Here is a 64,022-nt window from a genome sequence, read left to right on the forward strand (position 1 = left end):
AGAAGAAGAAGAAGAAGAAGAAGAAGAAGAAGAAGAAGAAGAAGAAGGAGGACTATGAGGAGAATGAAGACAAGGACAGGGAGGAGGACAAGGAGGAGGAGATGGAGAATAGCTAGCACTTACATAGTACTTTAAGGTTTACAAAGTACTTCACATATGTTATCTCATTTGATCCTTACAACAAACTGCTGAGGTAGGTTCTATTATTATCTCCATTTTTTCAAAGAAGAAACCGAGGCCCAGAAAGATTAAGTGACTCGTCCAAGGTAACACAGCTGGTAACTATCTGAGGTATGATTTAAATTTATGTCTCCCTAATTCAAAGTTCAGCACTCTATCCACTGTACCATTGAACAAATTTGCTTATTGTATAAATAAGACAGGTACTGCCCAAATAGGTTATAGACATGATTAAACTAGAGGCTCACATAAGAAGCACTAGCATGCCTTACTACATTTCCATTAAAATCCTGTATTTCAGAAGTTTGTCCCTATGTCTGTGCAAGAATTTTGTTTTAAATCAATTTTTTTTAAAAAACACAACTCTGATGGCAGGTGTGAGGGGCTTAGTTTCACAGATGACATTGACTCAGAAATCAATGAATTGGACAGCACAAAATAAGAGAGAATAATACCAGTCTTCCATTTATTAAGAATGCCGCAGTTGACAAAGAGAGTGGAAATCATCTTTGTCCTATGAGTACATCTTGCAACAATCACACTTTTCTGGAGGTGTCTCACATTCCACTGTGGACAATTTTCCTTAGGCTCTAGCAATGTTTTCTGTTGTTTAAAGACACACATTAATTTAAAGTTTTCCCCCATTTTCTCTGCAAATTACAGCATTCAGATGAAGTGGCAGCTGCTGTAATTAAGACACAGTTAATTGCCTATCCCCTTAATTGCAATGATAGGATTTTGACAGTTTGGTAAATAAGAATTGTTTGGTTTTCTCTGGCAAACTAAGCTTCTGTCTGGTCTTCCCCAGTAAATGCTGAGTAACCAGGATTCTACGACAAAGGAGTCATCAGGGAACAGACACGTCTTATGATATTGCAGTTGTTTCAAGCGCCTATCAATGTCAGGTATGTTTGTGTATTTGTACATATATACACATATGGCATATGTGTATGCATATGTGTAAGTGTGTATGCATATATAAACACATGTATATACATATGTGTGCACACACTTACATGTGTATGTGCACATTTGATGTATGCATTGTATATATAAACATGTGTGTCTATATGGGTGGTGTGTATACATGCATGTATAAACATGCATATATAATGAATATATGAATGTATATAAACATATTTATGTATATTTATAGCTCATTAACTCCTTCCTGTTTCCCACTGTCTTCATTAAAAAAGTCCCTCAATGCATATACAGACATCTGCCTCATAAAAACTGTATATAGATGGAAAAGGAGGCATGTAGGTCTATAGTTATTAATGTTCTTTCTGTTACCTTACTTTGGTACTAATAAGCTTAGAGATGATTTTCCATTTCTTTGGTATCTTCTTCTCTTTCAAATAATTTAAGAACTGATCCTTGAACACCGTCACCACTGAGTCACCTATAGAACAGAGATTGTCTATGTGTACTTGTAATCTGGCTGCTTTTTTCCATCTATGTTCCCTTTAGTGCTGTTTCAGCCTCCCCTGTAATCACATCTGTTATGTTACAGTCCAAATGAGCTGGTGCTACAGTGCCTGACAGTAATAAAAGTTCATTGTAAAAATCTCTGCAGGTATTTCCCACTTTTCTTTTTGTCCTCCTTTTATTATCTTTAATTTGCACAATAGGGAACCTCTTTAATATCACACTATTGAAAAAATGATGCAAAGAACACACAGGGATTGTTGTTTATTCAGGGTGAAAAAAAATTAATTTGATAGTGCAAGCAACATCTTAAGGGGGTCTCTTCCAACCAGGTGCCACTCATCTACACATCAAGATGAATTCAAGAATCCTTGAAATATATAACAGAAATAACCCGATTCAATGACTCTCTGGATCACAAAACAAGGAGATAGATGCCCATCAAAGGTGTTCAACACTGTGATGGAGGAGATCAAGCTCAGAATCCAAGTTGAAGAGAACTTTCCTATGAAGGGTGAGGTGTTCTAGATTGCTTCCATTTACAGATGGCATTATTCTGGTTGCATCAAGCCCTGGAACTTTGTGTTCTCCTAGAAGAGATCTATAATCAGTAAAGAGAATTTGGCTTTACCATCCAGACAGTAAAAACCAAGTGGATAAAGAATTTCTATTGCTTAGATTATTACATGCAATTGGATGGACAATCTATAGAGTTTGTCCATCACCGTGTATAACTGGGATGATACAAATGGTCAAGTTGAACCCAGAATTAAGCATGAGGAAGAGTATGGGCTGGATTGCCTTCAGAAAATTGCAAAGGTCCTTTAATAACCTGAGATTTCTCCTGGAATCAAAGGCTCATCTTTTTAAAACATGCATTCTTTGTTGTTAGATGACTGCAAGACATAGTCTTTAAAGAAACCAAAAATTGATATCATAAAGAGGTTAAGAGAGATGTGTTTTGTGATCATGTGTCTGCTGCAATTAATAACAAATAAGGAACTTTGAAGAAAAGCAGGAGTAAAGACCATTATCAGGGAAATACATTATTAAAAGAGAAAACGGCCTGCTCACAGGATGGATAACGGGGACATCCAAGCTCCACTGGTATCATCATAATGTCTAGAGGAAATAAGGAAGGCTCCCCCGTGGGGAACTTAAGGGATGACATGGACAAGAGCCATACAGGATGGGCAAGAATGAATGGTTGTGATCCGCATTCTTGAAGAGAATTTCAGTACATACCTGACCCTCTCCTGTCCATCGTATGTTCTGTGCTTTCCTTACCTTTATAGTATTCCCTGTACTTAGCAAGTCCTTCTCCTAATCTCTGTCTGTTGTAATCCTATCCATTTTGAAGAACATGCTCAAAGCCTACATTAACCCTTTCCTGATCCACTCTGTCAGAAATTATATTTCCTTGTTTGGACTTCAAATATCACTTACCATGTTCTATTTTATATTATATACTCATCTGGGCACATGTCTCCTGTCCCTTACTAGATTCTAACTTCCTTGAGGGAAAGAAGTGTGTCTTATTTATTTGTGTCTACCCTGGTGCTCTAGATAGTGCTCTGCCTATAAGCAGATACTTAATAAAATGTTCTTGGACCCCCCAAAGTAATAAGGTTATTAATTCATTCAATAACTTTTTCACTGCCCCCTGACAATTCTCTAAAACTGTAAGTTGTAGAGGAATCTCCAATCTCAATGAGTGGAGGGAGTTTTCATGGTAGGAATTCCTTACCCAGATGGCATCACAGGTCCAGACAATAATAACTGACATTTAAATACTGTTTTTTTTTAAGTCTATGAAGCCCTTTATATACATTAACTCATTTAATCCTCACAACTACCCTGTGAAGTAGATAATACAAATATGATTGTCCCCATTTTACAGATGAGGAAACAGACTTAAAGAGTTTAAGTGACTTGCCTGAAGTCACACAACCACTATGTATAAAGCTCTGTGCTAGGTCAATTGTTGTTTGTCCTTAGAACCCAGACATCTGGGAGGTGATGCCATGACTTGCAAATGAATTAGATTTAAGTGAGGGAAGGTTGTGCAAAAGCAACAGTCTCAGTTTCTCCTCCAGAGCCATCTGGGTTCAATGGCCAGATATAGACCAGGGCAACTGGAGGTAGCAATAGGTCATGAATGAATTGCCCACAACTTTACATTAAGTTGGTCTCTCTGAGGTACTTTTGGATAATACATCAGAGGACTGATCAAAGCCATCCTCTCCTGGAACATCAAAGATGGGCTAAAGTGATCTAAATATTTGTCTCTTGTTTACAGCTTTTAAGTGTCTAAAAGTCATATAGGTTTAAACATGACCTCTTCTCCCTGGGCCTTATATCTTTGGTATAATTCCAACTGAAGTATCTGTTTAGCTGCTGGTTTTAATACAGTCTAGCATGGGACTTTCAGAAGCCTATCTACTTACTGGTTATATGTACAGTTTCATTAAGAATTATTTAATTAGGAAAAGTAAGATTCAGCAGTGCTGGCAGCTCCTGGACAGAGTCTAACTTTTAGCAGCTTTGATCCTGACTTTCCACGTTAGTCATCCTGGGCCACTTGGGTCATGAAATACTCTCTATGTGTCTATTTTCTCATACTGCATTAGGGAATGATTACTTTATCATCTCAGCATTTATTAATATTATTTATTTTAAATCATAGTAGTTCCCTGTCTGGATAATTCTGTTTTGCTCTCCTCTACTTATAAATAGATTTGACTACTTACCAATGGAGTATATTCAGTTTTATAGCTGTACTACGATCAGAATGGGAGGCTGGGGGTGGGGCAGGGTTCATTGGAGTGTAAACAAGAGAAAACTTCAAAGTCAGAAAGACCTGGGTTTCATTCTGCCTCTGACCCATCCTAGGTGGATGACCCTGAGCAAATCCTTTAACCCCACTCTTCCAGTCTCCCAGTGCTCTTGGAGAGAAGACATTGACCTGCATTGCTAGAGGAATTTTCCTCACTGTTCTCTATGCCAGTGAAATCACAGGCCCAAGCCCTACTTTTATTGTCACAAACTCATTTTGAGAGGTCAGAAAACTGCCCATAAAATGGTAGAGCTGGAAAGGATTTGGGGGATCATCTACTCCAATTTTCTTGTTACAGCAAGTAGCCCAGGAACCATCATTTTAACCTATTGAATGTTTTGGAAAATGGTATTAAAAGAAGGAGGGAAGATGTATTGGGGCCAAATCATGATCCCCATTCCCTTTTCAAATCCAAATTTCAACAGAAATCCTATCCCCTCCCCACCCCACCCTCCTGTCAAATTGATGAGAAAATCCACACCAGTGTGGGGCCTCATTCCACAAACGGAACAATGCATTATAGTCCCAAGCAGATTTCACAGGTAGGAATAGCATAATATAGCCACATGTTTCCATTTCACAATACTTAATCCGGTGATATTGCCTAATATCTTCAGATAGAAGTTTTTAAAGTCTGTAAATCAGTGTTTATGAATGTGGGTGGGGTGGAGAATGATAGGGGATGATTAATGAGTCATTCATTTATTCAAAAGACATTTACAAAGCACCTATTGTGTGCAGAGCACTGAGACCAGGAGAATTAAAAAATTGCAACAAGCCACTGTTTCTGTCTATAAGACACAAATAGTTGACTATAATGCACAACATTTTGTAAGTACATTAAAGAGTTGCAAAACAAAGTCCTCTCTGAGCTCTGAAGGAAAACTGACCAGGGAGATCAGGTAAGGATTCATTGAGGAACTGAGATCAATGTTGCCCTTTAAGGGATGAGTAAGAAAGAATTCAACAGGTAAAGAGGTGGAGGGAGGATAGCTTAAAGAACAATTGGAGAGCAAAGATAAAGATAACTAAAGCCAAGGAAGTCAAGAAGATTGCCCAGGAGAGAGCAGGACCCTAGATCTTAATGTAGAAAGGATCTCAGAGGTCACCTAGTCCAACCTCCTTATTTAACCCGTGAGGGGACTTAACCTTAATGAGGTTAAGTATTTGACTAAGATCACTCAGGTAATAAGCCTTAAAGGTAAGGTTTGAACCCAGGTCATCTGTGTCAAGAGCCAGTGCTTTTTTTCGTATTGTACCAGTCTGCATAGAGAGAAATGAGAACCATGGACAGAGCACTGGGTAACAGAAGAGTAGCCAACAGAGTGTTTTCCTGAGCAGGAAGAGAACCAAGATGGTGTAGTTTGGCTAAAGCCAAGGGAAGAGACTATCGTTGGTGACATCATTTACTGTGGGGATGTAGAGATGAAAAAAACCTCTCGTGGTCTGGCTTTCAGGTGGCCTTTCAGAGAATGGTATGAAAGAGGGACAAAAAGACTTGAAGGACTTGAAGGAGAGTAGCTGGTAAAGAAGTGGGGGCAGAGGGAAGGAGCATTGAGTTTAAACAACTTTTCAGGAAGTTTAGCAGTAAAGTGAGAGATGAAACAGTAACTTGTTAGGATAAAAAGAATCAAGGGAGGTGGGGGTTTTTTGGTATAATTTTTAAGGATAGGTTTTTTTAAAAAAAAAATACATTTGTAAGTGTAGGAGGAGGCAGAGGGGAGGTAAGAGATTGAATGGTAAAAAAAAAAAAGAAAGAAGAAGAAGAAAAAGGGGTGTTTGTTAGTACAAAGTCCTAAAGGAGAGAAGATGGAATCGGGGTGGAAATAGAGGAATCAGTCATCTTCTCATCCCTTATCATTAAAAGCCTCCTTTGAAGCCAATTTCCATCACCCAAAATTAGCTCACAAAACATATACATGATTTCATAACTTAATATTTTCAAGAGGAAAATATCATTAAGCAATCAAATTTTCTCACAGATCTCTTATTCCCACCCCATGAAAGATTCTATAGAAGAAAGTTTAGGAAATGCTGTTCTAGAACACTCTCAGTTATCTATGTCTCATTTATGTTTCCTCTTTCACAATAAGATTTCAGTAATGGATAGAAAAGTGATCCTAATTGTTTTTCTGTTTCATATGAATTTGGATTCTCCAGAGTTACCAAGAAGACACCATGAGCATGCTGTCGCAAAACTTGGCACAGTAGACTAACTTTTCAGTCAATCAACAAGCATTTATTAAGCCCCAACTATGTACCAAGTACTGAGTTGCTCATTGGGGGTATACCTATAAAAGCCTCTGCCCTCAAGGAACTTACATTCCAAGCCCCACTATCTGAGGTACTTCATAATACCTCAATTATGACATAAATGGTTAAGTCTAAGTCACCATAAGGGAAGTTTTCTATTTCATCATCAGATTTCTAAAATGAGGTTATCTAAGATACTACTGTTCTCCTAATGCTGCTTTTTTCCCTTTCATCATGTAAGAAGGGCAGATTTTCCTCCCACCTTGATACCAGCCTAAGCAGGTAACTCTAATGGTTATTGACTACAGAAACCTGACCTCCCAGAAAAGTAAATATTTCTGAAAACTCGCCAAATCTGTACAAATTGAATCTTCTTTTAAATGCTGTAAGGGAAGGAGTGTTAGGACTTGGTGGATGAAAGACCTGGGTTCAAATCCAATACATAGTGACCGTCTCTAGACACACTCTGCCTCTCAGTGTCCCAGGCAGCTCTTTAAAACTACCAACTGCAGGGCTGTTACTGAGATGCTTTGGTGGACAGAGTTTCCTCTTTGGCCTATGCATATAAAACCCACAGAGCCATGGGTCTGAACCAAAAAAAAAAAACGAAAAACAAAAAACTGGGCATAGAAAGTGGAAGAGATAGGTTGCTTTTTAAAGGAATCCTAGAGTAAATAATTTTAGAAGGCAAATAATTATTTTCTGAGCTTCAAAAGGGTGCATTTCATGATCTCTAAGGTCCCTTCTAAGTATGTTTATGAACCTATGATTTATGAGTGTCTGGGGTTCATGGATCTGGATCAATCTGCCATTGTGATTCATAATGCTCCAAAGTCCACATACAACATGTACATAAAAACACCAAAAAACTAGATGATAAAAATTGTTCTTGGATCCACTCCATTACACTCTATCTTGTGCCTGATTTTCTTTCTCTAGAGAAGTAGGGAAAGTGGTAGACCTGATAGTCAAATATGGTCAACACACTTCCCACTTAATATACCACATTGTATCAAATCAGTTACTAGCCAGAGTTGTTTAATCACATTTTGGAAAGAAAACGCTGAAGCCTTATTCTAGTCACCAGGAAGCTAATCTGGCCAGGACTACTCATGGTGGTTAGAGGCAGCACAAAAGATATTGGGCCTGGAATTCAAATCCAGCCTCAGACACCTACTATCTGTGGGACTTTAGGCAAGTCACTTAACCTCTCTCTGTCTCAGTTTCACTGTAAAATGGGGATAATGCTAGCACCTACTTTCCAGGGTTGTTGTGACAATCAAATGAGATAATATTTGTAAAACACCTGGCACATTTTCAGTTGTGTCTGACTCTTTGTGACCTCATTTGGGGTTTCCTTGGCAAAGATACTGCAATGGTTTGCCATTTTCTTCTCCAACTCGTTTTTACAGATGAGGAAACTAAAGCAAACAGGGTTAAGTGAATTGCCCGAGTTTACACAGCTAGTCAGTGTCTGAAGTCAGATTTCAACTCAGAAAGGTGGGTCTTCCTGACCTTACCTCAGCACTCGATCCACTGAGCCACCTCACTGCCCTTAACCCTGGCACCAGGTGCTATATAAATGCCAGCTATTATCATTATTAATTAGAATGTATTCCCCAGTCACTCTTCAAACTCTCCCCCTGTGCCTTAGACAAAGAGGTAGCACCCTCAGAGGCAAAAGAAGAAAAATAATGCAGGAATTAAGGGCAACTCTGGGAACACCCATTGACAACCAAATTGGACTTAGAGAAAAAATTGTTTCAGTTGATCACAGAAATTAAATACAGCTCCCTAAAATGGTCCTGAGTTTATCTAAAATAGATTAGATTAGGGCCCCGGGATTATGATTCTAAGACCTTGTCCTGTCCTTGGATCTAGCAACAATGACCTTGCTTCACCCACTGACTTCCCTGGATTCCTTCAAAACTCAGCTCAAATCCCACCTTCTTCAGGAAGTCTTTCCCATCCCTCTCTTGGTAGTGCCTTCCCCTCTGAGATTACCTCTCATTTACAGTTGTATACATTGTATATACATAATTGTACATGTTACACTTGTATATGTGGACGTGTAAACATATTATACTTGTATATACACAATTGTTTGCTTGTTTCCTCTCCCATTAAAATAAGACCTCCTTGAAGGAAAGTACTGTGAGGGGTTTTTTTTTTTGCCTTTCTTTATATCCCCAAACCTTAATTACAGTGCCTGATGCATAGTAAGAACTTAATATATGCTTTGCTTGTTGACTGGCTGACCACCTACCTCCCAGGATTATCGTAAAGTGTCATTTAAAATTCTTCACAATCTACCTTTCCGGGCTTATCAGACTGGACATTTTCCCTCTTCGTAGACTCTGTGGTTGAGCCAAACTGGCCTTCTTGCTGTTTCTCACTCATGACCCTCCATCTCCCATCTCCATGCCTTTCTTATGGCTATCCTCCATGCTTGGGACGTATTTTCTCACCTCCACCTCTTTAGATCCTTTGCTTTCCTTCAAAATTCAACTTGTGTCATCTTCCACATGAAGCCCTTCATGATTCCCACAGCTGCTTGTGCCTCCTTGTCTCCCATTCCCCCCCAAAAAATTACCTTGTATTTATTTGGTTGGAAAGAAGAAAGGAAGGAAGGAAATGAATAAATAAACAAGTAATGGAAATAAAGTATGGAAATAAAAATGGAAACAAAATATGAAAATAAAACAAACAAATAAATAATCAGCATATCAGATTATTAAGCTCTTTTCCTTTAGTTGAATTCCTGGGAAAAATTGTCTTCATTCCCTGCCTTTACTTCCTCTCCTCTCTTTAACTTCTTGGTGCTTTGCAATCTGGCTTCTGACCTCATCACTCAACTGCAACTGTTCTCTTCAGTGTTACCAATGATCTCCTAATTGCCAGAGGAAGTAGGAGGAGAACCCAGGGCTTCTCTGGACCTTCATCTTTCCTGAATTCTCTGCAGCATTTGACTATTGACTATTGACTATTCCTTGGATACTCTCTCCTCTCTGGGTTTCTATGGCACAGCTTTCTTGGTTCTCCTCCCACCTGTCTGACCACTTCTGAGTCTCCTTTGCTGATTCATCTTTTATATCATGCTCCCTAAATTTGCATGTACCCCAAGGTTCTGTCCTGGACCCTCTTGTCTCTCTCTATTCTCTCACTTGGTAGCCTCTATGATTTAATACATCCTATTCATATTCATGTAATACCAGGTAATGTCATATGGCTCTATTGTATTCACAATTAGAATAAACATTGTAGAAAGTGCTAAGGGTTCTAAATGCTTGCTCCTAAATCCAGCATGTTGAATAGCCATATAAAAGAAACCTGTGGTTCATTCCCAATCCCTAGGCCAGAAGTGTCCAGCTTGGGTGAGCAAAACCCTCAAGTGTAGCCTGAACCAGATTAAAATGTAATTGGGAAATGCTTAACAAAATAAATAAAAGTACAATCCAACGTAGTTAATTATTGGTGATTTTCTGAGTTAAGACGGGAGGAGGGGCAGAGTTCTATTTGAATTTGACACCACTACTCTAGCTGACTAATTTCATGGCAGTGATGTTTTTTTTTTAAAAAGTAGATCCATTAATAAGTTTTCATTTCAGAGTGCAGGGAATGTGACTTCCTAACCAATACAGCAGCCAGATAAAATTCTCAAATGTGGATCAAGCAGAACTTGAATCTTGGGGCTCTGTCTCCTCTGAGGCAAGGGACTTAGAGTTTGCTTTGGTTCTGGAAGAATTTATCATGTGAAAATCTGAAGGAGAATCCATCACTAAAGTTACAACCAATGAATAATAATCTATATTTTTTAATGAGATGAAAGATGTTGTTGATGATGGTGAAGAAAACAGTTACACAGTACAGGCTGACAAGAACATGGAAATGATGGTAAATATAACAGTGAAGCCCAACAGCTAGTGTCATGTGTTCATATTTCAGTTGTCACATTTAGATTGGGGATGTGGTTACATTTTGTAAGATTGACTAAAATATTCACAGAAGCCTATAATCATTTCAATTCAATTCAACAACAAATATTTATTAAATACCTGCTAGGTATCAGGCATTATGCTAATGCTAATGCTTTCTCTCCTTTTAGACTTTTTGTACATAGTCATTTACACGTTCTTTCCACCATTAAACTGTGAGTTCCATGAGAGCAAGGCTGAACTTTTGTCTCAAATCCCCGGTTCTTGGCACAGTACCTAGCACATAGTAGGTACATAATAAGTGCTTATTTGTTTATAAATTAAAATTATTTATAAACTTGTATATTTCATATTATAAATTTGTACATTGTATTTTATAAATTTGCAGGAGGTAACATCTGAGCTGGACTTTAAAGGAAACTAGGGATTTGAAGTAGAGATAAGAACTAGTACATTCCAGAGATGAGGTCAGCCCATGCAAAGACACTGGCAAAGGCAAATGGATGTCATGGAGGGGAGGTCTACAACCAGAAGGCCAGTTTGGCCTAAGTAGAGAACTTGAATGTGGAGTAAGATGAAATAAAAGTGGAAACGTTTGCAATTTCCTCTTACAGCATTCGTTTCTGTAAAGGAGAGAACAGAGGGAGGGCAGCCTGGTAAGGTGAAAGGAGGCATTGAACTTGAAGTCTGAAAACTGGGAATAGAGGGCCAGGCCTGGAATAAAGGAGACTTGAGTTCAAATGTGAGTTCAAGCACACTTAGTAGCTATGTGACCCTGGGCAAGTCACTTAACCCTGTTTGCCTCAGTTTCCTCATCTGTAAAAGGAGCTAGAGAAGAAAATGGTAAACCACTCCAATATCTCTGCCAAGAAAACTTCAAATGGGGTCATGAAGAGTAGGTCATGACTGAAACAACTCAACAACAACAAATAGCACTTCTGCTGACTGTCTCACAAAATTGTTGTTACATCTTTAAGGTAAAGTGCCAAAAACACTTGGTCTGGTATCAGAGGACTTGGGTTCAAATCCTATCCCCCCCATGTGACCTTGGCCACATCATTTAACATCTCTGCATCTTAATTTTCTCCTCTGCAAAATGAGGAGTTTGAACTTTAAAATCTGTGATCAGGTTACTCTTATTTGACTATGCCTGTGGGCTCATAAAGAGGCAGCCAGTGGCTCAGTGGATAGAGCACTGGGCCTGAAGTCAGAATGACCTGAGTTCAAATCGAGCCTCAGACACTTCTTAGCTGTGTGACCCTGGGCAAGTCACTTAACCTCAGATTGCCTGACAAAAGGATCCACTGGAGAAGGAAATAACTAACCACTCCAGCATCTTTGCCAAGAAAACCCCATGGACACTATGATCCATGGGGTCACTAATAGTCAAACATGACTCAATAACAACGGGTCCATAAAGTACTATATAAATGTTACCCATCATATCTATTGTTATGTGGCATAAGGAAGTTGTTGTAAGAAAAGTGTTTTTAAACTTTAAAACACTATAATAATAATAGCTAATATTTCCTGAATGCTTTATGGTATATTGGGTGATATACTGTGTATGTATGTATACATGTGTATATGAGTGTGTGTATATATACATATGGCTTCCTTTAAGTCCCAACTAAAATCCCACCTCCTCCAGGAAGCTTTCCCAACTCCTCTTAATTCTAGTGCCTTCCCTCTGTTAATTATTTCCTATTTATCCCATACATAGCTTGTTTTGCATATCTTTGTTGTCTTTCTATTAGATTCTAAGTTCCTTAATGATAGAGACTGTCTTGCTTCCATGTTTAGCACAATGCCTGGCACATAGTAGGCACTTACTATATGTTTATTGAATTGAATTGAAAAACAAGAGAGAGATACATATCTATTTATATGTATCTCTATCTACTTTTTCAGGATAAAATTATAGATAGAGATATATTTATCCTACATAACTATTTGAGATAGGTGCCACAGGTATTAATAGCAATTAGCACAGTTCCTGTAACTTAGTAGATGCTTAATCAGTTTGTTGAATTGAATTGAAAAAGTGTATGTATATATATATGTAAAAGTATATGTGTATATGTGTGTGTGTATGTGATATTACATGTGTGTATATATATTATATATATATATATATTATCCTAAATAACTGTTTGAGGGAGGTACTACAAGTATTAACAGCAATTAATTGGCACAGTTCCTGAAACATAATAGACACTAAATAAATGTTTATTGACTATTGACTACCCAATTTTACAAATGAGAAAAAAGACACTCAGAGAGATTAAGTGATTTGTTCACTGTCACACAGTAAACACCAATGGTAGAAAATGAACATAAATTTTCCTGATCCCAAATCCAACACCCCACACCTTGCTGCTCTTTCTTAATGTGAGTTATTGTTTTGACATAGAGGGCTAATGTTCAGAAAAGCTACTGACTAACAATGAACAGAAGAAAGTGGTATGATAAATAAATAAATAAATAAAAAGTATTATATTTGATTAAAGTTAGAGGACCTGGCTTTAAATCCTGGTTTTGCTACTACCTACCTGTGTGACCTTGGGTAAGTCCCATCATCCATAAAGTAGGAGGTTGGACTAGAAGACTTTTGAGTCCCCTTTGTGGTTCCTCAGTTGTGACTGACTCTTCATGATCCCATGTGGGGTTTTCTTGGAAAAGATATTGGAGTGTTTTGCCACTTTTTTCTCCATCTCATTTCACATATGAGGAAACTGAGGCAAACAGGGTTAAGTGACTTGCCCAGGATCACATAGCTACTAAGTTTCTGAGGCTAAATTTGAAATCAGGAAGATGAGTCTTTCCTGACTCCAGGCCTGGCACTTTATGCACTATGGCGGCTCCCAGCTGCCCTTGAATCCCCTCCCAGGTCTAAAACCTGTGATACTAAGTGAGTTAGCTGAAGGGGTAACCAGGCAGCCTCTCTCAGCCCATTTCCCTAAAAAGTAGGCACTGTCAATATCTATTAATTCTTTGAAGGTCAAGTTATCTGCTGTTCCCCAAGGATTCCCCTTTGACTGTAGTGAAAATTTGCCATTGATGTTGCTGCTTGAGTGTAGCAAACCAGGACTGCTTCTGATGACTGACAAAACTTGGTAACCAACAAATGATTTCTTTATTCCAAAGAGTGGTGACTCAGACTTTCTAGACGCTGACAAAATATTCCATTCTCAAAGGCAGAGTCAATTCCAGTTTTATTGGGAAGACATTTTTCCAGATCCACTGAGCTTATTTGTCAATGTCCACCACCCCTCATTTCTTCCTTGGGAATGAAAAATAAACTTTGATAGGCATGGCAGAGTGGAAAGAACACTGGATCTAGAGTCAAAGGACAAGGGTTGAATACTTGGCACCTCCACTTAATTTCTGTGTGATTTTGGGCAAATGGCTTCACCTGGGAATTAGGTTGAGTAAAGAGAGGGAGATTTAGACTAGACTAGGGGCGAGGAACATGTAGCCTCAAGGCCACATGTGGCCCCCTAGGTCCTCAAGTGTGGCCCTTTGACTGAATCCAAACTTCACAGGACAAATTGGATTCTGCCAAAGGGCCGCACTTGAGGACCTAGAGAGCCACACATGGCCTCAAGACCACAGGTTCCCCACCCCTGGACTAGACAATTCCTGAGGTCCCCTTCCATCTCTATGATCCTTAACAGCTATGTTGCTTTTCAGGCTTACACTATCAAATTAAGCACAGTAAAGTAAGTAGTTAAGCAAAAGCTTAATCCATTTTGTACTGGTTTCTCCCTGTTAAGAGACAGATGCTGGAGCAATGGGTCTGAAGTCAGGAAGAAACCTGAGTTCAAATCCAGTTCAGACGTTTACTAGCTGTGTGACCCTGGACAAGTCATTTAATGTCTGCCTGTCTCATTTTCCTCAACTGTAAAATGGGGATAATAATAGTACCTACCTCCCAGGGTGGTTTTGAAGATCAAATGGGGTAATAATTGTAAAAAGCTCTTAGCACAGTACCTGGCACACGGTAGTAGCTATAAAAATGCTTATTCCCTTTTCTCCCTTCCCTGCGTACATCTAACAATAACAATTGACGTTTATATCACTCTAAAGTTTACAAAGCACAAACATGCATTATGTCATGAGATATCCTCTCAACATCCTTGTGAAGTAAGTACTGAAGATATTTTTATTTCCATTTTTAAGGTTCATAGAGGTTAAATTACTTGCCCAAGGTCACACAGTTAGTAAACATCAGAGGTAGGCTCTGAATCCAGGTCTCTCCTGACTCCAAGTCCAGCACTATTTCTAATACACCAAATGGCCTCTTATAGCAGTGAGATACATGAAAAAAACCACTGTAATGAACTCCAGGGGGCCATCAAGTTGTTTGGTCATGATGGAATTATATCAATGTTAACACACTACATGAAAAGATAGTCCATCTTTTCAAGATATGGTGATAACACAGAGCTAATGCCCAACCTTCCTTATAACAAATTAGTTGGTGGAAAGCAATGTTTTGAATCCAGTAAGGGAAGGAAGAGGTTGTCAATCAAAGAGAACCATGGATTTATTTGATGCCTAGGACAAACTCAATGGTTGGGTGGGAAAGGTGGGCTAGGAAAGAAGGCAGACCACATGGGGTATTAGTTGGCCCCAGTTCAGAGCTCTGCAGTAGTAAGGGCAAACCCTGGAGGACAAGGGGAGAAACAAAGTCGGCGAGAGGCAGTAGAGAGGGTGGATCAAGGCAAGATCACAAAGGCACTTAAAACAGTCAGCCCTGGTTAAATGCAGTTGAACTGGGCAACCTTAGAGCAAAGAGCAGGAGGAACTCATTGGGAGGTTTCATAGTGAAACAGTATAGGAAAGGAATTCTTATGGTGGAAGATGGAACTTGGGAGAGAGGCAGGAACCCATAGTTTCAGCCTCTGAGAGGAGACAAAGAAGGGAAAGGCAGTAACTTAGTGGGGGAGGATTGAAGAGGAGGAAGGGTTTAATGGATGAGCAGGATATTACCCAGGTCAGATGTTTTCACCGACTATAGGTGAAATAGCTCTATGAGGCAACTAGTTGGTGCAGTGGATAGAAAGCTGGCCTTGAATCAGGAAGACCTGAGTTTGAATCCTGTCTCAGATACTTATTATTATCACTGTATGTGACCTTGGAGAAATCCCTCAGCCTCTCTTTCCTCCACTGTAAAATGTGGATTAATAACTATATCGCCTATTTCACAGGGTTATTGAGGGTATCAGCATATTTGTAACATGCCATAGAAAACTTAAACACCATATAAACATTAATGTCAAGAAAGAAGTCTTACCCTGTACCCTCCACTTCAACTAATATAATCACACAAAACCTTGAATGCAATCACAAGGCATCAAAGGGAAGGGGTAGTCACAGACAAGTTTTCAATGTTTTGTTACAAATATTTATCTTGAGCCATGCAATATGGGATGTCCCATGAAAGATGTTTCTTATGCATCGGTGCACAGGATAATCAACAAGCATTTATTAAGCACCTACTATATGCCTGGCACTGGGCTAGATGCTGGAGAGCACAAACAAAACAAAGAACTTATACTCCATTGGAGGAAACTATATATACATATATATATGTATATGTATATAACACAAACTATATACCCAGTAAACAAAAAAATAATTACAAAGAATCAAAGGAAGGCTAGCAAGCCGGGAGGTGGGGATAAGGAAAGGCCTCTGTAGGAGGCATGGCTTGAGCTGAGTGTGAAGGGAGCTAGGGATTTTAGGACAAAGAATGGAGGAGAGAATATAGTTGAGACGTAAATGTCAGCCTGGCAAAGGCATAGAGATAAGAGATGGAATATTGTGTATGTCCAACAGCACCTGGGCCAACTTGATCAAACCAACTTCACTAACTTTTTTTTTTGTTTTTGGCCTCCCCAAAGAGAAGCCGAGAGGCCTCTTTCCATTACCTGAAACTTGCTTTTGTGTTCTGGCTTTATTATAGCATGAATGTCAAGGTTAATACTATTCGGCTCCTCCAACAGTATGACCACTCACTGGTCACTGGACAAAGAGCTCACATTTAGAATACCCACAGTCAAGTTTAAGGTTCCCTACCCATGTTACAGACTATCAAAAATGGTGAGATTCTTAGTACCCTTTGCGCTCTTATCTGGCCCTCTGCCCCTTGGCTGCAGAGCTAGAGGGGGCTGAACAGGATGGAGGACCATGCTGTCTTCTCTGTTCTATGGGCTGCCAAAGAATTTATCATCAGCTTACTAATGCTGAACTTCTTTTAGTTCCTAAAGGGAAAATTAGCTTTTTCTTTTGAACTTAGTACAACTGTGCCTCACTTAACACAACAGATGTGCTACAGAGAAGATGTGTACAGATTATATATTTTTCATAAATTGAATCACATTGTACAGGCAGACCCTTGCTTAGCAGAGTTCATTGCTTCTATGAAAACATGATTTTAGAGGAGCAGTTCTTAATCTTTTTTGTGTCACAGACCCCTCTAACAATCTGGTGAAGCCAATAAACCCATTTTCAAAACGATGTTTTTAAATGTATGAAACAAAATACATGGGGTTCAAAAGGAAACCAATTCTATTAATATGTCATGTGTGATTTATATCTACATATATCTTATATAACTATTAAAGTGGTTTTATATATAATCTATATAAATGTAATACATACAAATACTGCATATGATATATATGTATACATAAATGAGTTCACAGACTTGAGGGTAAGAAAAAATGTAAAAGGGACAGTTTTTCCATAAGAACCCTGCCTAAAGTGTTGATTTTGGGGTTTGGATTATGTCAGTGTTTGGTTATAATATATTAAAAGCACCTAATATACTACCTTGCACACATAAAGGATGATATCATAAGCAAATTAAGAGAGCATGAAATAGCTTATCTGTTAGATTTATGGATAAGGGAAAAATTTAGGGCCAAAGAAAATATAGCTAGCATTACAAAATGTAAAATAGATAATTTTGATTATATAAAATTTTAAAGTTTTTGCGCAAGCAAAACCAATGCAACCAAAATTATGAGGAAAGCAGAAAACTGGGGGAAAATTTTGCAACAAGTATCTCTGATAAAGGCCTCATTTCTCAAATATGTAGAGAACTGAGTCAAATTGATAAAAACACAAGTCATTCCTCAATTGATAAATGCTCAAAGGATATGAATAGGCATTTTTCAGACAAAGAAATCAAAGTTATCTATATTTACATGAAAAAAATGCTCTAAATCACTATTGATCAGAGAAATGCAAATTAAAACAACTCCAAGATACTACCTCACACCTATCAGAGTGACCAATATGACGAAAAAGGAAAATGTTGGATGTTGGAGGGGATATGGGAAAACTGGGACACTAATGCACTGCTGGTAGAGTTGTGAACTGATCCAACCATTCTAGAGAGCAATTGGAACTATGCCCAAAGGGCTATAAAACTGTGCATACCCTTTGATCCAGCAATACCACTGCTAGGTCTATATTCTGAAGACATTGAAAAAAAAGGGAAAGGACAAATTTGTACAAAACTATAGCAGCTCTTTTTGTGGTATCTAAGAAATGGAAATCAAAGGGATGCCCATCAATTGGGAAATGGCTAAACAAGTTGTGGAATATGATTGTAATGGAATATTATTATGTCGTAAAAAATGACAAGCAGAATGATTTCAGAAAAACCTGGAAAGACTTCAGGAAATGATTCATAGGGAAGTGAATAGAACCAGTAGAACGTTGCACACACTAACAGTAATATTGTTCAATGAAGAACTGTGAATGAATTAGCTATTCTCAGCAATACAATTATCCAAGACAATCCCAAAGAATGAAGCAGACTACCCACCCCCAGAAAAAGAACTAATACTGATTGAATACAAACTGAAGCATGCTATTTTTCACTTTCTTTAATTTTTTTCTTTTATTCAAATCTTCTTGTACAAAATGACTAATATGGAAATGTTTTACATAATTGCACATGTATAACCTATAACTGATTGCTTACCATCTTAGGGTGTGGGGAGGAAGGGATAGAATTTGGAGCTCAAAACTTTAAATAAAAATGTTTTTAAAATTTTGGAAAAATATATGTCAGTTGAATCATTGGTCAGGGCATCAGAGTGTATCATCAGAATGGATGCTGGGCTTGGGGTCAGGAGAGAACTAGTTTCAAATCTAGCCTCCCTAGCTTGACAACCATGAACAACTCACTTAATGCCTCTGAACCTCAGTTTCCTCAACCATAAAATGAGAATAGTCCATACTACTCACCTCAAACAGTTGTGAGGGAAGTGATTTGCAAACTCTAATATGGTCATATAAATGTGAATTACAATCATTTATGCAGCTGTAATGTGGCTTTGTTTTACACGTGTCGATCACTTAACATGGACACCCATAAGGGAAATGCCAGGAAATGCCAGGATTGTCTTCGGAGAAGACAATCTTGTGTCCTCCCACCATGTAGATAAGAACAGCCTCTCTCCTTTGACAGCATAGCTGGAACAGGCTGCATCTTGAAAATTCCCACATCCAGCCTGGGGCAATTTCTCTCTCTTTCCAGCTATGTCCAAGAGGAGTGCTTCTTCCCAGTGCTTAGCACAGTGTTTGGTGCATAGTAAGCATTTAATAAATGTTTATTGACTGCCTGACTAATGCTACACACCTTGGATTCTCAGAGCTTCCCCGCTGATCTGTCTGCACATACAGTCTGGAATCTTGACTAATGGGTCCCTAAGCCTAGAGACTCGGTCTAGGGAGATTCCACACCTTGTGCTTGGAATTGAATAGGACAAATGGAACAACAAAACCACAAGCCTGTTTGTCAGAGCCATAGGACCTGAAAGGAGGGAAGGAAAGATATTCCTTCCTCTCATCCAGCTCAGTTTGCGGTCCCTATGCTGTGGATGAATAGGACCTTTGCCTCCCTTGCATGAAGCTAGAAAGAGAGATTGTCTCAGTCTGGTAGTTTTGAAGACCCAAGACTGTTCCAGCTACATAGCCAGTGGGAAAAGGCTGGTCCCACCCATTTGGTAAGGGAATGCAAAATATTTTCACCTGAAGCAGGTCTCTTACCCTGGGTATGCTTATAAACATACTAGAGGGCCTAGCCATCTAATTGCAGTTGGATGTAAATGCCTTGAAGGTAGAAACTACAGTTATTCCTTCCATATCATGGAGGTTAAGGGTGCAGTGCACTCCTCCATCGGGAAAATCTGCATAAAATGTTTTGGCCCTCCTTTTGTACCAGAGAAGTCTGAATTATTATGTTATTAAAATGTAAAATATGCTGATATTATATAATACTATGTATATATTATGCATTTCTGAGTTTCTAAACTTTTTCTGTATGTCTGCTAGACTTTGCATGTCATCTGCGGTTCCGTAAAACTCCCAAAAAATTCCCTTTTAATTTTTTATGCCAACCTGCTATAGTCGGAATGTGGAAGGGATAACAGGAGTTGGCTTTTATCTTTGTATTCCCAGCATCTAGGACAGTGTGCTGTCCATCATGGGTGTTTAATAACTCTTTGTTAAATGAAAGGATGAATGCTTCATCAAGTGAAAAAATCACTTCCAATACGTGCAAAAATCTAGACTTTTAAAAGTAGAATGAGCCTCCATAAAGCACAATCTGTATTTGTTGGCTTAGGATTTGTTTTACTATTACTTACCTCACCATTTGTGTCCTTCCCTAGGTATTCTCAAAGACGAATGTTCTTATTTCCTGGAAGAGGCTAGTCATCCCACGTGTCATTTTTCTTCTGTGAAGTAACCGGGGAGAGTCGAGGTTGTGTCTTAATGTCTTTCAATAGACAATTTAAAAAAAATTTTTCAAACACAAATATTCACCTTTTACATTAAATTTTTCCCACCCAGGCCTCTATCCACTATGTCTTTCATAAGACTACGAGAATTCAAGGATCGCAAGCCTGTCCAGCATCCCAGGTAAAGTACTTACTGGTATAGGTGCATCTTCCCAATGCCCTATTTGAGATGAGCAGATGCACACCAGAGGAATCATACAGATGATTCCCAACTGATTAGTTGGAATTAGTTGCTGCTGGAAATGCCAATAGTGGGGCTTTTTGGATGGCTGGCACAGTTTCATGGAAGCTCCATGAATGGTCAAGCCATTAGTTCTGCTCATTGAATTCACAAATCCTTCCACTTTGAATGACTATTGGTCTGGCCTCAGGAGAGCCATAACTGGAAACTTGGAGCTCCCTACCCCCATCACCTCTTGCCATTTGTTAATCACAAAATAAATAGGTCTCTAATCTTTCTATTATTTTTTTGAGAAATTTTGAAAGAAAGACTAAAGAAGACTCTTGCATTTTTCCCAGGCAACCCAGAGTCACAGCATTAATTAACCCTCAATAAAGTAAACACATTCATTGAGTGGGTACCTTCTGTGAGCTTAAAAGGGATAGGTATTATAGAAGTCCCCCATAACACTTTCTAGATATTTCACATGTCATAAGGTAAGCCTTCACTTTATAGTTAGGTTAGAAAGGCCATAGTCGCTACACTAGAACCTTCAGTTTCGATTCTCATCGATGCTTCAGCCCAGATCCTAAGTCTCACAGTGACTACATAGGCTTCAGTACCTCTCTATTACTGCTAAAATTAAACACACATTTCTTAGCATGGCATTCAAAGCTCTTCATAATGTGGCTCCAGCCTAACTTTCCAGGGTTATGACATACTATTCCCTTTCTACACTCTGTGTTCAGCTTGTTCTACTTGTCTCTTTTGGAAGAGATGTGTCACTACAGAAAAATATATTGGTTGTATTTCTTTTTCAAAAATCAAATCACATTAACAGGAACATCCTACCTAGCAGAGTTGATTGCTTCTATAAGAACATAACTTCAGAGCATTCCAGCTGCTGACTCTATGCCTTTGTCCCATGGGGAACAGAATAGGCCATCTTCTCATGAGGCCTTTCAGTCAGGTAACTTCAGCTCATTAAGACTTCTCTAATTACATTCATAATCTTGGGAACTCCAGTAACTATTGGCCTTTTTCGTTTTGTTCTTTCCAGACCAGTTGTCATTCTCTTTGGAAGAGAAAATAAAAGCAAACAAAAATTGAGAAGCTTTGCCTTCTCTCTTTTGCCATTTCTCATTGTCCTATCACCCTGAGCTGTGGTCCTATCCCTTCTCTTAGGTTTCTTTCTCCTAAATAGCTACAAAACCTGCCATTTCCTTTAGCTTTTTTCCCCAGACTCCATTCATTCTGAGCTCTAACACTTCTGATATTATTCTTAGAATTGTCCATATTCATCCCCTATTACCTTCTCTCTTCTTTATACAACTTTTAAGTTCTTTGTTGGGGTGGCTTCAGAGCATTAAAAGCACTGCACAATTTCTCAAGGGCAACACAGCCCACTTTGCTTCTTGATTTCAGATTGGGCCCAACTTATCTATCTGTAGCAACTATTCCGGGTATATCAATCTATCAATAAGCATTTATTAAGCACTTACTATGTGCCAGGCCCTGTGTTAAGAGAGATATGGAGGATGGGAATTGAGGGAGCACATTCCAGAGAAGCTCAATCTTCTCAATATTTTAAGAGCTGAAATCATTTGATTAGACTGTTTGGGTGGTGGGGAGGGTTGGGGTTGAGATGGGTTACATTTATAAACATTCAATTAATGACATCATAGTGTCCCATGAAAAGCACCCTATATTTCTATGGAGCATTTTTACTCCATAGATTCTTGATTCATAATCAGAGCTGTGTGTAGGTAATACTGTGCATGAGTGACATTCCTTGTTCAATCATTAATTGCACTAACAGGGCATTTAGGTGGCTAGGGAGGGTGAGAGGGCAGATTGGCTGGAGTTGCTGGCCCCATTGCCACAGTCACCTATGCATCCCCCAGCCTAGCCATGGAGCCCAGGGCACACCACCATCTGTGAAGGTTGGTTCCAGGAGACATGCAGACTTTGGCTCAGCTGGGCCATGCCTCTGCAGGTGGAAGAGATGTTTTACCACCAGCACTCCAGCTATGAGGAGATTCTGGTCTTCCACAGTAAGACCTATGGCAATGTCCTGATGCTGGACGGAGTCATCCAGTGCACAGAGAGGGATGAATTCTCATACCAGATGATTGCCAACCTACCCCTCTGCAGCCAGCCCAGCCCAAGAAAGGTGCTAATCATTGGTGGTGGGTACTGGGGCACCCTTCGGGAAATGGTGAAGCATCAGTCCATGGAGTCTGTGGTCCAGTGTGAGATTGACGAGGGTGTGATCCAAGTCTCTAAGAAATATTTAGGGGACATGGCCAGGAGCTACTCTAGAAGCTGACCTTGCACGTTAGAGATGGATTTGAATTCATGCAGCAGAACCAGGACATCTTTGATGTCATCATCATTGACTCGTCAGTCTCCATGAGTCCTGCCAAGGGTTTGCTCAGTTGTATTACCAGCTGATGAAGACAGCGCTAAAAGATGATGGGATCCTTTGCTGTCAAGGTGAATGTCAATGGTTGCATCTGGACCTTATCAAGGAGATGTGTCACTTCTGCAAGTCTCTGTTCCCTGTTGTGGAATATGCCCACTGCACCATACCCACCTACCCCAGTGGCCAGATTAGCTTCATGCTCTGCAGTAAAACTCTGGCCACTAATTTCCAGGAACCAGTGCAGCAGCTGATGCAGGAGTAAGTAGAGAAAATGAATTTCAAATAATACAATCCTGATGTCCACCTCGCAGCTTTCATGCTGCCCAAGTCTGCCTGCACTGCCCTGAGTAATGTGTGAAGAGACCACTATGCCTACCTTGGCTTTTCCCAGACACTGCAAGTCGCGAACGCCCATTCCAAGATATCCCTCTTCCTTCTTTGAGGGCATCAGCTGGCACTTGGTACCCCCTCCCAACTGAGGAACTGCCCCTCACCAACCATCCTGCCCATTGACCAAGTATCACTGAACCCAGGACATGACTGAGGGGCTCCCTGGGCCATGCTCTGCTGGGTGAGTAGAGGGAGTATAAAAGATGTCTGTCTGTCCATCTCTATCTCTGTTCAGTCTGGTCAATTAGCCATCTGATAATATTGATCATCTGTGTACAGAATGATCCTTCTCACCTCTAAGTATTTATAACTGTAGGGGAAAAAAAACAATGCATTTTGCCAACTGGGAGACGTGGCTTTCAATAAAGTTCTCATTTGTCGTACCCTCTTAGAAACAAGCATAAGAAACCAAGAAAAAAAAAACTTTCCTTTTTTTGTTTTTAAAATATTTTTATTTATGCTCTTTAAAAAATAGTCACTTGCTAATGATCCCCTCCACCTACTACCAATATCATCAAGTAAATAGCTACAATGGCTAAATCAATCATCATACTACCTCTAAAAATGTATGCCTCACTGTTACTGATAGTCTGCCACCTGCTGATTAGGAGATTGGAAGTCCAAAGTCATAACTGATCACTGCAATGATCAGAATTCTAAAGTTTTTCAATGTCAAAAAAACAACTTTCTTGAGAAGGCCATTTCAATGTCATGTGGATTTTTAAAATAATTACAATGCATGATCAGAACCTTTTTGAGCCTTCTTCAGCCACTCAGGCTGCTAGACTGTTTGTTCCAGGTCTCTAGTCTCATGGAGGTTATGATTCACATAAGCAGGGGTTTGGTTCCAACGGAAGCTGTCAGTTTCCTCCTCTTTTCCATATTTATAAATGTCATCTATTCCCTACCATTATTCCACTTCATCTCCCATCCTATGACTAAACTCTCCCTGCTAGCTTATACTCTTAGGATCCTATCATATGATTCCAACCACTAGGCAGGCTCAGACTTCCTGAGGTTGTTTGGAAAACCAGAACTCCTCCGTGCTTCTATTTATACAGACAAGCCCTTTATATACACTGTCTTGGGCTCTCTACTCTAAATTGGACATTACCCTACCAATGTGATGCTTACTCCTACTTCCATGTCTTTCCTCATGCAGGTTTTCTTGCCTGGGATACTTTCTCTTATCCCTTTTGGCTTTTCAGATCTTACTCATCCTGGAGCAATAAAAAGAGGGCTAGATTTAGAGTCAGAAGAACTGAGTTTAAATTCCTAGGAATGCTTTCATTACTTTTGGTCAAGTTGCTTAACTTCTCTAGGCCTCAGTTTCTTCATCTGTAAAATAACATTGGATGAGATAATCTGTTGGGTGACTTCCATCACTAAGTATATGATCTTATGATTAATCTCTCAAAACTAGCTCACACACCACCACTTCCACGAAGCTTCCCTGACCACTCTACACTTTGTTGGTCTCATTCATTTATCCACTCAACAGATATGTATTGAATTGTTACATAATGTACTGCATTGGATGAGTTGGAATTTGCCACTTTCAACCTATTTTTTAAAATATATATTTTTATATTTTCTTTTGTTTTGATATCACCTTCATTTCAGAGTATATTTATCCTACTTTCCCTACTAAGCAAACTAACTTTTGTAATAAATTTTTTAAAAGAAGATTAAAATTTTTGAGTAAAATCAACAATATGACAACTTATGTAATACACAGCACCTATATTCCCCTGCCCTTCTGCCTCTGCAAAAAAAGAGAAAAAAATACATTTTCTAAACTCTTCTCTAGGACCAAGCTTCTTGGTCATTATAATAACATGGTATTCTCTTTCTTTCTTTCCTTCTTTTTTGCTATTGTTCTTTCTATTTGCATTTTAGTAATCAATATGTATATTGCCTTCCTGGTTCAACTTGCTTCACTTTGCATCAGTTTACATGCATTGGGTTGCTTCTCTGAATTCTTCATTCTCAAATGGTTTGAGATCTCATTAATTCAGGAATTCCATTCAATGATCAAAATCATGCCAATTCATGACTTTCTATTTTATGTGATTTTTGTTCATGTTCTCTCCAAAGTTCACCACTTAGGGTCCATCTAACAGATTAGAGGCCTTCTTGGATTTCTCCCAACATTGCTAGGGCACAAGCAGAGCACTCTGGTTATCAGTCTTACCTGCCATCCTTTACTCTTGCCATGTGAGCAGTTCATCTTGTCTTCCTGTCATCCAATTCCTGGATGTTAGCCTTTATTCTTGTTCTTCAGAGTTCCTCATCTCTTACGTACTACAGTCTGCTTACACCCACCATGGGCCTCTTCATTGTTCTTTGTGTGATACTCATCTATAGCTCTTCACAGATAGTAGTGTTCCACTTCTTGCTGCCATGTGACCATAATGGTAAAACAGTAGTATTGAAAAGATGAGTCATTGTTTTCATAGGAAGCCTCAGGGAATGGGGAGAGGTCAGTAAAAGAACTGTAATTTTTCAAAATCAACTAGTCTACTCCTTTTTTTTTTTTAACTCTGTGCCCAGTTCATTGTTCATCAATACTGTCTGTCCCAAATCTATGTACCATTCAACAAGTGCTGCAAGGTGTCCATCCAAATGTGTATTGAAATTCAAGCAACAGACACTCTTCTCCACTGAGTCTTTCTTCTGTGAATGGTCAAGCCAAAGTCCTTTTAGTGATCAAAGTTCTCTCCCAAGAGGCTTTGCAATATCCTAGAGCTTTATGAAATCAGCAGTGACACACACTCACAAGAGCAAGAGCATCTGAAGGATCTCAGCATCCATAGGGAATCCTTCTTTGAATAGAACTCTGTCCTATATCTCCTTTATCTCAGGGCCAAATGACTTTGGTGAGCACTCATTTCCTTTCTTTCAATCATTGAAGAGGTTATTTCTGTTGTTAAATATTCCAAGAAATCCTGAACAATCTTGATTATGGACGGGAGACACCTCGCTGTAAAAGAGTCCATGAGGTGGGATTTTGTTCTGCTGAATCAAATACTTTTTCATAATCAGCAAACAATAAGCATGCTGGGATTTATAATCTCTACATCTTTCAGTTGTTGGAGGTTAACATGATCCATTGTTGAATATCTCTTGAAAAAGCCTTTCCCAACTAATTACCTTATTAAGGATATTCTTAGGAATATAACTCTCATAAAGAAAATGGGAGAGGGGATAGGTTTGGTAGTGTGACAAAAATGTCCCAAGAATCTGCTGATAAGTACTGCTGCCAATCAACAATCAACACTGCAGAGACAGGAAAGAACTGCAGTTTTACTATGCTCAGAGTTTAGGTTGCACTGAAATCTTAGCAATCACTCAGTTAGCCTAGAGTATCAGTTTCAGCAACCTTATATAGAATGTGAGTACATTAAGCAGAATGGATACAATGGAATTTTATAAAGAGTAGAAGGGAAAGGGAAAGGTTTACACATCAGGAAACAAACGACAGAAGGGGAAAATGGGGATACCTGTATCAGGAAGGTCATGGAACTAGCTGGTAAACCTAGAGCTATTTTTTATGTCTCAAGCTTGATTTTTTGCAAACTTCAGTAGGAGAAATGACCTGCCTGCTTCAGGCGAACAACGTCAAGAAGCTCAAGATAGATTCTGTGGCTGACTTTTTCTTAGCACAGTTAGCAAAAAAGCCTGAGCCAGAAATTCACTTATTACAGTAGTTACTGACATTCTTTTGGTCACCTTTTTTTTGGGGGGGGGGGTCAAAGATTTTTTCCCCTCCCTTGGCATCTTCCCTTCCTTCAAAGTCTTGTATTTTGGTCCCTTAATCCGTTTGCAATTTTATTTCCTCCAGCATGGATCTTCTCTACATATACTGGATCTAACTATCCTAGCTTTGTTCTACCTCTTCTACCAGCACGTTAGGGACTGTGAGGATAGAGTCCAAGTACAAAGCTTCTACTAGCCTTGACGGAGAAAACAGTTTGTCAACATAATTTCTGTAAATCTTTTCCATTTTTCATCCTTGAAAATATTTGCCAATCTGATGGATGTAACATGGAACCTCAGAGTTACTTTCATTTGCATTTCTCTTATTAATGACTTGCGGTATTTTTTTCACATTGTTTTGCTAAATTGCCTTGTTTTTATGTACTCAAAGTTGTTCATTTTCTTCTGTGATCATCTCTGTCTTGGTTGGTCAAGAATTCTCTCCTTCCCACAGTTCTGAAAGGAATCTCCTCCCTGCCACTTGAATTTGCTTGTGATGTGACTTTTTATATTTTTATGTATCTATTTGGAGTTATTGTAGTATATGATGCAAGATGTTGGTTTAAACTTGATTTTTGCTAGATTATTTTCCAATTTTTATCACATAATGAGTCCTTACCCAATATTTGGTGTCTTTGAATTTATCAAACACTAAGCTACTGTTTGGGTGCTTATGAATCTTGCATATCTCTCTGTTATACTACTCAACCTCTCTATTTTTAAGCAGTGCCAAATAGCTTTTACGGTTATTGCTTTGTAATACTGTTTGATATTTCATACTGCTAGGCCCACCACTTGCCCACTTTTTTTTCATTATTTTCCATGAGATTCTTGACCTTTTATTTCTCTAGATGAATTTTGTTACAATTTGGTTCTGAAATTGCCAATTAATTTATGGAATTAATAATTGTGACTAAGGGAATAGGACTGCAAGAGAGTCCTTCTGTGTCAAATAGGGGGCAAGTATGCTCAGTTCTCTGTATACTCTCCAGGAAAAACCATAATGTCAGCAATTAGGGAGTAATGCTTCAATCACCCTTTAATAAAGTACAGAGAATACAGAGGCAAACAGCACAGGGGTGCAGAAGTAGATGGAACACAGGGTGGGATGGTAGAGGAAGTCAGGCAGCATGGGGAAGACAATAGGAATGAGAAAGGGCACAGATAGTCAAATAACCATGGATCAGAGTTGGGAGCACTCAGGATGCATGGAACTGTAGCAAATGGAAGAGTGCTCAAAAGAGCAGGAGTCTGGGGTCTCATTTTTATAGGATTTTGGTGGTGAAGGGACTATCCATGCCACCTTAGGGTTAGTTCATTAACATAGACACATCATCCCAAAATTACCTGCAACACCTTAGGGTTAATTCATTAGCATTATATTTGCTAGTGTTCTGCTGGTCTTACTAGGGCTTATCTGAAGCTTACATGAGCATCTGGCAGGACTGAGGGTCCATTACAGTAAAGTCTACCTGGCTTCCCCTCATTTCGCACATAGTTTTAGGATGTGGCCTTAGTTAATGTATGAGAGTTTCCAGTGGCTCCTATGCTCTCCTAATCTATGAGACAGTTTGTAGGTAACTGTTATGCTCCCTTAATTTATGGGACAGTCTGCTAGCGACTAATAGGTTCCCTTCTGCAATCGTACTTTCTACTATTGTTACTTTTTTTTTTTTTTTTTGCTTTTTAGGCAATTGGGGTTAAGTGACTTGCCCAGGGTCACACAGCTAGTAAGTGTCAAGTGTTTGGTCAGAGGTCGGATTTGAACTCAGGTCCTCCTGACTTCAGGGCCGGTGCTCTATCCACTGCACCACCTAGCTGCCCCTACTATTGTTACTTTATACTAGCTATTTATAACTCACTACATCAACTAGAAGGGGTGGTGAGGAGGGAAGTAAGTGGTCAGGGGGATCAGAAGAAGGTACAATTTTTACACAGTCCTGTGTTATAGAGTAACCCATTAGTAGTTTGGTTGGTATGACACTGAATCTGTAAACTAATTTAGGTAGTAATGGCATTTTTATTAGTAGTAATTAATATCTTTCTAATTATTCAAGTTTTCTTTCATTTCTGTAAAGAATATTCTTTTTAGTTTCCAGGAGTTCTTGTCAAACAGGGAGAATCTTCTTTATGTTCTCAGGTTTATCAGACCCTTGATTATGAGAAATTGGTCCTTGCCCTCAAGAAGCTTACCATTCAATAGGAATCTGCAGTCTAGTAAGGAGTTTGTGATATAGTTTTTTTGGTTGTTGTTGTTATTTATGCCTCTCTAATGAAATTGTAAACTCCATGAAGGCACAGGACATGTTCTAAAAGGACATGGTGGTTAACTGATCAATTTACATTTGAAACTAGTCAGCTTTCACACTACTTCAGCTCACATTTATTTTTTTTTTCAGCCAAAGATAAGGTTTATTAGAACATCCATCATATTGGGCAGACTGTTAAGGAGTTTGAACATTAGTAAGCTTTTGCCTAAATTATAAGAAACTGAGCAATGGCTAGATTATAAGAATCTGAGCACCTTAATGGAGACAAGATGGACTTTATACACAGAAAGACTGTGGCAGGGATCTAGGAGTGGCCAAGTAGTTTGGGGGGACAGTGAGGTGATAGAATGCCAGCAACCTGGACCACGTGACCAAGGGAGAATGGAGCCTAGCTAAGATTAAGGGTGGGAAGTGGCTGGGGGCCATAGGGAGGTAAGACAATTTCAGCTCACATTTATTAAATAGTTACAATGACTTCTTTGAAAATTTTATTTTAAATAAAACACATATATAAGAAATATTTGAAAAAAATAAGCTTTTAAAGTGTATCTTTAGCATGAATCCTTTCTAATGTTTCATTTTTCCAGCTAGCTCTTCGTGTTGATCCCTTCCCCTGACAGTGTAGCATTTGGATAGAATACTAGCCTTAGATCCAGGAATACCTGAGTTCAAACCTTGCCTATAACATTTATTTCCTGTGTAACCCTGGGCAAGTCACTTATTCACTATCAGCCTCAGTTTTGCCATCTGTAAAATGGGGACAAAAATAATGGCAGCACTTAACTTTAGTGTTGTGATGATGATCAAGTGAGATGACGTATGTGAAGTGATATACAGCTTGTCCCAAAAGTCTTCATCCAGGTTTAGGTTTTGATTCTTCACAACAGCTCTGAGATAATAGCTTAAAACTATTAAAGCTTACAACCTCACTAGGACTTTTGGTAAACCCTATATAACTGCCAGTTATTCTTCTTATTCCTTCCCAAACAAAGCTCTTTGTACTAAAGATGGGACTTACTTCTTAAACTATTTATATGACATTTCTCAAAATATTGTTTCTCTGCTAATTCTGTGCTTTCTCCCCCAGATTGTGTATTCTTCATCAAGGAAAGTACATCAATGGATATTATACTGGGCAATTGGCAAAAATCCATCATGCTAAGGAACTTCAAAGACCGCCTGGGTGAGACAAGTTCCTAGTTTATAATTTCAAAGAATTTCATGAAGGAAATGCAAGAATTAATTTAGTGCAAGTTTAAAATTGCCTAATTTTATTTTGGGCAAATCACTTTCCTTCTCTGGGTCTGAGTGTCTTCATCTGTCAATGGGGGATCATTATCACATTACTCTAAGTCTAAGACCCTCTTAGCCCTAATGATCCATGATATCAAGAGCAAAGGCTATGTCATCCAAGGTCCCCTCTGAAGCATTTGACATCATTGACCTTCCTTTCCTCCTAGATATTGTCCCCGAATTTTCCTGATATTACTCTCTCATGGTTCTTTTCCTGTCAAACTGTTAGTCTCCTTTGCATAGACATTATCCATATCCCACTCCCTAGTCATGGGTGTGCTCTAGGGCACTGTCTAAGACTCTCTTCTTTATTTATATTTTCTTGCAGATATAAGTAGTTTTTATGAGTTTAATTATAGTCTCTGTGAATAATACCCAAATCCACATATCTAGCCCTTAGTTGCCTGCATTGGCACTTCAAACTCAGCATGTTCAAAGTGGAACTCATGACTTTTTTTTTCTTTAAACTCAACCTTCTTCCAAATCTTTTTATTTTGTTTTGGGGTTTTTTTGTAATTTCTGTCCAGGATACTATTATCCTTCCAATTATCCAGTTTTGAAACCTCAGATTGATCCTCAGTTTTTTTTACTTCCTTCAACTATCTACCCCCACATCTAATCAGTTGTTAATTCTTGTAGACTTACCTCAACAATCTCTTGTCCACTCACATGGCCAAAACATTCATTCAGATTTTCACCATCTCTCACTTGGATTATTGCAATAGTCTCCTAATTGGCCTTCCTGTCTCCAAGTTATCCCACCAACATTCTTTCATCCACATAGTTGCCACATAGTATAGTTGAAAAAGAATTGAACTGAGAGTTGTGAGACCAAAATTCAAATCTTAGCTCTACCACTTACTACCTATGTGACCTTGGGCAAGTAATTTCCCTATCATGCTTGCTCATCTGTAAAAATGAAGGGTTTGTACTAAATGACCTCCAAGGTTCCTTTCAGCTCTAGATATAATCTGATATTTCTCAAGCCCTGATCTAATCACATTACTCCCTGGCTCAAGAAACTTCAATGGCTACCTATTGCCATTTGTTTGGCATTTAAAATTCTTCACATTTTGGCATTTAAAATTCTTTGTTTGGCATTTAAAATTCTTCACATTTTGGATCCAATCTATCTTTCCAGACTAATTTCATATTTAATCCCTCTCAAACTCTCTATGTTCCAGCCAAACTAACAGATAGGCTGCTCCCCATACATGATATTTCATCTCCCACCTCCATGTCTTTGCACAAGAGGTCCCTCCACACCTTCATCTCTTAGAGTGGCCATCTCCAGTCATCTTACCACTGGACTCTGATGGCTCCAGAGGAGAGAGTGAGGATGGTGACTTTGCACAGCCCTCCCTCACTTAAATCCAATTCACTTGCAAGTCATGGCATCACTCTCCTGATGTCATGATCCTCTTTGAGAATGAAAGACAAACAACAATCATCTCTTAGAATCACTTGCTCCTTTTGAGGCTCACGTCAAACACAACTCACTCAAAGACGTTCCCTAAGCTCCATAGCTTTTACTGATCTCACCCGTCCCCTCACTACCACCACTACTACTGTTACCACCACTCATTATTTTGTATGTATATGTATATATAAATATAGGTATGTATGTGTGTATGTATGTATGCTAGAATTGGGCATGTCTAGCATAGATCCATGTACATAGGAGCACATAAAGCTTATTGAATGAAATGGAACAGAATTTAATTGAGTCACTAAAAATACTGAATCTTCGAAGACTTGACACCTTATTAAAAGTGATAAACCCAACAACTGCTTCTGGGAAGAATAAAAGCTTGTCAGAGTCAGTCTTAGACAAATAGAATGGCTTACCTATATGATATGTGTTCAACAAGCTCTTCCTACTTTCTTTAAGGCATCCTGAAGACTGGAGACCTTATTACCAGCCAAAAAGTTCTTATCAAGTTCAGTTTGACCAAATAAGCCTTACCAACTACATTTGTCATCGAAGGAAGGATCAACAACCATTCAAGGGGTGGTACAATGAAACCACTTACCAAAGAGCCTTCTCTTTGCCATTTTACAAATTCGGTAAGTTGAGCCAAGTGCTCAGAATTCTTCTGAAATATATCCTAATCTCCCTTTGGGCAAACTGGTCCTTTCTTACCTTAAAGACTAGGTCATAGATTAGCACCTTGCCATGTGGGAAATATTCAAAGTAGAGGAGGCTGTCTGAAATGGCCAATGGCTAGATAGGAACTCCTAACCCTCTCTCTCCCAATGCCTCAGGGAAGAATTTACCCACCTTCCTATGGGAAATGTCTTTGTGTCTGATTGCTCTGCTGAGAGCCTCATTACCATTTCTAAACTAATTATAGTGTCTGTTAAGGAAAAGGGACTTCAGAAGAGTGTGCTGTTTAATATATACATATATACATAGGACATATATTGAACATATACATAGGACAGTATAAATTTTGAGTTAGAATAATTTTCCAAAAAAAGCACTTACCAGTATTCTTCCAGTTGATAATTTATGACAACTATAATTGTTCTTGCAGACTCCTAGGTCAGACTAATGCATTTAATCCAAGTTGAGAACAAGGGAAGGGCCCACTTTACACAGTATTTGAATCACACCTCTGACACTAGCTATGTAACCATGAGAAAGTCACTTATGTTTTCTGACTCTCAGTCTCCTCATCTGTAGAATGTAGACAGAAATATCAGTGGTACTTACCTGAAAGGCTTATTGGAAAGATAACATGAAGTAACGTACTTTAAAACACTTTGCAAATCTGAATGCACAAAGAATCTTCAATTTCATCCTTGTAGGGAATTCTTGATGTGGGAATTGCGTTCAAAAATTCAGATTACAACCAGAGATTAAATGACTTGCCCAGGGTTATAATAATGATATTAGCTAGCATTTTGAGTGCTTTAATGTTTGCAAGCCATTTTACATAGCTATCTTATTTGATCTTCACAACAGCCCTATGAGGTAAGTGCAATAATTGTTCCCTTTTTACAGAGGAGAAAACTAAAGCTGAGGGAGGTTGTAACCCTCCCAGAGTCATAAAACTAGTAAAAATCTGGGGCAGGTCTTCCGGACTCCATGTCCAGTATGCTTTCCACTGGGCCACGTACCCACCTCAGCTAATAAATTCCAGGGATGGACTTTGACCCCAAATTTTCCTAGTTCCAACCTTGGCATTCTATTTACTACTACATGCTAGTTCTTCATAGACTTTGAAGCATAATATAAATGTCGATTATCATTATTACGATCGGTGGCTTTGTAAAGTGATTTATGCATTGCCATTCAGTCAACATGCATTTATTAAAGACTTTCTACAGACCAGATGCTGTGCTAACCACTAGGAATACACAGATTGGCAAATGCAAAGATCCTGTCCTCAAGAAACGTACCTTGTAATGGGGGGAAGAACATGCAAATAACAACATCTGTATCAGTTATCTGCAGTGCAAATGGAAAATAATCTTGGAGGGAAGACACTAGTAGTTCTGGTTATTTCTGCAGAAGGGTCTGGAAGGACGCCAGGGAAGCTAGGAAGTATAGATAAGAAAGGAGAACACTCCAGGAGCGGGGGCAAGAAGAAAGAGAGAAGAATCAGCATTTATATAGTGCCTGCTATGTGTCAGGCATTGGGCTAAGTGCTTTACAAATATCATCTCACTTGATCTTCCCAAAGGTCATGGGAGATAGGTACTGTTATTACCACTACTTTACAGTTGAGGAAACTGAGGCAGACTGAAATTAAATGAGTTGCCAATCACACAATTAGTAAGTGTCTGAGGCTGAATTTGAACTCAGGTCCTCCTGTCTCCACTCCCAGTGCTCTATCTCCTATGCCACCAGGAGAGAGTGATAAGGAAAGAAGACCAGACAGAGACAGCTTTAGAAGACTCATTAGTAGATACTATTTTTAATTAGTCATTCAAGAGGCAGCTTGAGGAAGAGTATTGGATATTATCATGCTGGATAGAAACATGAAGAAAGAGGGATCCTGCCTCTGACATTCACTAGCCATGTGACCTTAGTCAAGTCACTTAACCTCTCTCTATGCCTCAGTTTCCTCATCTGTAAAATGGGGCTAATAATATCACTGATACCTATGTCACAAGGTTGTGAAATTCTCAACAGAACAATGTAGTGCTTCACAAATTTTAACGTGCTCTATACATATCATTTATTATTAAAACATTTATTGGACATACACAACTCACAGGAACAGCCCAAGTGTTGGTGATATGAAAATGTGTAAAATAGAATAGAAGAGTGTAGATCTAAATGGTGAAAGAAAACATACAAAATAAGCCAATAACTAAAACCACAAGCAACATTATATGTTGTTGTTGTTCAGTAATTTCATTCATGTCTGACTCTTCATGACCCCATTTGGGGTTTTCTTTGCAAAGATACTGGCATGGTTTGCTATTTCCTTTTCCAGCTCATTTTATAGATAAGGAAACTGGGGCAAACAGAGTTAAGTGATTTGCCCAGGGTCACACAGCTAGTAAGTGTCTGAGGCCAGATTTGAACTCAGGAAGAGGAGTCTTCCTAACTTTGGACCCAACCCTCTAACCACTGTACCACCTTGCTGCCTTTAACAAGCAATATATGAGAAAATGCCAAATGACAGAGAGCAGATGTTTACTTGTGCCCATACTCAACACTGCCCCTTAAGGACCCATATTTGGCCTCTGGCACCTATATTTTTCTGTATCAGTCAAGCAAGAGACTAACTGGAGGTCCTAAAGATCATTTTAAAAAAGGCTTCCAGGGCAGGTAGGTGGTGCAGTGGATAAAGCACCAGCCCTGGAGTCAGGAGGATCTGAGTTCAAATCTGGACCCAGACACTTGGGACTTACTAGCTGTGTGACCCTGTGCAAGTCACTTAACCCCATTGCCTAGCAAAGGAAAAAAAAAAGCTTCCATCAGAAGGAAAAGAAAAGAGATGATGAGAGGGCAAAGCCAGTAGAAAAGAAACAGCCAGGTGCAGGGCAGTCAAATTGAAAGGGTATGGCAAAAGAAAAAGAATAAGCATTTATGTAGCATGGTCAGCACTCTAAACATATTATCTCTTTTGATCCTCACAACAGCTCTGTGAAGTAGGTGCTGTTATAATGCCTATTTTACAGTTGAGGAAACTGAGGCAGGCTGAGGTTAAGTGACTTGCCCAGGGTCACACAGCTACTAAGTGGCTGAGGCCAGATTTGAACTCAGTTCTTCCTGACTATAGGTCCAGTACTCCATTCACTGTGGCACTTGCTAGCCTACACAAAAAGCCTAACGGGGGGTTTTTTATACCATTGTTCTTATATAAATTGTTCTGCTCACTTCACTCTGCATCAAGAACTTTTAAAAATATTTTGATAACTGTATCTCAAAATAATCTATTTCCTTTATAATCTTATATATTTTATTTTCTGCATTTAACAACATGATTCTGACAGAGTCCATAGACTTCATCTAACTGTCCAATGGGTCCATGACACAAAAAAGGTTAAGAACTCCCCATGCTAGAATAAAGGCTGCTGGGCTTCTAAATCATTACTGATCAGAGAAATGCAAATTAAAATAGCTCAAAGATATTACCTCACACCTTTCTTATTGGCTAACATGACAGAAAAAGAAAATGAGAAATGCTAGAGAGGATATGTAAAAATTAGAACAGCAATGTACTGCTGGTGGCTCAGCTGGGTGGTTCAGTAGAATCAATTAGGTACACAAAGAACAGTAGGAAATGACCATACTAATCTAGTGTTTGATAAACTCAAAGAAAAAGATAAACTTTGGAGACAAAAGTTTGACAGAAGTTGCTGGGAAAACTGGAAAGCAGTTTGACAGAAACTAGGCACAGGCCAACATCTCACACCATTTATCAAGAGAAGGCCATAATAGATAAATGATTTTAGACATAAAGGGTGATATCATAAGTAAACTAGGGGAGCATAGAAAAATGTACCCTGGGTTTCTTGATACTAGAGCATAATAATAAAGGTTATTAGCTCCTTTTGTGGTGGCAAAGGATTGGAAATTCAGAGGATGCCCACCAATTGGGGAATGGTTGAACAAGGTGTCGTATATGATTGTGATGGAATACTATTGTGCTCTAAGAATGATGAGGGGAATGGTTTCAGAAACATCTGGAAAAATTTATATGAATTGATACAAAGTAAAGTGAGCAGAACCAGGAGAACATTGTACATAGTAACAGCAATACTGCATGATGATCAACTGTGAAATACAGCTACTCTGATTAATGCAATGATTCAAAACAATTCTGAAGGATTCATGATGAAAAATGCTTTTCACCTTCAGACAGAGAACTGATGGACTCTGAGTGCAGATCGAAGCATATAGTTTTTCAATTTATTTTTCTTGCTTTTTTTTTTTGGCAATACGGCTGACAACATATGTACGGGTATCATATTGCTTGCCTTCTCAATGGAAGGAGAAATGACTGGAGGGAGGGAAAAAAAAATTTAGAACTCAAAAATTTTAAAATGAATGCTATCATTTATCCAGCTGTGTGTTCACCACTGTGAAAGGACTATATAGAGGGCCTGATTTTCTTCCTTGTGTCTTTATTTTTTCTTTTTGTTAAACAAGTTTTTTTTTGTTGGCATCTTTTGTTTGTATATTCCCATCATTTACAAATGTATCCCCTTTCCCACCTCTACCCAGTAAGCCATTTCATGACAGAAAAATAAGAAAGAGAAGATGTCTTTTTTAAAGCAGTAAAACTAACCAACGTATCAACTGAATCCAACATCTTTATTTTATTTTTAAATTATTTTAGTTTCATTAAATATTTTCCAATTACATGTAAAAAATTTAACAATCATTTAAAATAATTTTGAGTTCCAAATTCTCTCCATCCCTCACTCCCTCCTTGTTCCTTGAAAAGGCAAGCACTTTGCTTTTGATTACACATGTAAGGTCATGCCAACCATATTTCTATATCCATGTTGCAAAAGAAAACATAAAATAAAACAGCAAAAATAAAGACAAAAACATTATGCCTCAATCTGCATTCAGAGTTCATCAATTCTCTCTCTGGAGGTGGATAGCATTTTTCATCATGGGTCCCTTGGAATTGTCTTGGATCATTGTCTTGATTAGGGTAGCTAAGTCTTTCACAATTGATCAGCCTTACAATATTGCTGTTACTGTACACAATGTTCTCCTGCTTATGCTCTCTTCACTCTGCATCAGTTCATGTAAGTTATTACAGGTTTTTCTGAAATCATCCTGTTCATCACTTCTTACAGTACAATAATACTTCATTACAATCATATGCCACAACTTGTTCAGCCATTACCCCAACTGATAGGCATCCCCTCAATTACGAATTCTTTGCCACCACAAAAAGAGCTGCTATAAATATTTTTTGTAAAAATAGGTTCTTTTCCCTTTTCTTTGATCTCCTTGGGATACACACTTAGCAGTGGAATTGCTGAGTCAAAGGGTTATGTACAGTTTTATAGCCCTTTGAACATAGTTTCAAATTGCTCTCCAGAATGATAGTACTAGTTCACAACTCTACCAGCAGTACATTGTTGTCCTAATTTTTACATATCCTCTCCCAGCATTTCTCATTTTCTTTTTCTGTCATGTTAGTCAATCTGAAAGGTGTGAGATAGTATCTCAGAGCTGTTTTAATTTGCATTTCTCTAATCAGCTGTGATTTAGAACATTTTTTTCATGTGATAGCTTTGAATTCTTCTTCTGAAAATTGTCTGTTGATATCCTTTGACCCTTTATCACCTGGAGAATGGCTCTTATTTTTTATAAATTTGGTTCAGTTCCTTATATATTCGAAAAATTAGGCCTTTATCAGAAAAATTTGTTGCAATTTCCTCCCCAGTTTCCTCTTCTCCTTCTAATTTTGGCTACATTAGTTTTGTTTGTGCAAAAGCCTTTTAATTTCATGTAATCAAAATCATCTACTTTGCTTCCTATAATCTCCTCAATCTATTGTTTGGTCATAAACTCTTCTTTTATCCATAAATCTAACAGGTACATTTTTCCATGGTCCCTTAGTTTACTTATGATATCAACCTTTATGTCTAAAATAATTTATCCATTATGGCTTTTTCTTGATAAATGGTGTGAGATGTTGACCTATGCCTAGTTTCTGTCAAACTACTTTTCAGTTTTCCCAACAACTTCTGTCAAACTTTTGTCCCCAAAATTTGTCTTTTTCTTTGAGTTTATCAAACACTAGATTAGTATGGTCATTTCCTACTGTTCTTTGTGTACCTAATCTATTTCACTGAACCACCATTCTATTTCTTAGGCAACACCAAATTGTTTTGATGATTACCACTTTGTAATATAGTTTGAAATCTGGAACTGCTAGGCCACCTCTCATATTTCTTTTCATCTATTCTCTTGATATTCTTGACCTTTTGTTCTTCCAGATGAATTTTGTTACTATTTTTTCTAGCTTTATAAAATAATTGTTTGGTAGTTTGATTGGAATGGCACTATTAACTTAAGGAGAATTGACATTTTATTAATATTGGCTTGGTCAACCTATGAGCAATTAATATTTCTCCAATTGTTTAGATCTGTCTTTATTTGTGCAGAAAGTGTTTCGTTATTGTGTTCATATAATTTCTGGGTTTGTCTTGGCATGTAGACAAACTCCCAAGTATTTCACATTGACTGCAATTGTTTTAAATGGAATTTCCCTTTCTATCTCTTCCTGCAGGGTTTTGTTGATACTGTATAGAAATGCTGATGATGTATGTGAGTTTATTTTATATCCTACAACTTTGCTAAAGTTGTTAAATGTCTCAACTATTTTTCAGATGATTCTCTAGGGTTCTCTAAATATACCATTATATCATCTGCAAAGAGTGATAGTTTTGTTTCCTCATTGCCTATTTTTATTCCTTCAATTTCTTTTTCTTATTGCTATAGCTAACATTTCTAGTACATTATTAAATAATGATGTTGATAATAGACATCCTTGCTTCACTCCTAATCTTATTGGGAAGTCCTCAAGTTTCTCTCCAGTACAGTAAGGCTTGCTCTCGGTTTTAGATAGATACTACTTATCATTTTAAGAAAGGTTCAGAGGAGGGGTGGGTGGGTGATGGAGGGGTGAGGACCCAGGGAGGCTGGACCTCCTCCCCCTACCCAGGCTCTGCCGCTGTCCAGTTTAGACCTAGCCGAGGGAGGGTGTGCAGGAGAGACCCAGTGACCAGAGCTCCCTGCCTTTGTCCCTCTGGGTAAAAACTTGGACGCTGCCCCTCCCCTAAGCTCTATCTAGGCTGCCCCTCCCTCTACCCCCAGCTGCACCCAGCTCAGGTCTTTTTGTGGCTCTCCTTATCTCCCAGCTTGGGGACTCCCTTCTGTCCTGTCACAGGAGAGAATTCCTTCATGGAGAGTCTCATAGTACAATCATGAAGTTTCTGTTTCAATTAGTTTCTTCTGGAAAAAATATAAATTTTATATGGCAGAATCAAGATAATTGGTTTGATGTATAAAAAAGTAGTGCATATTTTTAATAAATAAATAACCATGACAACTTCCCATATGAATGGGAATGTTACAGATGAATCAGACATTGAAGTAAAAAATGTTGATCTGACATCTCCAGAAGAGCCATTGAGAGATGGTGGTTGATTATCCTAGAGATTTGGGAACAATGATGCCAGTATGTCGAGGTACACAACTAGAATGAATTAGCCAACAGCAAGAGTACGTGAGGTGTAAGAGAGAAGATGGAAAAAAACAAGAACTGGACCTTAATTCTTCCATGGGACTTAAGAAACTAGCACAAATTCCTCCCAAAATTGGAATAGATAATCCTATATTTGATACTGAAGAAGGAGTTGTCTTGGAGAGTCCTCATTATGCTGTGAAGATACTAGAAGTGGAAGACCTATTCTCTTCACTCAAGCATATTCAACATACTTTGGTAGATTCCCAGAGCCAGGATGACATTGCTCTGCTTTTACAACTTGTACAAAATACTGATTTCCAGAATGTATTTAAGATACACAATGCTGTCACAGTGCATATGAGTAAAGCCAGCCCTCCATTTCCTCTTATCTCCAATGCACAAGACTTTGCACAGGAGGTACAAGCAGTTTTGAAACCAAGCCATCAGAAAGAAGGACAGGAGTTAAGTGTTTTGCTAAATGCTCCTCATATTCAGGCACTCTTATTGGCCCATGATAAGGCTGCTGAGCAGGAAATGCAGCCAGAGTCCATCACAGATGAGAGAGTTTATGAGAGCATTGGCCAGTATGGAGGAGAGACTGTAAAAATAGTTCGTATTGAAATGTTCGAGACATTCCATTGGGTGCTACAGTTCGTAATGAAATGGATTCTGTCATCATTAGTCAGATAGCAAAAGGAGGAGCTGCAGGAAAAAGTGGATTATTACATGAAGGAGATGAAGTTCTGGAGATTAATGGCATTGAAATTAGGGGAAAGGATGTCAATGAAGTTTTGGACTTGTCTGATATGCATGGCACACTCACATTTGTGCTGATTCCTAGCCAGCAGAACAAGATCCCTCCTGCCAAAGAAACAGTAATCCATGTTAAAGTTCATTGATTCTTCTGACCACCCTTATTTTACTTGCTGAGAATTAGGCCTGTCTTTTCAAAAAGCAGATATACTTCATATCATCAGTCAAGAAGATCCTAACTGGTGGCAGGCCTACTGGGAAAGAGACGAAGATTATCAACTTCTGGCAGGACTCATTCCAGGGAAAAGCTTTCAGCAACAAAGAGAAGCCATGAAACAAACCATAGAAGAAGACAGGAACCAGAAAAATCAGGAAAACTGTGGTGTGCTAAGAAGAACAAGAAGAAAAGAAAAGAAGTTTTGCATAATGCTAATAAAAATGACGATTATGACAATGAGGAGATACTAACTTATGAGGAAATGTCACTCTATCACCAGACAGCAAATAGGAAAAGGCCTATCATCCTAAACGGCCCATAGAAGCGTGGCCAGAATGAACTTCATCAGAGGCTTATGAATCTTGAAGCGGATAGTTTTGCAGCTGCATTTCCCCACACAACTCGGAGTAGACGAGACAATGAAGTAGCTGGCAGATTACCACTTCATTTCACGACAAGCTTTTGAGGCAGATGTAGATCCTGCAAAGTTTATCCAACATGGTGAATTTGAGAAAAATTTGTATAGTACCAGCACAGGTTCTGTGAGACAAGTAACCAACTCAGGCAAGACATGCCTTTTAAATCTTCGTACACAGGTAAAATTAGAAACCTTTCAGTTATCCAAATGTGCTGACATGTTAATTTTTTTCTACCTCAAGTTCATGAAGTATTGTCTACTAGGAAAAAAAAACAAAACATCTGATTAGGAACTCAAATAGTCATCACCTTATACATGAAGCCTTTTCTGACACACCCTCCCGCAACTGCTAGTGCCTTCCCTCCTTAACTACCTATATTTATTTGTTTTTACCGTGTGTGTGTGTATTTGTATCCTCCTCAGTGCCTGTCACAGTACTTAGTACATAGCAGTCTTTTAATAAACGCTTGTCGATTAATCAAAAAAGGGTAACAAGGTGACAGAAACTCAATGAAGGGCCATAGTCTCCATAGTGTTTCCTAATTCACATCCCCTGCCAAAATTTAGAATAAATAAAATAAAACTTTGGGAAAAAAAAGGTTCCATTAATTCCAATGGTTTCTAGAGTTTTTAATAAGAATGGGTATTGTATATGGTCAAAGGCCTTTTCTGCATCCATTGATATATGAAAAATCATATTATTTTTGTTGTTATTGTTATTGATACAGTCAATTATGTTGAGTTTTCATAATATTGAACCAACCTTTCATTCCTGGTATATATCCCACCTGGTCATAGTGTATTATCTTTGTGGTATATTGCTAGTCTCCTTGCTAGCATTTTATTTAAAATGGTTACATTTATATTCATTAAGGAAATTGATCTATAGCTTTCTTTGTTTTTGCTTTCCCTGGTTTAGGTATCAAAACCATATTTGTGTTAGAAAAGGAATTTGGTAGGATTCCTTCTTTTACCCATTTTTTCAAATAGTTTATAAAGTATTAGAACTAATTGTTCCTTAAATGTTTGGTAGAATTTACTTGTAAATCCATCTGGTCCTAGGAATTTTTTCTTAGGGAGCTGATTAATGGTTTGTTCATTTTCTTTTTCTAAGATAAGGTTATTTGAGTATTCTAGTTTCTCTTCTGTTAATCTGGGCAGTTTATATTTTTGTAAATATTCATCCATTTCACTTAGATTGTCAATTTGACTGGCATATAATTGGGCAAAATAACTCCCAATAATTGCTTTAATTTCATCTTCATTTGACCTTTACATTTTTGATACTAGTAATTTTTCTTCTTTCTTTTTTTAAATCAAATTAACCAAATTTTTTATATATTTATATGTATAATTTATATATATAATGCATATATATATAAATTAATCAAATTTATCTATTTTATTGGGTTTTCATAAAACTAGCTCTTAGTTTTATTAGTTCAACAGTTTTTCTTAACTTTCAATTTTATTAATCTCTCCTTTGATTTTCAGGATTTCCCTTTTTGTGTTTAATTTTGGGATTTTTAATTTGTTATTTTTCTAGTTTTTTAGTTGCATGCCCAATGTTATTGATCTGCCCTTACTTTTACTGTTGTACACACTTAGAGATGGTACATTTCCCCCTAAGGATTGCTTTGGCTGCATTTCACAAATTTTGCAATGTTGTCTCATTGTTGTCATTTTCTTTAATGAAATTACTGATTGTTTCTATGATTTGTTCTGTGACCCATTAATGCTTGAGAATTAGATTATTTTGTTTCCAATTAGATTTTAATCTATGCTTCCACAGACCTTTATTAAATGTAATTTTATTGTACTATAGTGTAAAAAAGGCACTTTTAATATTTCTGCTTTTCCGCATTTGGTTGTGAGGTTTTTAGGACATAAAACATGACTAATTTTTGTGAAGGTGCCATGTACAGCTCAGAAAAAGGTATACTGCTTCCTATTCCCATTCAATTTTCTCCAGAGGTCTATCATATTTAACTTTTCTAAGATTCTATTTATTTCCTTGACTTCCTTATTATTTATTTTATGGTTAGTTTTAACTAACTTTGAGAGGGAAAGGGTGAAGTCTCCCACTAACATAGTTTTACTGTCTGTTTCCTCCTGTAGTTCATTTAACTTTTACTTTAAGACTTTAGATGCTATGCAATTTGATAGTATTGATATTAATTTATTGTCTATGGTTCCTTTTAGCAAAACGTAATTTCTCTGCTTATCCCTTTTAATTAGGTTCATTTTTTATTTTGTCTTGTTTGAGGTCAGGACCCCTACCCCTGCCTTTTTCATTCTAGCTGAAGCGTAATAGATTCCGCTCCAGCCCCTTATTTTACCTCTGTGTGTGTCCCTCTGCTTCAAGTGTGTTTCTTGTAAACAACATATTGTTGGACTCTGGTTTCTAATCCATTCTGCTCTCCACTTCTGTTTTATGGGTGAGTTCATACCATCCACATTCACAGTTGTGATTGTGAGCTGTGCATCTCTCTCCACCCTACTTTCTTGTTTATCTTTCTGTCTTTTTATCCTCCTCGTCTAAAATTTGTTTTGCGTCTTTCCATTGCCTTTTTTTAATCTGCCCTCCCTTTTACCACACCTTCTCGATTTCCCTCCTACTTCTCTATTGGGTAAGATAGATTTTTATTACCAATTGCGTATGCATATACATACACTTCCTTTTTTTAACCAATTTAGATATCAGTAAAGTTCAGGCATTGTCCACACCCCACACCATTTCCCCCCCCACCATATAAATATATAAATATATATATATATTTTAGAATATTGGGGTTAAGTGACTTGCCCAAGGTCACACAGCTAGTAAGTATCAAGTGTTTGGTCTGAGGTCAAATTTGAACTCAGGTCCTCCTGACTTCAGGGCCAGTGCTCTATCCATTGTGCCACCTACCTGCCCCTCCCCCTCTACTATAAAGACTCTTCCTTGAACACCTCTTTTATGTGAGATAATTTTCCTCATTCTTCCTCCCTTTTCCTCTTCTCCCAAGGCATCCTTCTTTCCTGCTTATTCATTTTTTTTAGCCTCATCCCAACATAATCAACTCACTCCTGCACACTCTATATAGAATCCTTCTAACTGACCTAATAATTATAACACTCTTAGAAGATATTATGTATCAGCTTCCCACATAGAAAGATACTCAATTTAACCTTATTGAATACCTTATGATTTTTCTTTCCTGTTTACCTTTTTATGCTTCTCTGGAGTCATATATTTGAAAGTCACATTTTCTATTCAGTTCTGGTTTTTTCATCTAGAATGTTTTGAAGTCCTCTATTTCATTAAACATCTGTTTTTCCCCTAATTATACTCAGTTTTGCTAGTTAGGTTATTCTTGGTTGTAATCCCAAGTCTTTTGTCTTCCAAAGTATCATATTCCAAGCCCTCCACTTCTTTAACATGGTAGCTGCTAAATCTTGTGTGATACTGACTGTGGTTCCACAGTATTTGAATGGTTTCTTTCTGGCTGCTTGAAGTATTTTCTCTTTGACCTGGGACCTCTAAAATTTGGCTATAATTTGGCTATAAGGGAGTTGCATTTTGGAGTTTCAGGTGATGATCGGCGGATTCCTTCAATTTCTATTTTATTTTATTTTTTAATTTTTAGGCAATTGGGGTTAAGTGACTTGCCCAGAGTCACACAGCTAGTAAGTGTCAAGTGTTTGATCTGAGGCCTGATTTGAAGTCAGGTCTTCTTGACTTCAGGGCCGGTGTTCTTTCCACTGCGTCACCTACCTGCCCCCAATTTCTATTTTACCCTCTGGGTCTAGGATATTGGGGTAGTTTTACAACTTCTTGAAATATGATGACTAGCCTCTTTCTTTCATTATGGCTTTCTGGTAATCCAACAATTCTTAAATTATCTCTCAATCTATTTTCCAGGTCAGTTATTTTTCCAATGAGATATCTCATATTTTCTTCTATTTTTTTTTTCTTTTTTTTTGACTTTGTTTTGCTTTTTTTTGTCTTCTGGAGTCATTAGCTTTCACTTGCCCAATTCAAATTTTTAGGAATTATTTTCTTCAGTGAACTTTTGTATCTCTTTTTCCATTTGGCCAATTCTATTTTTTAAGGCATTATTTTCTTTAGTAATTTTTGGTGCCTCTTTTACCAAGCTATTGTCTTCCTAATTTTCTTTCTTTGCTTTCATTTCTTTACCTATTTTTTCCTCTACTACTCTTATTTAGTCTTGAAAATCATTTTAGTTTGGGGCAGCTAGGTGGTGCGGTGGATAGAGCACCAGCCCTGGAGTCAGGAGGACCTGAGTTCAAATCCAGGCTCAGACACATAACACTCACTAGTTGTGTGATTCTGGGCAAGTCACTTCACCCCAATTGCCTCATATATATATAAAAAAAAATTAGCTTCTCTAGGAATTCTTGTGCTTATGTTCAATTCACATTTTTCTTTGAGGCTTTGCTTGTAGATGTTTTGATTCTGTTGTCTTCTTCTGATTTTGTGTCCTGATCTCCCTTGTCACCATAGTGACTTTTTGTGGTCAGGTTCTTTTTTGTTATTGTTGTTTGCTCATTTTCCCACCCTATTTCTGGATTTGAAACTTTATGTTAATGTTGGGCCCTGTTTCCATTGTGGAATAGGGGGTGGAAGAAAGGCTCTGTTTCAAGCTTCAGGGTTTTTTACACTATTTTCAGAGCTGGTTCTTAGGTTTTGGAAATTTTTGGTGCTTCCAAGGTGATGTGGTCTGGGCAGAGGTGTGGTCACAGCTCTCTTGGTCTGCACTCTGGTCCTTACCCAGGAAGGTCCCCTGATCCTTGGGATTACAATCAATACTGTTCTTCAGGGCCCCTCCTCCCTTGGGACCGAAAACAATACTGTTCCTCTGGGTCCCTGATCCCTTGGGGCTGGACGTGATACTGCCTCTCAGTATCCACTCAGCTTCTACTCCCTCTTTATTGAAAGTGCTCTTCTCTATCCTTGAACTATGACCCAGAAGTGGGTACAGGCAAAGGTGTTGCCAAATAATGTCTGGTCCAGCATCTAGTACTCACACAGGGTACCCTGTAATCTTTCTGATTAGTTGCCAGGTCCCCTTGCCATCTCACTGGAGAGCTCCTGAAGCTGCTATTGCATCTATCATCACCACTTAGTCCCACCACTAATGTTTCATGCCTATGGGCTGCAGTTCACAGATCCCTCTCTCAGCCCTCCTATGTTGTCTTGGGCTGGAAGAATGTTTCATTTTGATTTTTTTGTTGTCTCTGCCACTCCAGAATTTGATTAAGGCATCGTTTTAGAGTTATTTGGAGGGGAATGCTGGGAGAGCTCAGCTGAGTGTTTCTCTACTTCACCATCTTGCACCATCCCACCCCTGACCAATCAACAACATCTTTATTTTAGAAAGCAATTCACATTTCCTTTTCTCTGACACTCAATTTTTTTCTTCATCTCAAAGAGGACTAAAGTGAAGCATAGTAACTTACTTAATAAGCAAACAACCATGCCCCCTATCCCTTACATGCTCAGCTCTCTACTAGGCCTGTGAGAGATATAAAAGAAATATGAAGTGGTATCTATCCTCAAGGAGCTTATATGCACAGAAAAATAACAAGTGTTAAACTGTATGGTCTTGATCCCAAGTACAATACAAATTTAGGCAGAGATCAGTACAATCACCAATGATTTTAGGTAGGTGTCACGTAGGAGGGGCACTTGAGCTTTACACTCTAGCAAGGAAGACACAGCTTACAAATGGAGCAAATTTCTTGAGCCAGGGAGTGATGTGATGGAAGAGGTTACTTTACAGAGCTCAATCTGGCAAGAATGTGCAGAATGGATTAATTTTAAGGAATCATATTGTACTCTGTTTTGTATTACCCACAGACATCTACTATGGTGCTTTGCATACAGCAGGCACACAATATTTGTTGAATAAATTTGTTTAACATTGTTTAAGTGTGGTTTTGCCTGAAAATGATAGAATGTAAACTTTTTGAGACTGGGAATCTTTTTTTTTTTTAAAGTTATTTACTATTTATTTTTAACATTCATTTGAAAATTTTTTTAGTTTCAATTTCTCTCACCCCTTCCAGTCCCTCCTCCACTCATTGAGAAGGTATTCAATATATCAACTATACATGTGAAGTCATGTAAAAACGCATTTCCATATTTGCCATGTAGCAAAAAATAAAAGCAAGAAAAATAATGTAAAACAAGTATGCTTCAACCTAACTCAGTCCATCAGTTCTCCCTCTGAAGGTGGATTGGAATTATCTTGGATCACTGTATTAATTAGAGTAGCTAAGTCTTTCCCAGTTGATCATCACTACAGTATTGCTATTACTGTGTACAATGTTCTCCTGGTTCTTCTCATTTCATTTTGTATCAATTCATATGTCTTTACTGGTACTGTTTCAATATTGTCTGTATACCTCCTGCCTTGCACAATAGCCGGCTCATAGGAGGTGCTTAATTAAGGTTTATTGACTCACTGACTTCTAAAAGTCTATGGTCCTTCAAAATCATTGCCTGGAATGAGATATAGTTATGATAAAGTTTTGTACACATTTGCCTTCCCAGAGCTCAGGTCATATTTTAGAAAAATAAGGTTGGCCTCAGTTCGCATAGCTCAAAGCATGTCAAAACCTACCCAATAATCATCCGTTTTTAGTGTTCATGACTGCAGCCCTTGTTGCCATCATGTTCATATTGAAGTTAATCAAAATTGTGACAGAGGCCCATCATGGCAATCTAAATAAATAAATGCAACTTTGGTTTATGGATTTCACAGCAACACTCTAGGTCCAGATTAGTGAAAATAATGAAGCTTATGAAGTAATCCCATTATTTGAATTGTGCTGCATATTTCCATTGGGCTGGAACCAATTACCTTATTTTACACAATTACAACTTCAAGTAGTATAAATACAAGACCACTTCACACTAAAATAATAATTGCTAACATTTATATGTCATCTACTATGAGCTAGGCACTGTGCTAAGCACTTTTTTTTTCATTAGTTCATGATAAGATCTTTTTTCAACTGAACTCTCTATGCTAGTATCTTAGGGTATAGTAAAACAGAGATCGAATGAAAACAGAATGATGAAATATAAGTTAAAGGAAAAAATGGAATGGTGTGGAGGTTAGTTTTCTTTTTTAAAATGACATTACTTTTTCTCTAATTACATGTTAAAACAGTTTTTTAACATTTGGGTTTTTTTTTAAGTTTTGAGTTAAAATTCTATCCTTTCCCCCTCCCCTCTGCTCCCCCTTCCCTGAGGCAGTAAGCAATTTAAATATAGGTTATATGTGTGTAATCATGTAAAACTGTCCATATTATTCATTTTGTACAAGACTCAAACAAAAAGAAAGAAAAAAGTGAAAAACAGTCTCCTTCAGTCTGTATTCAGACAACATCAGTTCTTTCTCTAGAGGTAGATAACAGGTTTTGTCATGTGTCCTTTGGGATCATCATGGATCACTGTATTGCTGAGGACAGCTAAATCATTCACAGATCTTCATTGTACAATATTGCTGTTGCTGTGTACTTTTTCCTGGTTCTGCTCCCTTCATTTGCATCAATTCATATAAGTCTTTCCAGGTTTTTCCGAAATCACCCTGTTTGTCATTTCTTATAGCACAATAATATTCCATCATAATCACATACCACAACTTGTTCAGCCATTCCCCAATTGATGGCATCCCCTTGATTCCCAATTCTTGTGCTAAGCACTTTTTACAAATATTAGCTCACTTGATCCTCACGATAAACCTGAGAGGTAGAGGCTGTTATCCCTATTTTACTGATGAGGAAACTGAGGCAAAGAGAGGTTAAGTGACTTGCCAGGGTCACATAAAGAATAAGTGTTCGAGGCTGGATTTGCACTCAGGTTTCCTGACGCCAGGCCAAGCATTCTATCCACTGCAATACCTAGATGGCCAAGGAACTTACTTGTCAACAATTTGCTTTGGGGGCTCAAATGAATTACTGACCTGGTTAGTATAAATGCCAAATAGAGTCAAAGAGGCACCAGGGTGTAGTGAGAAAACTAGTTTCAGAGTCAAGAAGACCAGAGGGATTGTCAAATCCCTCTAGTAAACTGGCTATAAGACTCTGGCAAGTTAGTTAATCTTTTAGGGCCTGAGTCCCTAAGATTACAATGCATTTTTAGAAAGAGTTGTTTCTTTACAGAAATTCCCCATATATCAATGAAATTAGAGGCTTTGTCTGTCCCTTCTACATAACCTTGCTAGTCTCCTAAATTTATCTAACAATGCAAATGTTAAAATCTAGGTATTCATTTTAGTGCAAATTTGGGTGTCAAAAGAACTAACTCAAAGCATTTATTAACAGGCTAAAAAGGTACTTGTCTTTGTGCAGATGTTCTTGAAATAACATAGTGTTATTATTTAAAATATATTCATTTTTAAGTAATATTTAACACTTGCAAATTAATTATAACCACAATTCATAAAATTAAGTTTAATTCCTTTTTTTTTTTAATTACAGAGTCAGATCAGATTTTAGCCACACCAGTACTTGATTCGAGACCACTTAACTCCCTACCAAAGCTCTTCTGATGAGAAGAAAGCTTTTGAAAGAAGCGGATCTGAACCCCAATAATAACTCCCCATGCAGGCAGAATAATATTTAGTATTCTCAGTTTCTGATTAAAGACAATAGTAGCAAAACCATGTCTAAAGGTATAAACAGGAGTACTGAATCCTAAAACATTTAAATTAAATATTAAAACAAATCCTAAAACATTTAAATCATACAAATGATTGTCTCTCACCAGCTAATTAGACTCCATCCTGAAGCCGTGAGGCTGAGATCAGGGGTTCTATCCCACGGGTAGTTCTCCTCTATCTTACAGTCAGACCACACACACTGCTGGCAGGCATTCTGCTACTGGTTATGAAGGTAGCCAAACGGATGGATTGGAAGCAATTCAAGGGATACTTGTGTGGTTGTGGGCTAATGGATCAATGTGCACCATTTTGGAAAGCAAGACATTTTGAGCAATAGGTTGAATTAAGGTAAAGTACAGGCACACATTACAGATGGATGGTATTGGAGATGACAGAAGACTCTTTGGGTTAACCCTCCCACTCATTTACTGAAATATCTATCTGCTAGGGAAGGAAACTCAATGTACAGCTGTGAAGTATTCTAATCTATGTTTTTCAAGTAGGTTTTATAGTGATAATTTCCATTATAACTAAATGAGCCTTCTGGATTATAACTAAATTACACCTTCTTGTAAGCAACAAGATGGTAAACTAGAGATTTTCTCTGATCTTCATGACCTCTCAAACCTCTCCAAAACAGAAATTACGTATCAAAGATAAAGCAATTTCAGCTGTCTCCATGGTCCAGGGCACCCAGAAAACCAAGAGTTAAAAAAAAAAAAACCAAGCCCCAAACCCTCAAACTGATGCTCACTGACCAACACTCCTACCCTACCTCCCATGCTCCTGGCAGAAAGGTTACACTAACAGATATGACATCAAAACCTACTTCAATACCCCAGTCCCCCTCCCCTCTTTCCACTGTCATGGAGACCCTGGCTCCAGGCTGCAGAAGTTTTTTTTTGTTGTTGTTTTTTTTGCTAGGCAATAGGGTTAAGTGACTTGCCCAGAATCACACAGCTAGTGAGCGTCAAGTGTCTGAAGCCACATTTGAACTCAGGTCCTCTTCTGCAGAAGTTTTTTTGGGCTTCAACAGCTAGCATGGTCACAGCCTTTTAGGAACAAAAAACCTGGTCAGGCGCTGCAACCCAGATGCACCAGTTGTACAAAACTCTGAAAGGTGATGTTCCAGAAAATGGGCTCTGAACTGTTTGTGATAAGTTAAAGAATTAAGGAACAGAGAGAGTGGGGCCAGCCACCAGGACAGGGCATTGTCATATAGGAGACCATGCAGCACTCCACCAAGCCTAAGAGAAAGAGCACAGCATCCAGCTGCAGTTGATTCTGACCACCTGAAAATCAGTTGAGGCAGATATCTAGGCTGGTGAGCCATGTTCCAGCCTCTAAGGAAACTACAATAAAAGAGGAAGTAAGAAAATGAGTGATAAGGAAAATGAGGGGGGTGCAGTGGGAGGTGAGGGAATTGAAAGTACTAAAGATTCCAGGAAAAAGAAAACTCAAAGACGTTGAACATAAACAGATAAACAGGAAAAACAGTAACAACAGAAGGAAATGTGACCTCCAACCCAGTAGATAAATTCAGGCATCTATAAATGAATACTACAAGATTAGGGAAAATGATTGAACACGATGAGACAAAGGACTTGGTAGAATTTAAGGAGAACATGGACCCACATCACACTATTTTTGAGTGCTTTAAAAGAGAAATGAGATTTATGAAAACAGAATTTGTTCTACACAGCAAAAATCACGAGCAGAATAGAAAAACCTGAATCTGCAATGGTAAGCCTCAGCAAAGGAACAAATGAGAGAACAATAGATGGGAAATGCAAATAGAAAGAAATGAAGGACAGCCTTGAAGAAAAGAAGCAAAACACAATAACAATGAAAGAAAATAGGGTTACTATGCAGATAGGATTTTTGAAGATAGGATGTGTAAAAACAACCTAAGGATCATGGGTCTTCCAGAAAAAAACTCACTAAGACAAACACCAGAATGAAGGAAATAATAAAAGATAACTGACTAGAACTTTTAGAAAATGAAATACTAATTAAAAGAATTCACAGATCACCTCCAGAAAAAAATTACCCAAAGCTACAAACTCCAAGACAAATGGTGGTTAAATTTAACAATTCAATTCAGAAACAAGTTCCACAAGCCATTAGGGAAAAAGACCTTCAAATACAAAGGAAAGGACATTCCACTAATTCTGCACTCACTAGAAAAAGGAGGAAAAAGAATAATGTGTTCTGAAGAGCACTGGAACTCAGGATGTACACCAGGGTGAACTATGCAGCAAATCTGAGCTAACCATATCGACAAAGATGGATATTCAATAATAAAGAATCTGAAATATTTTTAGAAAGAAAAATAGAACTAAAGAGATAATTTGCTTCCCAAACACCCCAAAAAACAGAAATGCAGGAGGAATCAATAAATGAAGGAGGCAAGGATAGCAAGAGCAACAAAGTGACAACAGAGACGAGGGTGAGACTTCTTTCTAAATGTACACAAGGGGAAGATGGCGGAGTAGGTCAGAAAACTTTCGGCTCTCCAAATTTCCTCCACAACAAAAGACAGAACATCGCCTCAGAGCAGCAGAAATAAACATGGGGTAAAGCAGTTGATCTCCTAAGACAGAGGTTCCCAAACGTATTTGGCCTACCACCCCCTTCTCAAAAAAAAATTACTCAGTGCCCCCCTGGAAATCTACTTCCTTTAACCCCTTAACATTTTTTTTGAAATTTGTTTTATTTCAAAAAAATATAAAATATTTTTTAAATAACACACCTTAAATTTAATAATTTATTGTAAATTTGTGGGTTTTTTTCTGCATTGAAATTTTGATGATGCAATATTGCATCATGTATTATCCATATAATTTCATATTGTAAAGAAGTCATTACACACACATATTCCTGCTGATGCATGCTGGACTTCTCAATAATGCACAACAAGCTTACCTGCCAACACTTGCTTGTTGAGACCTGTCGGTGGACTTGACCACACTTACATTGTGTATGTTTATTTGGAAAATAATGTAACCAATACAACTTTAACTGTTACATAACAGATGAAATATGTATAAAGATTTTTTAAAATTTTCTTATCTTCCCTTCTTTCCTTATGATTTCAACACCACCTTACTTTTATTCAATGCCCCTCCAATTGTACCCAAGGCTTTACTACTGCCCCCGAGAATCATTCTAGTGACCCCGAGGGGAGGTGTTGCCCACTTTGGGAGCCTATGTCTAAGACAATTTGAGAAGACCCCAGGAAGGACCAGACCTCTGGTGGTTTGGCCTGAGTGAAGTGCAATAGCTCTAGGCTGACTATAGAATCAACAAACAACAAGACCTTGGGGAAGCTGGGTTGAGAGTTGGGTCTAAGCCTCAGCCTTAGAAATTTTCATTTTGCCAACAGTGTGGGGGTCTGATGGCTGAGTAGAAGAAGACTGAAGGACCTTCCATTATGGAGGGATGCCAAGCACAGCTGTGCTGATCCCAGCCTCCCTGGCTGTGGCTGCAGGGAGAAGGAGCTAGCACACACCTGCTGAGCGCAGTAGGAAGGGGCAGGGATCCTGCTGGCTGTGGACACCTGCAGGAGAGAAGAAGCCCCAGTTTCACTTCCAGGGCAGAGAGGACAATTGTAGTTTGCAGCCACCAGAAGGACTATAGGGAGCTAGATCATTTGCGAATAGTGTGGCTGGGGGCCCTGGCTGAGGCTTATGAGTGGAGATGAGAGCCCAAGGTTGGGCTCCCAAGACAGACCTCAGAAAATAACAATAAGAAGGACATGAGACTTGGTGCACATTCCCCATACCTTGGGACTACAACTTGATTACACTAATAGCTGCTAAAAACAAAATAAAACAAAAAAATAAATAAATAAAAATGAGTGAGCAAAGGAGAAAGAACCCAACCATAGTTACTATGGGGATAGAGAAGATCTGGGTTCATATTCAGAGGAAGACACAGGAGCTAAAAAAAGCCACTCCTTTTTCAATGAGAAATGTCAAATGGTCCCAAGCACAAAAAGAGTTCTTGGAAGAACTTAAAAAGGACTTTAAAAATCAAATAAGAGAGACTGAGGAAAAATTAGGGGAAAAAAATAAGAGAAGTCCAAGAAATCAAAAAAATTACGAAAAGAAAGTGAACCAACTGGAAACAGAGAATCAAAAACTTAAGGAAAAAAATAATTCCTCGAAAACTAGAATTGGGCAAGGGGAAGCTAATAATGTTCTAAGACACCAAGAACTCATAAAACAAAATCAAAAGAATGAAAAAACAGAAGAGAAAGTGAAACATCTCATCAGAAGAACAAGTGATCTGGAAAACAGATCAAGGAGAAATAATATAAGAATAGTTAGACTACTTGAAAATTATGATTAAAAAAAAGAATCTTGATACAATACTATAAGAAATTATCAAGGAAAATTACCCTTAAGTTCTAGAAGGCGACAAAGTAGAAATAGAAAAAATCTACTGATTATCACCTGAAAGCGATCCCAGGAGAAAAATTTTTAGGAATATTATAGCCAAGCTTCACAGCTCCCAAGTTAAAGAGAAAATATTGGAAGCAACAAGAAGAAAAAAAAAACAATTTAAATGTCATAGAGCTATAATATAGATTATACAAGATCTAGTGGTTACTACATTGAAGGACCATAGGTCTTAGAATACTATACTCTGCAGAGCAAAAGAGCTTGGGTTATGACCAAGGGTAACTCACACAAAGTTAAGTATAATCCTGAGGGGGGGAGGCATTTAATGAACCGAAAGACTTGCAGGTTTTTGTGACAAAAACCCCAAAACTTAAGGGAAAATTCAACATAACATCCAGGAGATATAGAAGGTAAACATTAAAGATGAATTATAAGGAACTCAATAAGGTCAAACTGTTTACTTCGTATATGTGAAAATATTAGCAGTACTCTTATGATTCTCATCATTATTTAGGTAGTTTGAAAGAAAGGCTTGGGTTAAGCCAAATATGATGGGGTGATTCTAAAGAGAATAAAAACTGTAGGGAAAGATAAAAAGGAGTAATTATCATACAAATGAGACATAAAAGGAAAAACTGATACAGAAAAAGCTAGTAGGAGGTAGGTGAGTAGTGCTAGAAATGGATTAAAGAGGGAAATGTGTGTGTGTGTGTGTGTGTGTGTGTCTTCTAAATTCAGAAAGAAATAAGAGGGCAAAGGTATAGACAAGTTGGAGGACAGGATAAGGGGGATGGGGTAGGTTAAGGAATAGGAGGGCAAGGTAGTGGGTAAAGTAAAGCAGAGGAGTGAGGAGAGATAGGGTAAATAAAGTGAGAAGGATAGTGAGGAAAATACGTAGGTAACTGTAACTTAGACTGTAAATGGGATGAATTTACCCATAAAATGGACATGGATAGCAGATTAAAAATTTGAATTCAACAATATGTTGCTTTCAGGAAACATTATAAAAATGAAAGATAAACACAAAGATAATATAAAGGGCAAGAGTAGAATTTATTATGTAAAAAAAGCAGAGATAGTAATCATGATCTCAGACAAAGTTAAAGTTAAAATAGATTTAACCAAAAGTGAAAAATAAAGGAACTACACTATGTCAGCAATATTAATCAACGTTATTGTATACCATTTAAAATACCTAGCCAGTATAAAATACCTAAGTGTACACCTGCCAAAACAGACTCAGGGAACTATATGAACATAAACACAAAACACTTTTTATACAAATAAAGTCAGATCTAAATAACTGAAGTAATATTTATTATTCATGGCTAGGTAAAGCCAATATAATTTTTAAAATGACAATTTTACCTAAAATAATCTATTTATTCAATGTCATCCCAATTAAATTTCTAAAAAATTATTTTACTGAGTTAGAAAAAATAATAAATTTGAAACAGCAAAAGGTCAGGAACATCAAAGAAAGCAGGAAAAAAGATGTAAAGAAAGCACCACATCTTAAGCTATATTATAAGAAAGAGCATTGTTGAAGTACAAAACAAATAATTTTGATTATTTTAAATTAAAATTTTGTTGAATAAATAAAACCTATGTAGCCAAGAATAGAAGGAATGCAGAAAATCTCTCAGATAGGATGTGATTGGTTGGAATATTGTTGTGGTATAGGAAATGATGAACTGGTTGATTTAGAAAAACATGGAAAGACTTGGAACTATGAAGGAAGATGCTATCCACCTTCAGAGAAACAAATGACAGGTGGAAATAAGCATAATATGGTCATATATATATACATATATGTGTGTGTGTGTGTGTGTGTGTGTGTACATTATGTGTATATTTATAAATATCTATGTGTGTATATATATATATATATCCACACTTAATTGTAACATTCTTTAGGGTGGTAGAGGGAGGGAGGGGGGAAAAATAAAGTAAAACATGCAGAGCAGAAAACAAAAGAAAACCAACAAGGAAGCAAAGAAAAGCTGGGCAGCTCTGAAAACAATGTGTAGTATTTATTAAATAGTTTTTCTTGAAATGAAAATTTATTGTTTTATACTGAATCCTCTCTTATGGTCTGCTGCATACATGGCAACGGTTTTTTTTTTCTTCTTTTTTCTTTTTGCATTTAAGTTTAAAATAAAAGGTATATAAATAAATAAATGAACATGAAATCAAGAAAAAATAAATGTACACAAGGATAAAGGTAGAAATCTGGAAGAAGTAACAGTGAAGAGGCAGATGGGGCCATTATGGACAGAAATGGTCATACTCTGTCTAGAGGTGAATGCTTCTTTTGTGGGACTACATTACAACATGAGAGAGTACATGAAAAGGAGGAAGAGGAACAAGGAGACAGAGAAGAATGAGTAGTATGTCACAGTCAAATCAAGGGTTAGCAATGAGGGTAAGCTGACCTTTATGGTCTCAGAAAAAGAAGAGACTTCAAGGAAGGTAAGAAAGGGCAGGGGAGACTAATAAAAGGGGGGCAGAAGGAAGGAGCCTTACTTTGGAGGTAGGAGGTTCCATTGATGAATGCTCTTATGGGTGAAGGGAGATATGAGGACCTTACATTGGATGAGATCTGAAGGATTTGGTGCTTAAAAACTTGTTTGGAGAGGGAACAAGTTGGAACCTCTTGGGGCAACTGGCACCTGGAAAAGTGGAGATATTCAGGTAAGTGCAAGGGGGGAAAGGTCAACAAGAGAGGATATAGATCAGTGGTATGGGAGGGGCCCTAACATGGGACAGTGTCCTGTCTGATACCTGCAATAATTGGCATTGCTCTGGGAGTGAGGCACAATGGAAAAGAGGAAACATGGGGTAAGCCCAACAAGGCAGTGGCAGAAAGCATCTAGAATGGAAAGCCTAGAGTAGATACCTTGGAATTTGTGATTGCATGAAGAATACAGAGAAGAGAGAGAGACCAGATAATTATAGGGGTCCTGAATCAGAGACTGAGGATGTAGAGTAAACAGAAAGAGAAGATGGATAATGAAAAGATTGAGAGAAACACTTTTGTAAAGGGAACCAAAAAATTAAATTAAAAAAATAACAGGACTAGGTAAAAGGAAGGAGAGGAAGGTAGAATCTACTTGACTAAAGAAGAAGAAGAGGGGGAAGAAACCAAATAAAAGCAGGAAAGAAAAAGGAACTAATAAAACCCTAAAGGGAAAGGAGTAACAAATGATAAGAGGAAATCTGGGGTCAGAGTAGGTGGGAACAAGACCACTTTAAAAAAAAGATTAAAATAATTGAAGGAACAGAATATTGTATTTAAAAGCTTCTGCACAAACAACATTAATATATCTACGATAAGAAGGAAAGTGGTCGAATGGGAAAGAATTTTTATATCATTTTTCTGAAAAAGGTTTGTTATCAAGATATATAAATAATTTATGTGCGTGTATATGTACACATGCACAGACATATACACAGATGACTAACAGCCATTCCACAATAGATGGCCCAAAAGATAGGAACAACCAGTTCTCAAAAGAAGAAATGCAAAATATCCAAAATACACATGAAAAATGCTCCAAATCACTAATAATACAAGAATTGCAAATCAAAACAACCCTTAGATTTCATCTCACACCCTTTAAATTAGCCCCCCCCCCAAAAAAGACAAAAAATGGCAATAGTGTTGGAATTGTAGAAAGATAGGCGTACTAATACATTGTCAGTGGAGCTGTGAAATGGCACAGCTATTTCGGAAACCATTTTGGAATTCTGCAATAAAATAACAAAATGTCCCTACTCTTTGAACCAGAGAATCCATTACTGGGCTTATATTCCAAAGAATTCATCAATACGAAAATAGTCCCTACAGACTCCAAAATATTTATCACTTTTTGCGACAGCTAAGAATTGAAAACAAAGTAGATGACCATCAATTGGGGAATGACTAAACAAACTGTGATATATGAATTATAATGGAATATTACTCTAAGAAATGATGTGTGTGATGAATATTGCTCTAAGACATGATGTGTGTGATGAATACAGAAAAGCATGGAAAGATCTATATGAAGTATAAGCAGAGTGAAGTAAGCAGAGCCAAGAAAAGAGTACCCAAAGAGCAACACCAAAACATTAAAAGTAAATGTAACAAAACTATAAAGGTCAAATGTACTCAGATGAGGAGGTATGAAAAGATACCCCCAAACTACCCCTTTATGGAGGTGGGGGATCCATGGGTGATTTTTGCTTGTTCTGTTTTTCCTGATATCAAGCTTAAATTGGCCTCTTGGCAACTTTTATCTATTGTGCTTTGTTCTGCCTTCTGGGACCAAACAGAACAAGTCTAATTCCATTTTCATATGACAGCTTGAAGATAGTGATCACAAAATTCTCAAGTCTTCTCTAAGCTTAGCATCCCTAATTCCTTGTACGGCATGGATTCAAAGACCTTCACCATTCTAGTTGCCCTTGTCTGGACACTATCCAGCACATCAATGCCTTTCTATAAGGATACAGAGGGACTATCTATGTCTTTATTCCAGGAACTGTGCCTTAATGCAGGCCCATATCAAATTAGTTTTGTTTTGTTTGGGGGTTGGGGGTGTGGGGAGAATCCTGTGATAATATTGCTGACTCATGTTGAGCTTGTAATCTACTAAAACTCCCAGAACTTTTTCAAACTGCCATCTAACCAAGCCTCTCCCCTTGTATTCTTAAGAAATTAATTGTTTGAACCCAGGCATAAGATTTTATATTTATCCCTATTAACTTTTATTAGATTCAGCTCAAAACTCTAGCCTTTCAAGTATCTGTTTGGATCCTTCTCATTGCCATCACCTAGTTCTCTGCAAATTTAGTGGCTGCATATTAAAAGAAAACAGGGATTCTGAGAAGTTCTGAAAGTAAGAAGGGCATGAATTCCAAGTATGGGAGGTAGATGAAAAGCTAGGAAATAAGAAATGAACTGAGGTCCTTAGACTGTGAGCTCTTGGAGGGCAGGGACCATCTTGCAACATGCCACATTTTGTTCTTATCCAAGTCACGGATAAAAGTTTTCTCAGGAACTGAAATCAGTCTCAGTAGTTTATAATTTACACTCTTCCCTTTTCTGAAAACCAGGACATTTACCCTTCTCCAGACCTACAGTACTACTTTTCATGCTCTTCCAAAGAGCACAGATAATAGCTTAGCAGTCATACCTGACAATTCCCTCAGTTTCCCATCATGGCTTCTAATTTGTATTAATGAAATGAGCATTCTTCCAGCCTAATTGAGGTTTTCTTCACCTGGGTATTCCCTCTACCAATGAAATTATATATATATGTATATGTGTGCATATATGTATATATACATATATACACACATATATATGTATCAGTCTTTATCGCTATGATATGTCTAGACAAAATAGTAAGAGCCTATAAAATGATTTTAATATAATGTCATAATCCTTATTTTTAGCATCGCAAATTACAAGGTAAAGGAATACTTTCACTTGAAGCATGGGGGTGAAAAGGGATTTTCATAGCCATGTTTGAGGAAAAGACTTTTGACATTGAACTTTGTTTTCTGACTTGCTTGTTTTGTTTTGTAAAGGTAATCAACAGGGGATGAATCTGTGGGGTATAGTCAAAAGAGTGTGGAACTGCAAGTCAAGATGGGAAGACAGGACTGGGTTCCTTCCAGTCCTCAAGGTTTCCAATGAGCAGTTGTGTGACCTTGGGGCACATGGTTTAATGTCTCTGGATCTGATTCTTACCCCAGACAAATCCAAGAGCAAATAGATACTCCTACAATCTTTAACTTGGGTATTAACTCTGTTAGCAACTTTTGTCCTGTCATCTCCAGTGCAAAGAAAACTAGCATAGCAAATTAAGAACTGGGTCACTTGCCTTTCTCCTGGTTTCCAATATCATCCTATCTACCCCAAGCAGTACTATTTTTAATTATCCTTTCTCTCTAAATGCCTAAAAATTCCTTTTTGTTATCCTTAGCTTTTCTTGCCAATTTCAGTTCATTCCGAGTTTTGGTCAGTCATTAAGCATTAATTAAGTGCTTACTATGAGCCAGGAAATGTGTTGAGTGCCAGGGATACAAAGAAAGGCAAAAGACTATTTCTGCCCTCAACAAGCAGACATTCTAATAGAGGGAAAATGAAAATAACTAGGTACCTACAAGATATACACAGAGATGAAGATAATGTGAGAGGGGAAGGCACTAACAGCTGAGGAGATCAGGAAAGGCCTCATGCAGTAGGTGGGACCTGAAAGCTCAAGGAAGCCAGGGAAGCTAAGAGGTAAAAATGAGAGACTGAAGATTCCAGGAACTGGAGGACAGGAGATGCCAATGCAAAGGCAGAGTGGAGAGACAGAGTGTCATATTCAAGGAACCAGTGTAGTTAAAGAATATGTGGAAGGAGTAAAGTGTAAGGCTGGAAAGGTAAGATGGCTTCAGGTTATCGAGTTTTAAATTTTGTATCTGATCTTGGAGTAAAAGGGAGTCACTGGAGCTCACTGAGCTGGGGGCAGGGGAGTGACTTGGTCAAGCTTATGCTTTAAGAAAATCATCTTGGCAGTTGAGTGGAAAATGGAATGAGTGGAGAGAGAGAAGAGGCAGAGATACCAGTTAGCCTCTTGCAGTAGTCCAGGTGAGAAGTGATGAGGGCCTGAACTATTGTTTTATGAATGGAGAGAAAGGGGTATACACGAAAGTTATCAAGGTAAGGACAACAAAATTCAGCAATAGATTGGATGTGTATTGAGTGATGAGGCAAGGACAACATCGAGGTTACAAGCCTGGGTAACAGAAGATGGTTGGCGCTCTTGATAGTAACAGGGAATTTAGAAAGGTGGGAAGATATTGGGGGGAGACATTTTTAGAGGACCACACCAACATTCTCAGCCATCTTTTATTAACTGCTCTTACTTCCCTCTTCCATGCTAGCTTTAAAGAATCTGTGGTCGGCAAGTTCCCTGGGCATCCACATTGGTTTCCTTCTGTCTTCACAATTTTATGGACTAAAAGATGGGAGGAGTAATGCCAATAACAAGTATCTGTTTTCTTAGAAGATTCATTATAAATAATATAGAGTAGGCAAGCTTCTGTATACAGTACATAACTATAATAGAAACTTTGATACTTCCTATTCATCCTTAAGACATTCATTGACTTGGGTAATATTCTAACCTGTAAAATGAAAACGGCTTGAGATAAAGTCTTAAATGAATAGACATAAGATCAACATTATGTGATTTACTTTATACATTATAATGTATACATACTGTATACATTCTGTTTACAAGTTTAAACATTTTTTAATTGCTTAATCTCTTAGAAACTCTTGCAACTCTCCATTTCAAAAGAACTGTGAAAGAAAGAAAACTAAAATTACTTTAAAAGATCTGTGATTTCATCAACATAGTTAATTCTCACCAGTGAGACACGCTGAAGGTCCATCCATGCCTGCGTATCCTGTGTGACTTTCATCCATATCTTCTCCTAAATTCTCCATAACAAGTAATCCCAACCTGTTAGGGGCCTCTTCTCGTTGTCTCTCTAGATCAGAACCAACAACTGAGGCACAACTGACCTATTCATCACATGTACTATTTCTGTTGTTGTTCAATCATTTTCAGTCATGTCCAACCCTTTGTGACCCCATGTGGGATTTTCTTGGCAAAGATACTGGAGTAGTTTGTCCTTTCCTTCTCCAGCTCATTTTACAGATAAGGAAATGAAGCAGACAGGGTTAACTGACTTGCCTAAGGTCACACTGGTAGCTACCGAGGATGGATTTGAACTTAAGAAGATGGGTCTTCCTGACTTTGGGCCTGGCACTCTATCCACTGTGCCACCTAGCTACCCCAACAACAAAGGTCCTCCAGTGCCTTCTTAACTAATAAACATTTCCATCTATTTTGCTATGTTATAGCAAAGAACCAAGTATTTTATTTAAGACAGTTCTGCATAGCTGACGTTTTTGCTGAAGATACCACGGCACTCAAGTACATAAGGAATCAAAGCTTACATTACTATAGTTGGTACAATTGTGTCATTTTAACATTCTAATTCTTTGAAAATTGGTAACCTAGGTATATATTATGGGAGCTTTCAAGCAGTAATAGAGAAGCTGACCTGGAATCAAACAAAACTATTAAAATCTTTCTGACACTACTGGCTAGGTGACCATGGATAAATTGTTCTCTTAGCCCCAGTTCCCTCTTCTCTAAAATGGAATTTTTTTTTTCAGCCTAAGACAAGGTTGATTAAAGATCAACCATACAGGCCAGACTCTTAAGGAATCTGAACATTAGTGAGCAATTGGCTACATTCTAAGAATCTGAGCACCTTAATGGAGACAAGATGGACCTCATATACAGAAAGACTATGGGAGGGATCTAGGAGTGGTCAAGTAGTTTGGGGTGACTAGAGAAGGGGTCTAAGGAGGATCTGGATAGGAGTGGCCAGTAAGCTGGGGCTAACTAGGCCAAGGGAGAATGGAGTCTAGATAGGATTAAGGGTGGGAAGTGACCAGAGGCAACTGGGAGGTAACAGAACAGAATCGAGAGATTGGGCTTAGCCACCATGAAAAGCCAGTTGATAAGGATTATAGCCTCAGGTGACCTCCAGAGATTTGGCCAGGTGGGAAAGTCCAGGATTTTTCCTTTTTGGGGTCCAGATCCCAAAGACGTGGTCTTTTCCTTTCAGGAGTTCATATCCCATCCCCATCATTCCTCCCTCAAACAAATGGGACCCAAATTCTTTTGGGGTAAGGGATGAAGGTCTTGGCTTCTGAAACTGCTTCCTCCTAGCAAGGGGCGTAGAGCTGTCCCTGCCTCGTCCCAAAGAAGCTGACTAGAATCGAGCACAGGCTGTATCCAGGGGACAATGGGGGGGACATTGGCTGGTACCCACTGTTTGCTACCAACTGTAGGTGAATGGTCCGTAGTCCGGAAGACACAAATCTAACAGAAAAGACTGCAGAGCCTAGATGTAGGGAAAAGTAAAAGTATAAGAGCCCCATTAAAATCATTTACATTTGACCTGCAGGATTATCTGATCTTGTTGCTTTTTCTACACCTTTGCTGATAGAATAGGATCAACAGTTATACAAATGAATTTGCCAGAGGCTGACTT

At 38.1% G+C, this 64,022-nt stretch overlaps 1 protein-coding gene and 2 pseudogenes across 1 annotated transcript; all 3 read left to right on the forward strand.

The window, feature by feature from the left end:
- Positions 1-20,524: 20,524 nt before the first annotated feature.
- On the forward strand, positions 20,525-50,388 carry LOC114050178 (uncharacterized protein C1orf100 homolog). Its single transcript, XM_027871809.1, has 4 exons — positions 20,525-20,580; positions 30,551-30,646; positions 32,648-32,823; positions 50,318-50,388. Exons 1-4 carry the CDS (start codon positions 20,525-20,527, stop codon positions 50,386-50,388), a joined length of 399 nt encoding a protein of 132 aa, XP_027727610.1.
- Positions 22,398-23,402, forward strand: LOC114049785 (annotated as a pseudogene).
- Positions 40,292-46,718, forward strand: LOC114049786 (annotated as a pseudogene).
- Positions 50,389-64,022: the final 13,634 nt, after the last annotated feature.

Source organism: Vombatus ursinus, unplaced genomic scaffold (genome assembly GCF_900497805.2).
Source record: "Vombatus ursinus unplaced genomic scaffold, bare-nosed wombat genome assembly UNPS02014798.1, whole genome shotgun sequence".
NCBI classification, from domain to species: Eukaryota; Metazoa; Chordata; class Mammalia; order Diprotodontia; family Vombatidae; genus Vombatus; species Vombatus ursinus.

What these genes read in the sequence shown, in the direction of transcription:
- LOC114050178 (XM_027871809.1), top strand. Translation starts at nt 20,525, where the DNA reads ATGTCTTTCATAAGACTACGAGAATTCAAGGATCGCAAGCCTGTCCAG. An exon ending in GAACTTCAAAGACCGCCTGG is followed by an intron (nt 30,647 to 32,647) that starts GTGAGACAAGTT and finishes ACTTTCTTTAAG; the next exon opens with GCATCCTGAAGACTGGAGAC. An exon ending in TTTGCCATTTTACAAATTCG is followed by an intron (nt 32,824 to 50,317) that starts GTAAGTTGAGCC and finishes TTTTAATTACAG; the next exon opens with AGTCAGATCAGATTTTAGCC.